Genomic DNA, 72,089 nt, shown 5'->3' with positions numbered 1-72,089 from the left:
TAATATTGGTTGCCGAAAACCTCGGTCAATATTTTGGTGCTTTCATTGAGAGCTGAAGAAAGCGTCTGTAAGTAGACACTTCATTACAACAAAACAACAATGGTGGAGACTCGAAGCACACGTCAACCTCGCCCTCTTCAAGATGCTCAAGATCCAAATGACGAGGACGTGGCCTCAAGAGCAACCGTGGGTTTCGAGGAAGAAGAAGGAATCCCTGATGACGACTACGAAGGAAACTTCGATGAGTACGCCTACGACGAAGGCAGCTACTCAGGGTTGGTACTCTTAAGGCAAAAGGTTGTCGATCATGAAGCTGAACTCGCAGCCCAAAAAGAGCAAAACCAAAAGATGCAAGAGATGATGCTAGCCATGCAAAAAGCCATGGAGGCAGCAGGAATCCACGTGCATCCTAAAGCCATCCCTGCTGGACTTGGAAAGGAACCAGAGGAGTCCTCGCCAAGTACCCAAAAGCAGAAGTCTAGGGAACCAAGCCCTATAAGGTATCCCGCTGAAGGGAACCAAAAGAAAAACCCTACTTCCACTCCTGGGAAAAAGAAAAAAGTGCAGGATCCGTGAAAGGTCTGCTCAGATTTTCTGAAAGGGAAAGGTCCGCAGAGGGGCAAACTCCAAAAAGGGAGTCTTGGTCCTCAGGATCGAGAGGACCGAAAAAGCGTTTCCGTGCACCAAGAGCCCATAGGGAGAGGAAGAAGGGGGCAGAAATGTCCTCCCATTGATATGAGAAATCAGATTAACAGGAACCAAGGTGACCTCCGGGATCACCTTGACCAAAAGAAATACGGACCCGCGGTCTCCACGGGAACGTTAAACGAAGGAATCATGGCAGAACTTGCCATACTCCAAAAAGACATCGCTCGAGTCTTTCGGATACAGAAAGGCGACGACTCTGACTCAGACTGTGAGGACCGGGAGCCATGTGCCAAACACATCCTGGAAGCAGAGCTCCCCAAAAACTTTAAGATGCCCGAAACGGCAGCTTATACCGGGAACTCTGATCTGAGTGATCACCTGTCAAGGTTCAACCGAGTCATGACAGTCATGAGAGTCAGCAATGACGCTAAGTGTCTGTGCTTCCCGCTTACTCTAACAGGGTCCGCGGAGGAATGGTTCAAGAAATTGGAACCAGGATCTGTGGGTTGTTGGAATAAGTTACAAACCAACTTCCGGAGACAGTTTGTCGCCGCAAGAAAAGTCAATGTGGAGGTCAGCGCCTTGACTAACATCAAGCAGCTGCCTAAGGAGACACTAAAGAATTTCATAAAGAGGTTTCGGGAAGAAGCCTCTAAAACCAAGAAAGTAGATGACGGACAACAGCTTGCTCTTCTCCAAGCAGGCATCCGTACCGCGACCCCATTCTGGAATGAGCTACAACAAGAAGGAGCTTCAAACCTTCAAGACTTCCAGAAGAGAGTCCAGAAATACATTAATCTTGAAGAGGCCCAAATAGTGGCCTATGGAGGATACTATCCCACCAGGGTAGCAGGATATGTGCCCGGAGCCCAGCTCTCAGGCACTGTGCCAGCAGCAGCTCCACCGATGAGCGGCATACAGTTTTTCGCTACTCCTGGATATAGCCAAGGCTAGGCCCTGGCCCCCGCATCTTCCCATTTTGGAAATCCCTCAGGGATAATTGGACAAGCTTCTCGCACTCCGCTCCAACTGCCAGTTTAGTCGATCCTTCCCAGGGCTCGAGGAGGAAAAGGTCCTCCAAAGGCAGCACCCGGACGGAGGATAAGCGACAAAAAAGGGGGTATACTCCTCAATATACCCAGTACACGGAGTTAACGGACTCCCAAGAACGTGTATATTTTGCTACTAGGTAAAATACGCACTACCGGAGACCGCCTCCTTTGTACAAAGACAACTCCCGGAGGGATCCCAATAAGAGATGCGAGTACCACAACGACATTGGGCACAACACCAATGAATGCAAAAATCTCAAGGACGAGATTGAAAACTTGATCCGATTGGGACACCTCTACGAGTGGATCAAGAACCGGTTGCCCCATCTCAACCCGGGTCAGGAGGCTGGGGGTTTGCCGCAAGGAGCACAAGGGGGTGCAACATGAGTACTGGCTCCAGTTATTCCCCCCAGAGATGCCCAACATATTCTTGGCCTGCCACCCAGACCCAACGGGAGAGTGGCTATGATCTCGGGAGGACCCCACATCGGAGGAACTACCCGCAAGGAGCTGAAATGGTACGTAGGGGCCGTGAAACACGATGAGGTTCGGGAAGTTACTCAACTCCCAGCTCAAAGACCTCGGCTAATGGATCATCCCATTACATTCATGGAAGAAGACGCTAAAACAGTGCGCTTTCCTCACCATGACCCATTGGTCATAGAGACCCCCATTGCCAAGAAGATCGTGGCCAGAGTCCTGATCGACAATGGAAGTTCCGTGAACCTGCTGTTCAACGAGGCCTTCACTGCAATAGGCCTAACGGACCGAGACCTTTCACCAAGTGGTTCCCAACTCACGGGGTTCAATGGAACAACAATTATCCCAATGGGAAAAGTGAGGCTTCCAGTCACCTTGTGCCCGGACACACCCCAGAGCACTTTCAAGTACTGCACGTTTGTGGTGGTGGACTGCCCAACAACTTATAACGCAATCCTTGGCCGACTGGCCTTGGTGGACTTTGGTGCAGTCACATCAATACGACACTTGTGCCTGAAATTCCCAACCCAGGAGTCTGGGATAGAGACTGTGAGGGGAAATCAAGGGGAGGCCAGACAGTGCTATAACGTTGTTGCCCACCTACCCGTGGTGATGGTCCGAGAAATTATTGATCCAGAAATGGCTTAAGAAGATGAGTTGGATCCCCGTGTGGGATCCAAAAAAATTGTAGAACCAATGGAGGACGTCGAGGAAGTGTCGGTGTGCGACCTCGGCTCCACTAAAGTGCTCCGGCTAGGAAAGAGCCTAGAACCAGAGGAAAAAGAAAAAATAATAAAGACGTTGAGGGGTGCCATTGAAGTTTTCCCATGGTGCCAAGAAGACATGACTGCGTAAGTCCCCACGTCATCATCCATGTCCTCAATGTCAACCCGGACACGCCACCGGTCCAGCAGAAGCGACGTCCCCTCGACTCAGTAAAGGCCGAAGCCTTAGAGAAAGAGGTGGACAAACTATTAACGAGTGGCATGATTCGAGATGTCTACTACCCGGAATGGCTAGCCAATCCGGTCTTGGTGCCAAAGCCTAATGGAACCTGGCGAGTTTGTATAGACTTCACTGATCTAAACAAAGCTTGCCCAAAGGATTGTTTCCCTCTGCCCAGGATCGACCAGATGGTAGACGCCACCTCTGGATTCAAACTACTGTCCTTCAAGGACGCGTACGCCGGTTACAATCAAATAAAAATGCACATAGCGGATCAAGAGTGCACTAGCTTCAGGACCGATAAGGGGGTATACTGCTACCTAGTAATGCCTTTCAGACTGAAAAACGCTGGTGCAACTTATCAAAGAGTGGTAAACCGGATGTTTAAGGGCCTCCTGGGGCAAAATATGGAGGTTTACGTAGACGACATGCTACTCAAGTCAAAAGCGTGCACTAGCCACGCAGACGACTTAGAAGAATGTTTTGAAGTGGTCCAGAGATATAGAATGAAGCTCAACCCGAAGAAGTGCACTTTCGGGGTTAAGTCAGGGAAGTTTCTGGGCTTCATCGTCAGTCAGAGAGGGATTGAGGCAAATCCAGAAAAAATTCAAGCTCTCCTGAGCATGCCATCCCCAAAGAAACACAAAGATGTGCAGAGCCTAACCAAAAAGGATGCTGCCCTAAGCCGTTTTATCTCCCGGTCCACAGACAAGTGCATTCCCTTCTTCAACATCTTGACGAAGTGTCAGAAATTTGAATGGTCTGACGAGTGCGACGAGGCATTCAAAAAACTAAAAGAACACATGGCCAAGCCTCTGATCCTGTCAAAGCCCGTTCTCGGAGAGGACTTGTTTCTGTACTTGGCTGTCTGCGAGCACGCGGTCAGCGCAACCTTAGTCCGGGAAGAGGAGAAAACTCAGCTTCCCGTGTACTATGTCAACAAGCGCATGGTAGGGGCGGAGACGCGATACCCAGTCATTGAAAAACTAGTTTTTTTCCTCTTAATGGCCTCGAGAAAGTTGAGACCCTACTTCCAAGCTCACCCAATCAAGGTGTTGACCAACCACCCACTCCGGCAAGTCCTGCAAAAGCCAGAGGCATCCGGAAGGCTCCTCAAATGGGCAATGGAGTTAAGCCAATTTGACCTGCACTACATTCCTCGCATTTCCATAAAGGGACAAGCACTAGCAGACTTCATCACGGAGTGCAATGAAGCCGAAGCAACCGCGAACATTGTTGTATACCGAAATGGTACGTTTTACATTTATCAACTCGCAAGCGCACGAATCTTTATTGTAGTATTGAGATTGTGAAGAACGAGGTCAAACCCATGGGAATTGCGTGAAATTGAAGAAAATACTAATTTAAGCTACGCTAATAAAACTCTAACCTAGTCCCGAAAATGGTGAGATTTTTGGTAACAAAATAAAATAAAGTATTTAAATGATAAAAATGACAGTAAAATGACAGTAACAGATATTTTCAGTAATATTTGGGATATTATTAAGGGTTCAGAATCCACTTTAAGTGTATATAAAAATATTTATGTTTATATTGATTCTCATCATTTAATCAGTAATCAAACCAATTATTTTCTAATAAAAAATAGATTTTCCTTCGCTTTAAAATTATAACTTCTAAGCATTAAATGTGAAACAATTTAATGTAAATACAAAAAATCAAAGAATATTATTTTTAATAAAATGTAGAACCAAGCATTAATAATTTCTAACTATCAAAAATACGTGATATTAAAGATGAAAGAAAATTATTTTAAGAAACGAAAATCATAAGCATATATTGTACTGAGAATCAAAATAAAAATAAATACTTAATTAAATACACTAGGTTTCATCGTCCACCTTAATAATAAGGGAACTTAGAAACCCATAAGAAAATTAACTAAGAAAAGCAGTAAACTAACTGAGCGTTTTCTCTGGATTTTTCTGTCTGAAACTCTGAAACTGTAACTGAATTCTAAAAACCTAAGCTTCTATTTATAGAAGGGTAAAAGGACTAATACGCAATTAAACTTATTACAAATTGCATGTGGGTAAAAATGTAAATACAAAAAATTATAACCGGAGTGCCACGTGTCAAGTTCGGATTGGTGGCTTTGGTGTGCAACTTGACACGTGGCGAGAGGAGAGAAAGCCACGTGAAAAGTGGCTTTTGGCTGATGGAGGTCGGACCAAACGAAGGCCAGCCGCGTGGCTGGCGAGTGCAGCAAACGAAAGGCCCAGGAGGGGCCGTGCGTGCCACTCGCGCGTGAGGAGAGTGAGGAGAAGGCACCAACAGGTGCTGTCCGTGTGGGGCCCAGGCGCAGATGGCCTCTGCGCGTGACACGTGGCAGCGGAGAGAGGAAGAGTAGGCTTGGGCCAAATGGGCTCTCCTTCTTGGGCTTTGTTTTTTTATCTTCAAAAATGCTATTTTTCATAGTTTTGGGCCTCATTTTTATCACTTTTTCATTTCTTTTCCACTCTTTCACAAATGCTATTTTCTCAATCAAACACAAACAAAATTAAATCCAAAAAAAATATTTTCAACACAATATATATCACAATAATTTTAATGAAAATATTTATTTAAAATTTAATTAATTTGTATTTCTTTAAATAAATACAATGCATTTTCTTAACTTTTTTTTTCTCAATTATGCCATAAATACTATTATTATTTATAAACAAAGATAAAATTAATCTTAAATAAAATATTTTCAATATAATAATATATTGCATTAATTTTATGAAAATATTATAAAGAATTAATTTTATTTTGTATTTTTACACTATAAAATATGTAATATTTTGGCATTTAACACAACTCCCAACTAGCTTATTGCTAGTCCCTAGCAATTCAAGCGGATAACAAAATATTAGCATGATGAACAAATCAAAACAAACTCTGCCTAATCGAAATAAAATAAAATATTGGTATAAACTCTAGAAAATACTATATAAAAACTTACAGTAGATATAATTCCAGATTTTGTGTGTGTGTGTTTCAAATCATATTCTTTGCTTTAATCCATAACACAGAAAATATTGAAAAATCTTTAAAGTAAAAAGTATCAACTCCAAATCCTCACAGGTATTGAAATATTTGAAAAGAGGAAGGGTTGTTACTCTTGGAGCTGGAAAGATATATTAATTGACGCTCAAATGGATAAAGATTTTTAGGACGAACAATGTAAACAATTATTGACCCATAGATAGGCTAACCAAAAAATATTTTGAAATTCAAATGACAAGTTAACTTTTGGGATTTCATTACAATGCCTAGAGCCAAAATAAAGAAATAAACAACGATTTTTTTTTTATTTCGTGACTAAAATTTACGAAAAATAAACTATAGCAAAGTCTCTTTTGATTGATGATGATATATTATTATTTTTTTTCTATATATATATTATATGCATATATATTTTTACCAATATATATATATATATATTTTTACTTTGCTAAATGATTAAAACTAAGATATTGCTCTTTATATGATATATATGTATTTTTTATTAAGGGCAATATCCACAATAATTATTTACCGTAGCAAAATTTTATTTGGTATATTTTGAATTTTGACCAAGCTACGCTGAAAGAGAAATGTTGCTCTTGTTTGATTTTTTTTTTTATATATATATATATAGTATGTAAGATATTGCTCTTTATATGATATATATGTATTTTTTTTAAGGGCAATATCCACAATATATATATCTTTACTTTTTTTTTTTACAAGAGGCAACATGTGATAAGAAAATATAAAGATAATAAATTTACAATTAGGCTCAATTCTAAAAAAAAAAAAGTATCCCTCTAGTAATTGCCATATTTTCAAATTTCAAAAAAATTTTGATTTTACCAATTCAGAAGATCAATATATGTTCAAAAAGTCATTTTCTCAATTCTCACTTCTCACAAAAAATGAAAGCTTTTAACTTAAGATTTTTCTCAATTAAATGTGTTAAAAACAATCAAATCATGTGTTTGGTTTGTGCAATTTTTATTGGAATTACTATCTAAGTAACTAAATATAGTATAAGCTAGTCTAACACAATATTTATTTATTCACATAATTAGCAGCAGAATTTGACTCAAAATTTTCAAAAAGGTAAGAAATTTATCGAACTTAACGCAAGAATATACTCAGTACCCCAACTAAAATGAGACAGTGTCCTCAATGTCTAAATATGTATATGATAAGAACATGAGATAACTACTGAAAAAAAAACAAAGAATATGCACAGTGATAGATGTTGATTTTCTAAAAAACAAATGACAGAAAATAAACTAAAATACTGAAAAATAAAGAAAGCAATTAAAGATAGGACCAGTAGTGAAAGAATTCACTAACCTTGGTAAATCGAGTCGTGAAAGAGCGTTTCCTCCACTTCAGGTGGTGTTAATTCTAAAAATGGTTTCAACCTTTGACCATTTACTTTGAATACATTACCAAATTTAGAATTTTCAATTTCAACAGCTCCGTAAAACAGTACGAACAGAAAATGGACCAGTCCATTTAGAACGTAACTTACCGAGATCAAAAGGAATGTCCCAATTAGGAGGTCGAAATAACTTTTGTGGTCTAGGGAGTGATTGTGATTCTCTAGGAATTTTCATAGATTGATCTGCTAACTTTTTCGGAACATTGGTGTTTCTTTTTGCAGTACACAGATCTTTTAAAAAATTTGAGTACGCAGGTATTTGCTTAATGACATCTAAGAAAGGGATATTTATATTTACTTGCTTGAATACCTCTAAGATATCACCATACTGACTACCTCTTTTGATTGGGACCAATCTCTGTGGGAATGGAGCTTTTGGAATGAACGACAAAGTTTGACTCATTTTTTCAACCGAGTATTTGGAATGTGAGCTTTCAGGCTGACTCTTTTCATTTTCTTTTAACGAGTCAGTGTTCATTTTAGCATCAGGTTGAGATATGTAATCAAGTTTTTCAATAATTTTTCCAGACCTAAGGATAGAAATTGAATTAGCTTCTTCAATAGGTCTAGATGTACTTATCTCATACTGGCTCTTTGGATTGGGAATGGGTTGACTGGGAAGTTTTTCCTTTTCCCTTTCAACTACAATAGTAGCAAGCTGACCAATTTGTGTCTCAAGCCTTAGCATAGATTTAGAACTTGTGTGTAAATCTTGTTGGGTGGTTTGCATGAACTGTTGTAGGGTATCCTCTAAAGATGGTTTTCTTTGTTGTTGAGGATATGGCATATAAGGTTGGGCATGACTCTGATTGGGTGAGTTGTAATGGTGCCCCTGGTTCATTGGAGGCTGATTCTGTCTCCAAGAAAAATTTGGATGATTTCTCCAATTTGGATTGTAGGATTGAGCAACTGGGCTATCAAATGAATTCCCATAAGTTTGAAGAGCATTCGCATCTTCAGAAAATGCCTCTTGGTATATAGGCAATGATGGACACGACTGGATAGTATGACTTGTACTATAGCATAGAGAACAAAATTCATTCCTATGGAAAGGAGTATTCATGGATTGACTTAATGACATAGCTTCAACTCTCCTAGTTAGATTTGCTAATGATGTTTTAATATCTACGTCATCTTTGACATCGTAAATTCCACCTCTCTTAGGTGTGTTGGAAGCTTTCGATCTAGGATCTTGGCAATTCCACTGTTGAGAATTTACAGAAAGATTCTCAAGAGACTCCCAAGCCTCATCCCTTCTAAATTGCAAAAATTTTCCAGTGTGCATTGATTGTACTATTTGTCGGTTTGAAGGAGATAATCCATCATAAAAGTATTTTACCAATCTCCATTTCTCAAAACCATGGTGTAGACATTTTAGCAATAAATCTTTAAATCTTTCCCAACATTCATAAAATTCTTCGTGATCTTTCTGATAAAATTCGGAGATTTCTCTCCTAATATTATCCGTTTTAGACATTGGAAAAAATTTCGACAAAAATTTATTAACTAATTCATCCCAAGTAGAAATAGATCGAGTACAGGAGTGAATTTAACCAGGCTTTAGACTTATCTTTTAATGAGAATGGAAAAAGTCTAAGCCTAACAGATTCATCAGAAAAATTTTGAAATCTAAATGTAGAGCAAATTTCTAAAAAATCTTTCACATGCATGTATGGATCCTCTTTACCTAACCCATAAAAAGATGGCAAAAGTTGAATTATGGAAGGTTTCAGCTCAAAATGTGTAGCATTTATTTCAGGAAAAATAATGCATGATGGTGGATTAGCAAAAATGGGAGAAAAATGATCAATAAGAGTTTTTTCTTCCACATTTACTTGATTTGGTTCCATGATGTCAGAATTTTCACTTTTAATTTCAACCCACAATAATTTTCTTTTTACCAAACGATTTTTAGAATTTCGTTCCCAGCGAATCATACACAAAGTATCACAAAAATTAAAATAACATGAAAAAATTAGGAGGCGGTGCCTACCATATAATTGCGTAAATAAAGACTGAATTTAAAATATAGCGGGAAATAAATAATATGTATATATTTGACAGAAATATAAATACTAATATTAATATATCTGTAGAAATAAAGACAGAATTTAAAATATAGCGGGAAATAAATAATATGTATATATTTAACTGAAATATAAATATTAATATTAATTATAATTTATAATATATACTTTTTTATTATATGTAATTATAATAATAATATACTTTTTTTAATAGTTATTTAATGTATATAATAATAAATAATATATAATAATATATTAATATTATATATAATAATAATATATAATAAATTTTATATATATATATCAATTTACGTAAAAACGTAAACTGATAATAATAATAATAATAATAATAATAATAATAATAATAATAATAATAATAATAATAATAATAATAATAATAATAATAATAATAATAATATTGTAATATATAATATATATAATATAATAACTAGTAGAAGAATTATACCAACCTGAATTAAAGTAGTTTTTCTTCTTACAGTTTTCCGGCAGTGGTGCCAAAAACTTGTTATATACCGAAATGGTACGTTTTACATTTATCAACTCGCAAGCGCACGAATCTGTATTGTAGTATTGAGATTGTGAAGAACGAGGTCGAACCCATGGGAATTGCGTGAAATTAAAGAAAATACTAATTTAAGCTAAGCTAATAAAACTCTAACCTAGTCCCGAAAATGGTGAGATTTTTGGTAACAAAATAAAATAAAGTATTTAAATGATAAAAATGACAGTAAAATGACAGTAACAGATATTTTCAGTAATATTTGGGATATTATTAAGGGTTCAGAATCCACTTTAAGTGTATATAAAAATATTTATGTTTATATTGATTCTCATCATTTAATCAGTAATCAAACCAATTATTTTCTAATAAAAAATAGATTTTCCTTCGCTTTAAAATTATAACTTCTAAGCATTAAATGTGAAACAATTTAATGTAAATACAAAAAATCAAAGAATATTATTTTTAATAAAATGTAGAACCAAGCATTAATAATTTCTAACTATCAAAAATATGTGATATTAAAGATGAAAGAAAATTATTTTAAGAAGCGAAAATAATAAGCATATATTGTACTGAGAATCAAAATAAAAATAAATACTTAATTAAATACACTAGGTTTCATCGTCCACCTTAATAATAAGGGAACTTAGAAACCCATAAGAAAATTAACTAAGAAAAGCGGTAAACTAACTGAGCGTTTTCTCTGGATTTTTCTGTCTGAAACTGTGAAACTGTAACTGAATTCTAAAAACCTAAGCTTCTATTTATAGAAGGGTAAAAGGACTAATACGCAATTAAACTTATTACAAATTGCATGTGGGTAAAAATGTAAATACAAAAAATTATAACCGGAGTGCCACGTGTCAAGTTCGGATTGGTGGCTTTGGTGTGCAACTTGACACGTGGCGAGAGGAGAGAAAGCCACGTGAAAAGTGGCTTTTGGCTGATGCAGCTCGGACGAAACGAAGGCCAGCCGCGTGGCTGGCGAGTGCAGCAAACGAAAGGCCAAGGAGGGGCCGTGCGTGCGACTCGCGCGTGAGGAGAGTTAGGAGACAAGGCACCAACAGGTGCTGTCCGTGTGGGGCCCACGCGCAAATGGCCTCTGCGCGTGACACGTGGCAGCAGAGAGAGGAATAGTAGGCTTGGGCCAAATGGGCTCTCCTTCTTGGGCTTTGTTTTTTATCTTCAAAAATGCAATTTTTCATAGTTTTGGGCCTCATTTTTATCACTTTTTCATTTCTTTTCCACTCTTTCACAAATGCTATTTTCTCAATCAAACACAAACAAAATTAAATCTAAACAAAATATTTTCAACATAATATATATCAGAATAATTTTAATGAAAATATTTATTTAAAATTTAATTAATGTGTATTTCTTTAAATAAATACAATGCATTTTCTTAACTTTTTATTTCTTTTTCTCAATTATGGTATAAATACTATTATTATTTATAAACAAAGATAAAATTAATCTTAAATAAAATATTTTCAATATAATATATTGCATTAATTTTATGAAAATATTATAAAGAATTAATTTTATTTTGTATTTTTACACTATAAAATATGTAATATTTTGGCATTTAACAAACATACCGACACCATCGGTGCCAGCATGGAAAGTGTTTGTAGACGGGGCCTCCAACGAGAATGGATCCAGAGCGGGGGTTGCAATGATATCTCCAATTGGACTTCGACTCCAAGCAGCCCTACGGTTCGACTTCTCGGCTTCAAACAATGAAGCCGAATACGAAGCCTTGATAACGGGGCTGAGATTAGCAAAGACCTTGGGGGCTAAAAGAGTAGAAGTCTACAGCGACTCCCAACTGGTAGTGAACCAAGTGTCGGGAGAGTATTAGACGCGTGGAGAAAGAATGGCCGCGTATGTAGCGATAGTCCGGGAACTGCTCCACGAGTTCACGGACTATAAAGTAGAAAGAATCTCCAGAGAAAAGAACGCTCACGCGGACTGTCTGGCTAAGTTAGCTTCGGACAGTGAGATTGAGAAACTGGGGGTAGTACCCGTGGAACGCTTGGTAGAGCCAAGCATCAAAGTAAAAGAGGCCATAACAACGGTTGGGCAAGAACTCAGCTGGATGGTCCCCATCATTGAATACATAACAAAAGGTGAGTTGTCCCAAAAAAGGGCACTGTCCAGAAAGATTCAGTATCAGGCTCACCGTTATGTTATGATGGACAAAATTCTCTACCGAAGAGGACTCAGCATGCCTTATTTAAGGTGTGTATCGAACCCTGAAGCTAAGAAAATTATGCTAGAGGTCCACGAAGGGTTCTGTGGAGATCATACTGGAGGACCAAGTCTCTCAAAGAAAATATTAAGACAAGGGTAGTTCTGGCCAACAATGAAAAAAGATTGCATAGACTACGTCCAAATATGTGATTCGTGCCAAAAATTCGCGAACATACCAAGAGCTCCTCCCAATGAGATTACCCTGATGACTAGTCCCTGGCCCTTCACAGTCTGGGGGATAGATCTTATTGGATCCCTGCCAACAGGAAAGGGAGGAGTAAAGTATGCAATAGTAGCAATAGACTACTTCACCAAATGGACAGAGGCTGAGCCAATGAAGACTATAACTGCTAGAAAAGTACTAGACTTTGTTATTAAAAACATAGTGTGTCGATATGGCTTGCCTCACAAAATAGTCTCTGACAATGGAAAACAATTTGATTGCAAAGAGTTCACTGACTTATGCAACCAACACGGAGTTGTCAAAAGCTTCTCCGCGGTGGTAAGGCCGCAAACAAACGGACAAGCAGAAGCAGTCAACAAAATCTTGAAGGTCACCCTAAAGAAAAAGCTGCTTGCCTGCAAAAACAACTGGCCTAAATAATTGGCAAGAGTGTTATGGGCCTACCGGACGACCCCAAGAACTACGACCGGCCACTTGCCTTTCTCAATGGCGTACGGTTGTGAAGCAATGGTCCCGGTAGAAATGTTATTCCCGTCCAACAGGAGAACGACTTATGATCCTGCTACGAACCAAGCTTTGTTACAGGAAGCGCTGGATCAGGTTGAAGAGCTCCGGGACGAGTCTCAAATACGAATGACAACTTATCAAAAGAAGGTGACTAAATATTTTAACTCCAAAGTTAAAAACAGAAAATTCACTATTGGGGATATGGTCTTAAGAAGAGTCTTCCCAGCCACTCAAGAACCCGGAGTTGGGGTACGTGGGCCAAATTGGAAAGGGCCATATGAGATCGAGGATGAGATCGGTGCCGGAACCTATAAGCTAAAAAGGATGGATGGAACCATTGTGCCAAGGGCCTGGAACGCCGATCATCTCCGGAAGTATTACCAATAGTTCAAATATGTTAACTTAGGCTTTGTTTAAAGAATTTATACCGTCAAAATGTATGCAACCTCTAAATTTTAAAATAAAACTGAGTGCCTTAAAAACAAAGTTTTCATGCCACTCAGGGTGTACTAAGGCATATCGCACGGATAGATGTAAAACAGGCCAAAAGTAAAACAAAGTCAAACATAATATGCATCAAAATGATCATATATATAAAATATCCTGGTCCTCAGGTCAAAAAAAAAAATATATAATACAAAGGGCCCGGGGACAGGCCATAAGTAATTGTCTCCCCTTAGAAAATAAAGCAGCTATGTAATTACGATTGTCTCAAAGAAAAGAAAAATAGCTGTAAATAAATAAAAAAAAGAGATAATCTTGATGAAATGGGCTGGACTCCGCGACCTAGTCAATACGAGGAGGAAGGCGAGGGCCCCGACGCACCTCGAGCATGGCATCAAGTTTCTTCTTCTTCTCCCGAAATTTGGCAATAGCCTCCTTAGGCTTAGGATAGAAGTCGAGCTTGATGCTTTGGCCATTTGACTGCCAGGCCATATAGACGCCGTCGTCGAAGTGCTTGATGCAGCGCTTGCAGGAGACGGGGGACAGGAGCTCATCTTTTTTAGCCTTCTTCAAGGCCTGGTCTCGAAAGTCCTTCAGCTCCTTCAACTCCACGGCCAAGTTGGCCTTGGACTGCAAGTCCGCCTGGTGCAACTCCTCTAGGGACTTCACCTTGGAAACCATTTCGTCCATGGCCTCCTTAGCCTCGCGAAGCTCACGCCTGGCCTTGGCGATGGCCTCACCCTCCGCCTTCAGCGCCTCCCGATGCCTCGCCTCCAGCTCAGCCTCCCCTCGTTGGACCTCCTCTCAGAGCTTCACCTCTGCCTGGGCTTCCTTCTGTTTAGCCTCCTCCTCGAGCTTCGCCTTAGCAAGGGCCTCCCTTCACTCAGCCTCCTCCTGGATCGCCCGCCTTTCAGCGGATGGATCCTCACGGCGTCGTCTATGCCCCCAAATTCGGACATGACGAAGCCATGATTGATTATGGTCTTGGAAAGGCAGCTGGTCTCCGCAGTAATCTGAAAAAGGAGATGGGAGTGAGATCAAATGACTTAGACAAAATATCGAGGAAAGAAATAAACCACAAGTACTTACCCCAGCCATGGCGTTGGTGATGTCTTGAACCTGGTAGACGGGGTTCAAGGAGGCACAAGCGGCACACCGTTTGGGAGGGAATTGAGTTAGATGGGAGACATACTCGCTGGTCATCTCCGAGGCAAAAGGAGCCAAGGTGGGCCTAAGGAAACGGTTGAACCAGTCCGTCAGCGGGTCCATGTTCAGGTCCCACGGATTTCGGAAGGCCTCCTCGTTGAGAGTGTTTTGCTGTTCCTCTCGCAAGACCCTCTTCAAGGCCTCCACCTCAGCATGCCCCCAGCTGTACTCGTCGAGGGCGTAGTTGTATTTGGCTATCCGAAGATTCTACCTCTCTTCGTCACCAGGGACCGGAGTCAACACTATGCCGTGAGGCACTGTGTATTCCTCTACCTCGGAGGGAATCCCGGAGTCATGGCTCGGGGCCGGAGTGTCGACCCTCCGGGGGCGCTTAGAAGGCTCCTCCTCCACCATCTTTCCCTTACGCTTGCGCACGAGGGCGGCCTGCTGCTCTTCTTCATCTTCTTCAACTTCCTCAAGAACCTCCTCCTCATCCACCAAGACAATTGTGCCCGAAGGGGCACTAGAGGAAGACCTCCCGGGAGTGACCAACTGAGAAGAAGCAGAAGCTAGGGAAGCATCAGGACTATGGGCTCCGGCAAGAGTGGCCAAGATTTCGTCCATGGGCCTGGCTGCTGTAACAAGAAAATAGGTTAAGTGTTAGGACATCCGTGAAAGCAGCATACACTTAACAAAAAGCAATCAAGCTAGTCCTACCCTGACTCCCTAATTCGGCCCTAGCAAAGTCCCAAATTATAGCACCGGGTTCATCATCCCCGAGATAGCTGTCCGAGGGACGGAACCAACTAGAAGATAAATGGGCTGAATGGTCCAAGGGAATGGGCACCGGAGGTCCAGAACCCATCCGAGACCGACCTAAATAATTGCCTAAGTGGGAAAAATAATACTCCTTGGCATGATTCCCCCACCGAGTGGAAGGCATCCTAAACCTATGGAGACGTTCATCGAACCCTATAGGCCTAAGGCTAGCATACTCACGGACGGAAGGAACATGATGTATCGTTAAAAGGGACTTACCAGAACCCGAAGTGCTAGCATCGCGAGCCCCCGTATTCGGTACTAGGACCACAGACTTTGGTCTGGGGGTCCTTCGCTCCAACAGAACCCTAATACGAAGGGCCCTTCCGGCGGTCGCCTGGGCCTTAATGTAATCCAGCTCCTGTTCCCTCTTGAAGAGGTACTTCTGGTACTTATCTTCTGCCATGGCGATGATGTCATCCCGGAATACCTTCTCTGCGGTCGGAGCCCTCACATTCGGGCAGATGACTTTGGAAAGATTGTAGTCATCCACCGACTGATGTCCCAGGATCAGCTTGGCCTTTCGACAGTGCTCCGTCGTGACCAACTCCCCGACATCAAGGGCCTTCTTGTCGTACGTGGCGAATGTCTTGGCCCGTTAAAGAAACATTTGAGTGGGTTCGGTCTGCATGTAAGGTGGGATCCTAACTCACTCCGTGAGAAGCTCTGGATGATCCACGGCCTCTGAACCGGAGGAGAAGAAGAAGCGGTGACGGTATTCCTTCACATGCTTCTGATAATTGAAAGGGACCATGCCCTCATTCAAAGGATGGGCCCGAAGACCGTAAAAGTCATCCTTAAGTTTATCTCCCTTTTTAGGGATAGAAACGAGTCCATAAAAATTTAAAATTTTTGCCGGACTGGGCGAGCCCCAGCTCCGGGCAGAGTAAAAAATAAACAAGCCTGAAAGTAGGCAGTAAGCTTGAGGAATAAGTTGGTATGGCGCGAGGCCGACAAATACAAGGAAGTTAATAAAATAATCTTGAAGAGGAAGCATGGCCCCAACCATCAGGTGTGTCTGGTTCCAGGCACCGAAGCCCCGGTAGTTATGGTTGGGCGTCTCCTCATCCCGGGGCGGCCGGTGGTAGGTTCCGGAGGTTGTAGGCTTGATGCCTGCCACCACCACGATCTGTTCCAACTGGTGAGGGCAGGTCAGGGTGGAGCGAAGCTCAGCCGCTTCCCACCCGTTGGCATGGGACTTGTGCCCTTCTTGGGCCACAGGACCCTTCATGACCTCCTCCAGGGTGGCCAAACGCTTCTCTCCCTTCTTCGAAGACTTAGAACCGGATGCAGACATTTTGGTTTTGAAAAAGATTGAAAAAATCCAGCAGTCAGGCCCCAAACCAAACCCTAATTCAAAAAGGGAATGGGGGTCCCCTAACCGCTGGAAAGAGGCCCCCTCCGTACACTTGCCAAAAAAGAAAGCCTCAAAGGGTTTTCCTTGACAAGAGTCGGGTGCAAGAATCCCACAGATAGTGACATTACGAAAAAGTAAAGAAAAAAAAAGCAAAAAAAGGGTAAAACTGAGAAGACGAAGTCTGCTCTAAAACCCTTGAGTGTCATTACGTGAGACAAAGATGGGTCCTCGACAAAAAACACGATGAAAAGAAGTAATTCAAACGCAAAAAAGGAGGAATCTAACGCGTTGTACAAAAACTCAAACAGAAATTCCAAGAAATTCAACATCCAACCCAGTAAAAGTAGATGAACAGTAAAGCATGCTATGTAAACAAATAATAAAATAGTGTACAAGATGCGAGGAACTTACATAAAGCTGAGGAACTGGGTGTTGGTGTTGATCGCCGGTAAAAGGTTGATTGGCAACGACGAAGAAAAATGAGTAAGAAATCTATGGTGTTTAATGTTTCTTTTCTCTCTGGGAAACTCTGAGGAAATTTTAACCAAATGAAGTAAGAAGGTTGGCTTTTATAAGCCAGAGCATGCGTGAGACTGCTGTGATCAGCCACCATCGAACGGCTGGGAAAGCAATCGATTTGCATTCTATAGATCCAACGGTTAGATTGAATTGTCATCAAGGCGGTGGAAAATGCTTGAGTACCCATCTGACACCCATTAATGCGCCATATAATTAAATGGACAAGAAACGAATCGACGCTTGCAAAAGGCGAATAACTGCAGTAATGATGGTCATTAAATACACCATCACGCGCCTAAATAAAACTCTATTTCAATGTAATCCATCAATAAAGAAACAGAAGTATTTTTCATTCATTTGTGTATGTTTTGGTTCATCTTATCAATTGCTTGTCTATTTGATTTATAAATTCATCTGAAACCCTTTTCACATACTTGATCATGTTTATTGTGTTGTCAACACTTTGGACAGTAAACATGACTATGTGAATAAAGTTTCCTAGATTTATCAGACACAGGGTTTTACTGATATGATAATCTACAACAGAGTTTACTTGTATTTGGAGAAATGCTATGTTCTTTCCAGAGCATTGGTTAAAGTAAAGCTCAGGTTGGATGCATGGAGTGTGCATCGGAAGGGACCGATATTGAACTTTGACTTAGATTTATTAAACTTATCGTAATATCTATTCAAGTCAATATCGCCTAGTTGATCCTAGATCAAATGATCTTAATCCTGTTATGATTAGGCTCAATCTCAAGAGGTTATTCGTGTTCTTTGATTTGTTAGTTAAGCCTACTTTTGGGTCAGGGTGATACGTACATTTTGGGAACACGGTAATGCAATTGAGTGGGAGCGCTAACATAAACATGGAATCTATAGCTTTTATCTGGCGAATAGTAAGAAAAGGATGATCTCCTTCGAGCTTGACCAAACGAAAATAAATGGTGGAGAACTCATTTCACATAAGCTGAAATATCATTTATACGGGGTTAAGTGTTTTAAGGATAAAATACATTGTAGGATGTAACGGTAATCTAATCCCTTTACAGTGTAGATCATTCATATAGAGGATCATTGATCAAATTAGGATTATAACAATGGATAACTAATGATGTGTCTATATGGTGGAACATATAGAGCATTCTATATACCGAGAGTGCAATTCTAAGTTGTATGCGTGGATTCAACGAAGAATTAATAAGTTAGTGAATTTAGGTTATAAATTCTTGATCTGCTTATTGGAAGCTCGGTTATATAGACCCATGGTCCCCCCCACTAATTCAGATAATATTACTTGTAAGACTCACATAATTGGTTTTGATTAATCAATTATAATTCTCAAATTAGACTACGTCTATTTGTGAATTTTTCACTAAGTAAGGGCGAAACTGTAAAGAAAGAGTTTTAGGGGCATATTTATTAATTATGATACTTTGTATGGTTCAATTAATAAATATGATAAATGACAATATTATTTAATAATTATTAAATAGTTTGAATTGGCATTTAAATGGTTGAATTTGAAAATTGGCGTTTTTGAGAAAATGAGATGCAGAAATAATAAAACTGCAAAATTGCAAAAAGTGAGGCCCAAATCCACATAGCCATGGCCGACCACTTTTATAGGCTTTATCATCTGATATTTTCATTATTTTAATGCCAAATAATTCAAACCTAACCCTAGTGGACTGCTATAAATAGATAGTGAAGGCTTTAGGAAAATTACACTTTTTACTTATGATTTCCTTTAGAGAAAAACCTGAGCCTTCACTTTCTAAACCCTAGCCGCCACTTCATACTCTTCTTCTTCCTTGAAATTTTGAAATCACTTAGCGTTAGAGCAGTGCCCACACACAGGAAGTGATACCTCAATCATAGTGAGGAAGATCGTGAAGAAAGACATTCAACAAGAAGGAGTTTCAGCACTAAAGAAGGAGAGAAAGAGATCCAGGTTCAGATCTTGATAATACTCTGCGACAGAAAGGATACAAGGGTTAGAGATCTAAACGGAAGGAGTCATATTATTCCGCTGCACCCAATGTAAGGTTTCTCATACTTTATATGTGTTTATTTCATAATCGTTTTAGAAGTTCATATTGAGGGTGTTAATCAACATACTTTTGAGTAGATCTAAGATCCTGGTAAAATAATTTCCAAGAACTGGCCTCAGAGCCATGGTAATTGATTTGCTAGCAAGAAATTTGGACTTAAAACGATTTGTTTGTGTTTTGGATGGTATCATGTTGTTTTGAGTGTTGTTTGATGATTGATTGATGTTTGTGAATTTTTGTGAAAAATAATTGAATATCTGTTTCTGGAATTATTTTTATTGGATATTATGGAAAAAATTAAGCAATTTACTTTTTTACAGAACTCAAGTTCGATTTAATTTTAATTAGTTATGATTTTTTGAAGTTTCAAAAAATATCAGGTGACATCACTCACCCACGCTCGCGGGAATCCCTTGTTTCTCGGTCGTGTGCGCGTTCGGACAGCCCCTTGTCCGAGATTTCTCGGTCTGAAGGCACCGCGTGTGCCTGGGGCTGGGCTACACGCGCGTAGATGCTGCTAGCAGCATCCGTGGGCGTGTCTTTCAGCCCATTCCGCCTGTGTGCATGCCTAGGAGTGTATGCATTGCATACCGTCCGTACTGCATGCATTTTTTTTTTTCGATTTTTCATGCTATTTCATGGATTTAACTTCCGATTTTTTGTGTAGTTTTGTATTTAGACATTTACTATTCCTAATTCAATTCTAAATATCATAATTAAATTAATTAATTTTTTTTAAAAAATTAATTCATGATATTAGTGTAATTTGAATTTGAAAATAGTAAATATCTATCTTTTTTGCTTAATTATCTATCTTATTTTTAAATTTGATTATATCTTATCTTATTTTTAAATTTAAGGTCAGATTTTAAATTTTAAATTAAATATTTTTTTTTTAAATAATTTGACTTTATTTAAATTTAAAATAAGATAACTATAATCATGTAATTTTAAATAGAAGTAAGATATTTTGCTAACTTTTAAATTTTGTTATTTTATTTATTCAAATTAAATCATAAAATCTGAAAAAGATATTTATTTATCTTTTTTATTTTTATTGAATATTTAATTTATAAAATAACATTAAATTTTTAAAGGTAGTTAGCAAATTTTGAAATGATATTTAGGTTAGCTGAAACCTAATTTTTCAAAATTGTAGGTTTAATTTTAAATATTATTTTATTAATTTCGAATATATATATTTTATTATATTATTATTTTTCGAAAATAAATATATTTTTTATTTTTTTAATTATTTTTTTGAAATTTATTTATTTAAAATTAAATAAATCCTATATTCAACTATCCAGCTAACCTTGTTGCAGGAGTATGTGTTTTAGCTTGTTTGTAAGTTTTATAAAACCAATTATTACTTGATTGCAAATAGCTATGGTTAACTTGTTAACAGATCCAATGATCTGATTTTAACTCATGATTCCATTGGACAAGTAAATAATTTGTAACAGGTAAATTTTACAATCTTCTTTCATCTGTGTATGACATAGCAACATGATAGGATCCATCCAAATGTGTGCCTATGTGAGCCTATATGTTTCATTTTGTTATAGATGCATATAGGTTGTTGTTGCTAAATAAAATATCATAGTTTTTGATAGATTTTATTTACGCCCATTTAGTTTTGGGGCCTATTCAATTAATAACAGTTGTTCATTTTAAGGTTAAATTCCTCTTTTTTTGGGGCTTGTGTGAGAGTTGGGAGCCATAGTAGTGGGTACGACATACTGAACCCAGCCCCCCCTCACATGAACTACCCCAATTGTGAAGGTCCATTTGTCTGATTTGAATAACTGTACTACGTTAATTAAATTAGTTTAACCTAATAAAATTGATTAGCAACATAATTAATTTCATTTATTTTGAAATTAATTTAAGAAAACCATAGTTTAAAGAATTTTATTATAAGCTAAACTATATGTATTTTCTTGTATTTAATTAAATATAGAATTATAACCATCTAGATTCTTTCTGAAGCTTAATTTAAATTTTTCATTAAATATTCCTCACTACAACATTGGACACTAATAGCGGCGGACGCCTCCGCCGCTATTAGTACCCTTTCTGGCCGCTAAAGGGCAATAGCGGCGGACCTCGGCCACTATTGGTCCACCGCTATTGCTTGGCCGCTATTAATAGTATTAGCGGCCAAAAAAGGAGTCCGCCGCTAATACTATTAATAGCGGCGTGGTCCCGCCGCTAATGCCCTTGTCAGTTTCGTATTTCGAGACTGACAAAGGGCATTAGCGGCGGGGTCCCGCCGCTAATGCCCTACAGAATAAAAAAAAATATTATAAATGGTTATATATAAATAAATATTTATAAATAAATAATTATTTATATAAATATTTAATATATAAAATTTAATTAATATAATTATAACAATTTAATAAAATTTATTGACAATTTAAAAATGTCTCCAAAGTAATTAACTTTAACATATTAATCATAATAAAATATTGTCTCAAATTTAAACTAAATTATTACAAAACATAAATAAATTATTCGTTAACATCTTCATTTAAGTCTCTAATTATAAAATCTTGTTTCAGATTATTTTCGTTACGAGTCCCCGAAGCCTGTGGCGGAGAAGGCACATATGCTTGGTCTGATGATAAACCGAGTGTTAAATTACCGAGCTCAGCTTGGTTGAAAATGGGAGTTGAATAAAATTGGTTCTCCTGCGATGAACTCCCAAATAATCCAAAATCAGCAAAGTTTGAGCCGAGCGGAGGAGACTCTGACGGTGTTCGGTATAAGAACTGATTTCCCATTGGCGGAGCGTTGTTATTCTTTGCTGAGGAAACTGCTGAGGAAAAGATTGGGGTTGCTGCTGCAAAAAATTTTCAAATTGCTGCTGTGACAAATTTTGGAATTGTTGTTGCGAGGAAGGTTGAAATTGTGGTTGCGAAGGAGGTTGTTGTTGCTGTTCCGGAGGAGCGGCATGACTCTGAGAAGACGAACCACCAGGCGACTGCGACTGACTATACGTTTGAATGAAATTGTCAAAGCGTGGGTTAAATATTTGGGCACGTTGTTCAGGCGTCAAATTACCCCCCCAAGTGGCACGCATAGCTGAGAATATATCTGCCACAGTGCTTATCATTTCAGTAGTTGGTGCAGGAGGCACCGTCGATTGAGTTTGAGGGATTGGTTTCTTTCCTTTGCCCTTCAGCCTTTTACCCACGCCTCTTTGATAGTCAGATCTTCGGCCTAGAACTGTTTCCGAAACGTCAAACTGATAACCAGTATCAGATTCAGATTCAGTGCCGGTATCGCTCTGGGATTGCCGTTCAAGTCTTTTCCTATCAAGCTCCTTGATCAGTTCCTCCTATTTAAATCAAAATTATTAGAATATATTATTAATATAAATATAAATTTTAATAATAAATTATTTTATTCACTTACATAATCTTTTGCAGCTAATTCATTAACGAAAGTGCCAGACGGCTTTTTCACATGGATCTCCTTCCATGCTTCAACTACATGCTCTCTAGCTGGACCCCCTATACGAACATAAACAATTAAATTAGTTTATTATAAGAGAAAAACATTATTAACAATTAAAGAATTATTACATACCATTCCGTGGCGTATGGAAGCCAACGATTTTGTGCCTTGCGTTGTTGGATATTTCATTAGTTGCCGATTCGATTTATTTTTAGTTGAACGATTCAAAAAGGCCTCACTAACGAACAATTCGCAAACCGGTTTCCAAGTCTCGGTATTCAAGTAGTCAGGGGGAATTTGAGAACTGTCTCCCAATCTTCTAGTTTTTTGTAATGTTGTTTAAAATGCTTGTGCCTGAGCGTCTTTCGCTCACTATACCGCTCCGCCATCACTGAATATAAAGTCCCCATAAGTAGGTCTCGATGGGGATTCCCATCGATATCAAAATAGTACTATGTAATAAAATAATTTAAAATTATGTTAATTTATAAATGAGGACATAAAATTATTACAACCTTTAATAATTAAAAATCACTCACTCTAATTCGATTGAGCACTTGATCCTTGTATTGTTGGGGTACATTGGAAAAATTTAGATGACCACCCGGGCACACCATGCTTACTTGTTGGCCAAGAAATCGAACATAATTGCTTGCTTCAGTGCCAACAACTTTGCCGGTTTCAAGATCTACCTCCACCGGTAAGGGCTTACCAGCTTCTCTCCTTTTTTTTTCGAGATTAGCGTTTGTGGCAACCCCACGACCCTTTCTGACCGGAGGTGGAACTATATATATTCGAGGGAAAAATAATTTTATTAGTAAATCATACATTCACTATTTATATTCAGAACAATTTTAGATTTGAAAAAAATATGAAAACCTGCTTCGTAAGACGACGGTACCCTAGAAGGATCAGGGGGATCCCTGCCATCACCATCCCCACCATGGTATGTCGCTAACGTAGCTGACATTTTACTTTACTTTGAAGACGGAAAAAAATGTAAGAATTCACAAATGTGAAACACATAATTGAAATATCACACAAATGTTAATGCGAAAGAAATTAAAAAAGTCCTTTAATTGTAAAAAATTTTAGTAACAAATGTTTACAAAATAAAAGTTACACTGAAGAATCACTATCATTTCCATCATTCACTAAGTTTACATTTTCATCCTCCACATGTTCAACTAGTAAATCATCTACTTCTTCAGCAACATAATTTTCATCAAGTTCATTATTCTCTATCTCAGAATCCACTAACTGATCGGACGATTCAACAATTATTGGAGGTTCATTGGATTGCATAATCAACTCTCCAAGATCAACCGTCAACAGAAAATTGGCAGAGTTAGAATCACTAACAACATCTACATCAGTCTCATCTTCGTTGTCATTAATGTCCCAAATTTGTCGATGGCTAATATCTTCAACAACCTTCCAATCGCGACCTCTGAGTGGATCTTCAAGATAGAAAACTTACTTCGCCTGGTTAGCAAGGATGTACGGTTCATCTTGATACCAATATCCACGAGTATTTATACTAATTATATTATTTTTCAGTGATTGTCTTCTTTCTTAATGGATTAGTGTTATACCATTTACATTCAAACAATGACACTGTATATGCACCAGTATAAGATATAGTGATTACATCTTCAAGTGTGCCGTAGTAATTAAACCCTTCAGTTCCAGCAACAGTAACACCACTATTTTGTGTCTTCCGCTTTTGGTCTCGCTTTGATGCAATAAACCGAACACCATTCACTACACAACCTTCGTAAAATGTTGCTAAGTAATCGGACCCGGAAGCGAGAGCGAGTAACTCATCACCATTTTGTAAAGTTCCAAGCTTGTGCAACTCATATATCTAAATACATAAAATGTATTAATATGAGAGGAATATAAATGGTTGAATTAAAACTTTACAATTTTGTCATTATACCTTCTTATGAAACCACGTACGAAAAGTTTGCCTATGCAAGACTTCGTGATTACCATTAGGATATTCATGCCTGATGTTGTCCAAATGTTCACTGTGAAGTATGATAATGTCAAGGTTTGATAGAGGGAAATAGAAAATAAAAATTTAACAAAATAATTTATTATAATGTAACAAACTTACTCTATGTAAGCTTGGATTTCAGGAGAATTTTGAAGAATGTACCACTCAGCTTTTTCACGAGCGATATGATCAAGAGCCTTGATAATTCCGCTAGTTAAAGGACGAGATTGAGAATTAAAAACTGAGAGATAGCGACACACAGAAGGCGCATCTTCATTTCGATCAAGTCGATTAAATCTTGTTTCACACCCTTTAAAGTACATTGAACAAAAGGTTACTGCCTCATCAGCAACATAACCTTCTGCAATTGACCCTTCAGGACGTGCCTTGTTTCCCACATAATTCTTCAATTTTTTCATGTACCTTTCAAAAGGATACATCCATCTCATAAAGACTGGGCCACCCAATATCGCTTCTTCAGGTAAATGCAATACCAAACGTATCATTATGTCAAAAAAAGCTGGAGGAAAAATCAATTCCATCTTGCACAATAACAGAATTAAATTATTTTGCGCATCCTCCATATCTTTTACATTTAGAGTTCTAGAGCATAACTGTCGAAAAAAATTACACAGCTGAGTAATAGTTGTTGCAGTGTCACGAGGTAGAAATTTACGGACACCAACCGCTAGTACTCGCTGCATAATGACATGACAATCGTGGGATTTTAACCCAATAATGTTAGACTCATCTGGAGAAACTTTGCTCTTTAAATTTGAACAGAAGCCATCGGGAAACTTGATTCCTTTAACAAACTGACAAAAAAGTTGTCTTTTCTCACGAGTCAAAACATAAGGAGCATGCGGTTTCATTAGCCTGCCATTCCCATCTTCATAAATCCACAACGATTCCCTAATACCCATCTTCTTTAAATCATGTCGCGCATTGGTTGTGTCCTTTGATTTATCATTATCCAAGATGGTTCCAAGGAGACTATCACACACATTTTTCTCAACATGCATGACATCAAGGTTGTGTTTTAAAATATTCGTGCTCCAATACTCCAACTCGTAGAAAATACTTTTTTTCCTCCAATTACAAGTTTCCGCGACTCTTCTACGTTTCACGCCCCCGAAATTTTCATGATGTCCAGGAATTTGGGGTTCGAGATTATTAACTTGTGATAATATCTCTTCACAAGTAAATCGTCGTGGAGGAGGTCTTCTTTCAACTTTACCATCAAATCGAGTATCCCTTCTCAATGCATGGTTACTTGGCAAGAACCTTCTATGACCAACATATGATGTCTTCTCGATCACTCGAATGGACGTCGTGTCTTCATTACAAGTAGGGCAAGCTTTATAACCTTGACCACTCCACCCAGACAAGCTACTACGAGCTGGAAAATCATTCACTATCCACAAAAGTGCAGCACGCATGGTGAACATCGAGTTGGTCGCACTATCTCTCGTTGGTACCCCATTATTCCACAACTCCTTTAATTCATCCACCAAAGGTCTTAAAAATATATCCATGTCTTTGCCAGGAGATTTTGCACCAGGAATTAGAGTAGATAGCAAAAAATAATTATCTTTCATACATAACCAAGGTGGTAGATTATAGTTAGCCAACACCACTGGCCACATGCTGTATGCAAGACTCATGTTGCCAAATGGATTAAACCCATCAGCAGCTAACCCAAGTCGAACATTTCTTGGGTCCCTTGCAAACTCGGCATGTTTTGCATCAAAGTCTTTCCAAGCTAAACCATCGACCGGGTGTCGCAACACCCCATCATCTTTGGATTTTCCAGTATGATGCCATATCATGCTCTTCGCTGTAATCCTTGAACTATATAATCTTTTAAGTCGAGGTGTCAACGGAAGATATCGCATGACTTTGCAAGGAACTTTTTTTGCTTTGCCGTTCTCGGAAGTAACCCAACGACTAGTTCTGCAAACTGGACAAGCCTCCTTCGATGCATTCTCCTTATAAAATCGGCAACAATTATACAAACAGACATGGATAGAGTCATAACCCAAGCCTAATTTCTTCAATCTCTTTTTTGCCTCGTAGTAAGTTGCAGGAATATTATTTTCCTTCGGAAATGCAAACTTTAAAAGCTTCAACAATTCTTCAAAAATGTTATTAGGAATTTTTCCTCTAACTTTTAAATGCAATAGCTTTGCTAAAAAGTTGAGAGACGAAATCCAATCACAACCGGGATACAATTCAGCTTTAATTTCCTCAAATAAGTCATCAAAATGAGGGTTTGTGGTTGGTTGTTCATCTTCTCCTTGTACATCCTCTGTTGTTGGGGGAAAGAAGTCTTCTAGAATAGGAATCATTTCATCCTCTGATTCAACATCGGCAACTGCTACATCATCGACAACATCCTCAGGCTCGCCGTGATAAATCCACTTCTCATATCCTTGCATGAAACCTCGATCAAATACGTGTGTTCTAACCCTATCTATTTTTTCAAACCTACTATTTATACATCTTACACAAGGACATCGAATTCTTCCATCACAATCCTTATGTTCTGATGCCATTGCTAAAAAGGCTTGTAGACCATTCCAAAATTCATGGCAACCACGATTTCTGATTTTGGTCTAAGACTTATCGATTGTCGCCATCTACAATTTAGGCGACAAATAAAGTATTACAAATTTGAATGATTTGTTAAGTGTTATGAAATTTTATGAATAAAAATTATGCCATGTATATACATCACTCTTGTATATCCATCGCTCTTTTCAACTACTTATTAATTATAATTATAAAATTTTATGAATATTTTATGAATTAAAATATATTTAAATAAAAAATTTATTTATTAAATTACTACTTTTTTAATTTTTAATTTTTTAATTTTTGAGTTATTCATAATTTATATGAAAACAAATTTATTTTTTAAATTTAAATAAATATAAAATATAAAATTTTATGAATATTTTATGAATTAAAATATATTTAAATAAAAATTTTATTCATTAAATTACTACTTTTTTAATTTTTAATTTTTTAATTTTTGAGTTATTTATTATTCATATGAAAACAAATTTATTTTTTAAATTTAAATAAATATAAAATATCAAATATAAAATTTTATGAATTAAAATATATTTAAATAAAAAATTTATTCATTAAATTACTACTTTTTTAATTTTTAATTTTTTAATTTTTGAGTTATTTATAATTTATATGAAAACAAATTTATTTTTTAAATTTAAATAAATATAAAATATAAAATATAAAATTTTATGAATATTTTATGAATTAAAATATATTTAAATAAAAATTTTATTTATTAAATTACAACTATTTAATTTTTAATTTTTTAATTTTTGAGTTATTTATTATTTATATGAAAACAAATTTATTTTTTAAATTTAAATAAATATAAAATATCAAATATAAAATTTTATGAATATTTTATGAATTCAAATATATTTAAATAAAAATTTTATTTATTAAATTACTACTATTTAATTTTTAATTTTTAAATTTTTGAGTTATTTATTATTTATACAAAACCAAATTTATTTTTAAATTTAAATAAATATAAAATATCAAATTATGAATATTTTATGATTTAAAATATATTTAAATGAAAAGTTTATTCATTAAATTACTAATTTTTTAACATTTAAAGTTACCATTTTTTTTATTTATTCATAATTTTTAATTTTTTATACCACCTCAAAAATGCAATAATAATTATTTTTTAAAAATTTAAATAAAAATTTTATTCAAATAATTTAAATATTTATTTACTTACCAACAAACTTTACTAAACTTACTAAAATTAGTTTTCAACAACTTTTTTAATTTTTTTATTTATTCTTAATTTACTAAACTTAGTTTTCAAATTTTTATTTAACTATCCAACAAACTTTTTAATTTAAATAAAATCTAATATAAAATAAACAAATACACATTTTTCTTAATCTAAACAAATAGCATACCATATATATATTACTGTTACAATATATATAAATTATATAAACATTAATATATACTACATATTTTATATACATATACATATATATAAAAAATATCAATCTTATATATATTTACAACTTCTACACATTAATAACAAATATATGTATAAATAAAACATATATATGGACAGATTAATATATACAATATATATACTACAAAATATATTATATACTTTAAATATATAAGATACACTACAATATATATATATATAAAGATAACAAAAGATATTATATACTTTATATATATAAGATACACTACAATATATACACTACAATACAATATATATATAATAATTATATACACAGAAAATTATATATATATATATACAGATACCAAACTAAGAAAAATCAAAACTCATATACCAAATCATATATACACAAAATATATAAACAGATTTCTATTTTTATATAGAAAAATATATATATATATATATGTATATACACAGATTATCAAATATATACACAGATAAAAAAATTAAAAAAATCAAAACTCATATAACTAAATATTGTATATACACAAATATAAACAGATTTTTAAATATATATACCTTTTATTATATACAAAAATATCATAAATACACATTATATATACAAATTTAAAACCAAACACTATATTATAAAATCTAAAATAAAAACAATAATACTTACCTATATCGCCGGTGGTGGTGGTCGGTGGTTCGCTGCCCACTGCTCCGACTGTGGTGGTGATGCGTTCGCCGGTGGTGGTCGGTGGTGCGACGGGGTGGTGGGGGCAGTCGGGGTGAAGGGGGGAAAGGGGGGTCGGGCTGAGAGGGAAAAGGGGGGAAAGGGGGGGTTTTGAATTTTAGAAAGGAAAAAAGAAAAGTGGGGGAAAAGGGTCTGATGGGGTATTTATAGAGGGTTTAGCGGCGGACTATTAGCGGCGGGGTCCGCCGCTAATAGTAATAAAATAATTAAAAAAAAAATAAATAGTATTAGCGGCGGACCCCCGCCGCTAATGTTTTGAATCGTATAAGCGGGAAAAATCCCGCCCATTTAGTAGAGGCGGACTATTAGCGGCGGGGTCCGCCGCTAATACTAATAGCGGCGGAGCAATTGCGGCGGGTCCACCACTATTAGTATTAGCGGCGGAGCAGTTGCGGCGGACTGCCCGCCGCTAATATGTTTTCAAAAAAAAAAAAAACGGCCAAAATTAGCGGCGGACCCCACTCTCCGCCGCTAATACCAGGAGGGGGTCCGCCGCTAATAAGTCTGCCGCTAAAGACTAAAAATGTTGTAGTGCCTATTTAAGTTGATATTTAGTTATCTATTACTAATCAACTTAAATCTGAATATCTTTAGGATTTAAAATTTCAAAATTAAGTTGAGGAATTTTAGGAATTGGTTATTAAGATTCTTTAGATATTTTTTTAAGTTGATATTTATTTTTTCAAATATTAACTTAAAATGGAATATTTACAAATTAAGTGGTTACAACTTAATTTTTGATATTTAGTTAAATTTAAATTTGAAAATATTTAAGTTCTAGATTTTTTCTAATACAACTTAAATTAGATATTTTTTCAAATTTTGTGGAAAAGATACTTAGTCAAATAAGATATTTTCTAGATAGTTATTTCTAGACTACTTATTATTTCTAATATTAAATAGGAAAATATTATACATTGTGAAATTAATTATTTAAATAATTAATTTTGGTACAATTTATTTTAAGTATATTTTTTCGTAGTATTAAACTAGAGATTAATAATTAAGCTTTCTCTACACTTAATTATTTATTTCTTGAATTTAATACATTTAATTAAATTGAAAATTAAATATCTAAGTTGATTTTCATCATGATACTTAAATATTTCTTTTTCATGATACTTAATTAAATAGAAAATTATTTTTAGTTGAAATTTATTTTTTCAACTTAAATTTAAAGAATTTTCAAAATATATTTTTTCTTTATTTTATTAATCAATTTTCGAAATTGCATTTCATAATGCAAGATGATTTTGAATTTATCTTGTAAAATAGATTAAGTTGTAAATTGATTATTTATTTTAATTAATTCTTGGACCAACTTAAATCAATGATTTTTTCATTTATTGATTAATTTAAAATAAATGAATTAAAGTATATTATTAGAAATTGAATTAATTAGTCAAAGAAAAATCTAGATAGGTGATATTTTTGCTTGAAGTGTTTTTCGAAGTAATTATTATTTAAGTTTTTCAAAAATATAAAGTTTTTATACTTTCTTTTTCAAAATACAATAAATATATTCTCATGAAAATTTATTTTGAGTTGCAAATTAATTTAAATAAATACAACTTAAATAATTTTCTTAATATTTATATATCAAAATTACTACTGAGATGGAAATAATTCAACTTATTTCAATCACCATCTAAGTATAATTTTATAAATATTAAATTAAATTCTAATTTAGAATTTTAATTCTAAATTCGATATTGAATATATTTTATTATAAATAATAATGAAAATACATTTTAAAGAATGAGCTTTATTATTAAGATATTCGATCTCCATTGTTGGTTTTACATAGCGTTTGTTTTAGTGAGTAATCCTCCCTAATGGAGGAACGTTCATTAGCAAGTTCGCACTGTTTAATCTCGAAAGATAAGTAGCTTTGTAAGTGTTTTATATGGTATGGATCACCCTAATGGTGGCGACTGTATTTGACTTGCAAAATATGAAACAATGGTAGAAGCTCATAAGATAGAATAGCCTTGACTCTCGCCTAAACAGGACAACGCTCGATTCCAATCTTGATCGAATAAAAGGTTGCTAGAATATTTAACATTTTAGATGAGCTGACAACTCTATTCAATGGATGGTAGCTTTGACTCTCGCCTAAACGGGACACTGATATCAGTTTGTTGAAAACCTTTGAATTTATTTAGGATTGTAAGTTTTAGTATTTTCACTTGTCATTCCTACTTGCTATATGTTTAATAATTTCTGAATTGTGTATGAATTTATATTGAACCATGTTATTTTCTCTTATCAAATTGTAGTTTAATTTCGAATCTTCATTGCTGGTCTAACTTGGTTTGTTTATCTAATGAGATAAATCCCTAATGGATTTTCACCATTAGACATACATAATAGTGTTAGATCTCGAAAGATAAATATTGTATATGCAACATCTAGCTGTTCATCAATTGATGACACCTTAGACTAGTATTTTTACAATATGAAACAAGAAGATTGTATAAATAAGATTACTTTGACTCTCGCTAATCGAAGCATCGTTGGATTCTTATTTATAAACGAAATTATCCTAATTCCTCTTAGCTTATTCATTTCGAATTAGCTCAATAACATATCATTGGATGAATGGTCTATAAATCATTTCATGTCATTCTATTTTCTCTTAAGAAATTAAATGACGCATATGATTATAATCCCGAAGTTCTATTCCACAATGATATAAGTCCTCAATCTTACAAATCTCCTACTTGTATGGGCAAATCTGACTTATAGTTGAAATTAGTAGTGGTGGTCCAAGAAAAATTACTCATTATATTTGGTATAAATTTAAGTCTTTGACTTTAATTTTAGATTCCAAACAGAAATTTTCTTATATTTCTAATTCCAGGATACAATGCAGTTACACTTTCACAAGTGTTTAATATCCATCTTCTATCATTGGTTTCAAACTGTATGGAATATGAGTTTAATATTCTGTGACCAGGATCCACTTGCACTAACTCATTGAAGTAACTAAACCTAAGTCATCAAAAAGACACAACCACACATTTTTTTTCTATCTATGGCTTTTGTATCTTGTTCATAGTGGTTTTGACAACATCAATCTCTGCAAAGAGTTAATATGCCTATGTCCACTGAAAGTTGTTCATCTCATTCTCAGATGGATGTACATTCAGGGGTGGATATGAGTTTTTCGTTGTATTCTTAAAACGATAACTCTAGATTATACCTTATGCAAAGAAATTTGAAATGTTTGAAAAATTTCTGATTTCTAGCAATGGTGGAACACCATTAAGGTAAGTGGTTAAAGATCTTGCGAACTGATAGGGGTGGAAAAATAGTTAGTAGATATGCAGTTCAAAGATCATTAAATTGATTTTTGAATTATATCCAAACTTACCTCCCCAAAAATTTCGATTTGCATATTGATGATTAGTTACTAGTTGTTGCCTAAGTCCTTCTATGGTAATACAATTTCAGAATGATATAATGGTTGTATACTTAATGTAAATCATTACAAGATTCATGGATGACCTAATCAAAATCTTAAGAAAAGCTAGAACTGTTAACCATGGTTTGCATGTTTGTTAGCTATTCTAAGTGATTAGGGGTGGACCATCCCATAGTCAATAGATAAGAAAGTGTTTGTTTAAACAAATACTACTTTTCTAAGAAAATGACTAAGTCTGAAAATAAAGCAGCAAATAAAGGAGATATTTATTTCTGATTCCAAAAGTGTTCTATCATCATATTTGACATATGATGATCCCACTGCCTCTGTTGTCTTGTCACAACCGAAGAGATCAATACCATTTAGTTTTCTGAGACATAATTCTCGGTACCTTGTCGTAGTGGGAGAGTTTCTAGGAACTCACATTCTTATGACTTGGAAGATACTAGTGATTAAAATCCATTGTAAGTTTAAACAAGTAATGGATTGTCAAGATAAGAAACTAAGAAGAAAAGCCAATAGAACTATGGTTTAATCCATTCACATGGAGTAACCTAAACTTTCTATTACAAGGACATAAAAGAAAATTTCGTGTATAAGTCTATTCAATGGACTTAACAAGACTTCCTGTTCCTAGTATTATAGGTTTGAGTTTATCTAAACCTATGGCTTGTGGTATACCTGGTAATTACTTACTCTAATGCAAGCAACTCACTTTAGTAAGATGCTGAAGCATTTTCTTTCTAATGGAAATCTATAGAAGCTTCACGACTTCTAGGCATAGATTTTATTTATATAAGGAAAAGTCTCAACTATTCCAGAAAAGATAAAGTCATGAAAGAATTTCTTATATCAACAGTGAGAGGTCTCAGATATGCTTTAGTATGCCTTAGACCAGAAACCTACTGTTGAGTGGGAATAATGAGTAGGTATCAGATTAATCCAGGATAAGAACATTGGAAGACAATCAAGTAAATCTTAAGATTAAGAAGAGGAACTATATGTTAGTCAATAAGGATGTATTTAAAACTCTTAGACTACACCACATTAGATTTCGAGATTTGCCTTTGTACTAGAAAATCTTTCTGATGAGATGGTGATTACTCTAGGGGTGGAATAGTGATTTTGGAGAAGTGTAAAAACCTATCTGAAGTCTCTAGGTCTACCAGAAAAGGACAGAATGTTAAAGTTGCAGGAAAGGTACTTATTCAGTCTAAGGAAAGTTCTATACAACTGTGGCACAGTTCTAACCAGCCTTAACTACTAGTGTTAATTTCCTGATTAACCAAAAGTAGTTGCCAAAGGTATAGAATCCAGTATCCCAAAAGAGTAGACATATAGAGGAATTTCTCATTATCAATGATTTTGTGATTAAGGAAGAGTAATGGTGAAGAAAAGGTTGTGTTTAATTCAACTTTTCAGATCCTATTATGAGGAGTTTACTACTACTACACTTGATTTGTATATCAAGGTGTTGAGATTATTTTAAATGCACTTTTTGTTTTATATTAGTGCAAGTGGGAGTTTGTTGGGTTTTATGCCCTAAATAAAACTCCATTTCAATGTAATCCATCAATAAAGAAACAGAAGTATTTTTCATTCATTTGTGTATGTTTTGGTTCATCTTATCAATTGCTTGTCTATTTGATTTATAAATTCATCAGAAACCCTTTTCACATACTTGATCCTGTTTATTGTGTTGTCAACACTTTGGAAAGTAAACATGACTATGTGAATAAAGTTTCCTAGATTTATCAGACACAGGGTTTTACTGATATGATAATCTACAACAGAGTTTACTTGCATTTGGAGAAATGCTATGTTCTTTCCAGAGAATTGGTTAAAGTAAAGCTTGGGTTGGATGCATGGAGTATGCATCAGAAGGGACCGATATTGAACTTTGACTTAGATTTATTAAACTTACCGTAATATCTATTCAAGTCAATATCGCTTAGTTGATCCTAGATCAAATGATCTTAATCCTGTTATGATTAGGCTCAATCTCAAGAGGTTATTCGTGTTCTTTGATTTGTTAGTTAAGCCTACTTTTGGGTCAGGGTGATACGTACATTTTGGGAACACGGTAATGCAATTGAGTGGGAGCGCTAACATAAACATGGAATCTATAGCTTCTATCTGGTGAATAGTAAGTAAAGGATGATCTCCTCTGAGCTTGACCAAACGAAAAAAAATGGTGGAGTACTCATTTCACATAAGCTGAAATATCATTTATACGGGGTTAAGTGTTTTAAGGATAAAATACATTGTAGGGTGTAACGGTAATCTAATCCCTTTACAGTGTAGATCATTCATATAGAGGATCATTGATCAAATTAGGATTATAACAATGGATAACTAATGATGTGTCTATATGGTGAAACATATAGAGCATTCTATATACTGAGAGTGCAATTCTAAGTTGTATGCGTGGATTCAACGAAGAATTAATAAGTCAGCGAATTTAGGTTATAAATTTTGGATCTGCTTATTGGAAGCTCGGTTATATAGACCCATGGTCCCCCCACTAGTTGAGATAATATTGCTTGTAAGACTCATATTGTAACACCCTAACTAACTTAGGCGTATTACGTGATTTTTTAAACGTACTGTGCAGCTCGTTGCTAATCAACGAGGTTTATGGAAAAACGTGATTAATTAAAATTTTGCTTTTTAATTAAACTTATAAACAATATTACAAAAGACTCGGGATCCCGATTATAAAATCATTTACAAAAAGATTTAACTGTTTAACTGTTACATAAAATAAAAGTCGTCTAACGACCAATTACAAAAATCAGCCTCGCTGTCCCGATGATCGTACGCTCCAGGCCTAACCGCCCCGACATGTACAATCTTCTCAAGCTCGCTCACGGCCCATCAGCTTTAGCCTTGCCTTTACCTACACATAAACGTAAACTGTGAGTCGACAGACTCAGTAAGAAAAGCATAATAATACTCATACATAATTCTAACTGCCGTGTCCAACACGATACTGAGTCCCGCTACTGCCGTGTCCAACACGGTACTGAGCCACAACTGCTGTAAAGCCCGCTTAGTTAATTTGGAAATTAGCAGTTGTTTATGTTTAATTATGAAATTATTTATAGCTATTTAAATAATTTATTACTGCTATTTATGGAATTCAGAAATGCATGATTATGTCATCAGTAATTTTTATATTTTGTATTTCCGGTGTCCGGTATTTTGGAACTCGGCGTTTGGCTCAGTAGAAATCACAACTTAGTATGTTAGTAATTTGGGGACGGGTTTTAGACATTGGGAATGTCGGGAATGGCCGGGAATTTAGAATTTCCCAAAAATACCCCTTTAGTATGATTTTCATGATTTTATGGTGGAGGGGCAAAATGGTCTTTTTGCCCCATTAGTGTTTTGTCTTTTAGTGACTTTTTATTTGAAAATTAAATGTTTAAATTTTAGTATTATTTGGCTGAAATAAGGGTTATGTAATGGGGGTTTAATTCATTTATCCAAAAATTTCAAAGTTTAGAAAAATTAGAAAATTGGAAAACCTCTCTTTTCTCTCTCTCTTTTTCGGCTGAAGGCTTGGAGTTCAAGGGCTAGTTTTCTTTCAATTTTCAAGCTAGTTTCATCCAATCTAAGTGTTCTTCTAATCCTTGGTAAAGTCTCTAACCTTTCTTGTTGTAATTTCTTGAAAAAAATGATGAAAAATGATGATGCATGCATGATTAATTGAGGTTGTTGCTGCTGTGTTTTGTTGATGTTTTCTGTGGTTCAAAGCATGTTTAATTGATGTTAAGTGAGTTGTTTGAAGCATGTTAGTTAGGTTGTTCAAAGCTTTGAGTGTTCTATGCAAAAATGTGGTTTTTGGAAGGAAAATATTGTGAATCTGTTCTGTGATGTTGCTGTTGTTTCTAATAGTTTTCAGAGGTGATATTATGCTAGATTGAGTAGAATTAAGCTAGTGGAATGCATGTTTAGGTGGATTTGCTCAAGCTTGAGTTTGGAACTCAAAGCTTGAGCTCCAATGGTGATTTTTGTATATGTGTTTTCTGGGTGGTTTTGAGGCCTTAGATTTGTTCTTTGGGGTGTTTAGAACAGGTCTGGAAAGTTTGGTACCAATTGGGGTTGAATTGGTCGAGTTATGAAAATTTTAGTTGGCTGCCTGCGAGGAACGGAATTAGGTTGTGCATCCGGAATTCCGGATGAGGGTTACGAATTTTCCGGAACCGGAATTCGGTTAGACGGCCGGTCTAGGTTGGGGAAAATTCAGGGACCCTAGTTTTCCTCGTTTTTATGTTTTTAGGGGTATTGCCATGCTTTTTATCGATAGGGAAACTTTTAGTTCCTAGTTTTAGTCCCCGGGAAGTGATTTAGCGTGTCACTTATAGCGTTGTGATTTTTATGGTTTAGGAGCCGATGTCCGCCACTCGGCTTCGGTTCCGGTCGGGTTGACGGCACACCCGAAATCGGAATCCGAGTAAGATTAGTATAACCGGTATGCATATGTAGATTACATGTTTAGCGTGCATGTAGGAAGCCTATTAGATTACATTAGTTGTATGTTGGCTTCGAACCATCCAACCTGTCACGTCGGTACAGTGGAGTATGACCGACGGCGGAGTATGACCGGTTTGACCGATCAGTCGACACTTGGTTGGTGGTTCCGTGCTATTGACGTATCCCGTCGGTACAGGCTGGAGTATGACCGACGGCGGAGTATGACCGGTTCGACCGATCGGGAGGATATAGTAACACGTCGGTACAGTGGAGTATGACCGACGGCCATGATATGACCGGTTCGACCGATCAGGTTGTTACATGTCAATAGTACCGTCCCTATGAACGTTCAAAACTCAGTACCATGTTGGACATGGCAGTAGTGGCTCAGTACCATGTTGGACATGGCAGTAGCGGGACTCAGTATCGTGTTGGACACGGCAGTTAGAATTATGTATGATATTATTATGCTTTTCTTGCGAGTACGTCGACTCACGGTTTATGTTCATGTGTAGGTAAAGGCAAGGCTATAGCTGATGGACCGTGAGCGAGCTTATGAGATTGTACATGTCGGGGCGGTTAGGCCTGGAGCGTACGATCCTCGGGACAGGAAGGCTGAATTTTTGTAGCTGGTCGTTAGACGACTTTTGATTTTATGTAATAGTTAAACAATTAAAACTTTTGTAAATGATTTTATAAATCGGGATCCCGAGTCTTTTGTAATATGGTTTATAAGTTTATTTAAAAAGCAAAATTTTAATTAAACACGTTTTTCCATAAACCTCGTTGATTAGCAACGAGCTGCACAGTACGTTTAAAAATCACGTAATACGCCTAAGATAGTTAGGGTGTTACAATTTGGTATCGTAGCGCGGGTTGTCTTCCGAAGATCGTCATGACATGTACAATCATCATCAGCAGTTAGCTCGGTTCACGGTTCAGTAAGCCTTTATTGCTTTAGTAGTTTATTTTATTCAGTTATGAAAAAGAAAAGCCTGTTAGGAAGCATGTTAGTAGCCTGATAGTAGAATAGGCGCATGTTTCGTTTTTAATTTCCAAATTAAGCGGCATTAGTAAGCTCGCCTTGAATACGACCTGATATGCCAACTCTTGGTTTCGCAGGCGGTTCTAACTAGATGGACGCCAGGCGGACTACCAGGAGTCAGGGCAACTCCGTAGGGTCGAATCAAGGACAGGGAGCCCAGTTTCCCCCACCTGCCAGGGGCCGAGGTAGAGGTCCCCGAGGCAGGGCTCGTGGCCGGGGTGATGAGAACCCGCCACAGGCTGCCTGTGCTCCCCCGGCCGATCGGGGAGCCCGGGTGGGAGTTGCGGTTTGCGGAGATGCAAGCCCGGATCGAAGAACAAGACCTCGAGATTCAGAGGTTGAGACAGCAGGGTGCACCTGCAGTTCCAGTGCCTATAGTTCCAGTGGCACCTGCCCCTACTGCCCAGGCCGAGATAGTGGTGGCGGCCCATAGATTGGAACCATTGTATGAGCGGTTCCGGAAGCAAGCACCTCCGGTATTCCTGGGAGGTCCGGACGTGATGAAAGCCGAGCAGTGGCTGACGGTGATCACCAAGATACTGAATTTCATGGGTGTCACCGGTAACGACAGAGTGGTGTGCGCCACGTTTCAGTTCCAGGAGGACGCGCTGGTATGGTGGGACATGGTGTCTCAGATCCATGACGTCACCACCATGACTTGGGAAAGGTTCCAGGAAATCTTTAATGCAAAGTACTACAATGAGGCGGTCAGAAGCGCCAAGAGGAAAGAGTTCGTTCACCTGACCCAGCGGGAGAACATGAGCGTCACTGAGTATACTACTCAGTTTGATCGGTTGGCGAGGTTAGCCTCGGGAATTGTGCCGACTGACTTCAGCAAGAAGGAGAAGTACTTGGACGGGTTGAGTCCCAAGATCAGGCATGACCTGATGATCACCACAGACGACAGCACCACCTATGCTCAGATGGTGGAGAAGGCACTGCGAGCTGAGGGCGCAGTGGGGTGCATGTCAGAATCAGCGAGTACTCCGGTTAGTGGCGGGGCTCCTACCCCTCTGCATCGAGGCTATAGCGGGGAGTAGTGGTTCGGCCATTGATCGGAGGAAGAGGGCACCCATCGCTTCCGGCGGCTCGAGTCGAACAAGAGGTTCGGGGGAACCGAACGAGAGGAGTCGTCTGGTGGTGCCGAGACCCGATTCTCCTATCCCGAGTGCCCTAGGCGCAAGAGGCACCATCGGGGTGAGTGCAAAGGTCGGGGATGCTTTCATTGTGGCATGCCGGACACTTCAAGAGGGAATGTCCCCGGCTCCGATCGGAGGCACCGAGAGCTCCTGCGATACCCACTCCAGCCAGGGTGTTCGCTATCACGCAGGCTGATGCAGATGCCAGCCCATCAGTTGTCACAGGTCAGCTTTTTATTAACAACTCGCTTTATTCAGTGCTGTTTGATTCTGGGGCTACACATTCTTATGTGGCGGCCAGAGTCTTTAGTAAATTGGGTAGACCCTTTGATAGATATGAATCAGGGTTTGGAACCACATTACAGCGGAGAATTGGTTATCTCCAATAGGTGGATTAGGTCTATGCCGATCGGGATAGATGGTAGAGAGTTAAGCGGCCGATCCGATAGAGATGAGCTTAGTCGAATTCGATATTATTTTAGGAATGGATTTCCTATCTAAATATTCGGCGAGCATTGACTGTAAAAGGAAGATGGTGGTCTTCCAACCGGAAAGTGAAGAACCGTTTGTGTTCGTGGGTTCGGTTCAGGGATCTCGGATCCCGGTGATCTCGGCTATGTCAGCGAGAGAATTGTTGCACGGCGGGTGCTTAGGGTTTCTGGCCGTGGTGGTGGACACCACTCGGCCAGACACCATTCGGCCAGAGGACATCAGAGTGGTTAGGGAATTTTTGGACGTTTTTCCCGAAGAACTTCCAGGGTTACCACCTCAGCGGGAGATTGATTTCGTGATTGACTTGGCACCAGGGGTGGATCCGGTTTCCAAAGCCCCGTATAGGATGGCTCCAGCTGAACTTAAGGAATTAAAGATTCAGCTCCAAGGGTTGATTGACATAGGGTTCATTCGGCCCAGTGTGTCACCCTGGGGAGCCCCGGTTTTGTTCGTCAAGAAGAAGGATGGATCTATGAGGATGTGCATCAACTACAGGGAATTGAACAAGCTGACGGTGAAGAATAAATACCCATTACCTAGGATCGATGATTTGTTCGATCAGCTTCAGGGGAAGACAGTCTTTTCTAAGATTGATCTCCGTTCGGGTTATCATCAGTTGAGAATCCGAGAGGAGGACATTCCAAAGACGGCTTTCCGCACTAGGTATGGACATTACGAGTTTCTGGTTATGTCATTCGGACTAACCAATGCTCCCCGCAAAGATTCATGGACCTGATGAATAGAGTATTCAAGGATTTCCTCGATATCTGTGTGATTGTGTTTATCGACGACATCCTCGTGTACTCTCAATCAGAAGAGGAGCACGAGTTAAATCTTCAGATGGTACTACAACGGCTTCGAGAACATACACTTTATGCCAAGTTCAAGAAATGTGAGTTCTGGTTATCTCAGGTGTCCTTCCTAGGGCACATTGTGAGTAAAGATGGGATCAAGGTGGATCCCGGGAAGATTGAATCCGTCAGGGATTGGCCGAGACCGAAAACAATGACAGAGATCAGAAACTTCTTGGGTTTAGCTGGGTACTACCGTAGGTTCGTGGAGCGGTTCTCCAAAATCTCAATGCCCCTAACCGAGCTTACAAAGAAGAATCAGCAATTTATCTGGTCAGATAAATGTGAAGCTAGCTTTCAGGAGCTGAAGCAGAGATTGATTACTGCTCCGGTGCTAGCTTTGCCTTCGGACAAGGAGAAGTTCGTAGTCTACTGTGACGCATCCAAACAGGGTTTGGGGTGTGTATTGATGCAAGCCGACCGGGTTATCGCTTATGCCTCTCGTCAGTTAAAGGATTATGAACAGCGATACCCGACTCATGATCTAGAATTGGCCGCAGTGGTTTTTGCACTGAAGATTTGGCGGCATTACCTTTACGGGGAGAAGTGTGAGATCTATACCGACCATAAAAGTCTCAAGTATTTCTTTACTCAGAAAGATTTGAACATGAGACAAAGGCGTTGGTTGGAACTAGTGAAGGATTATGATTGTGAGATCCTCTATCATCCCGGAAAAGCCAATGTAGTGGCCGATGCCCTGAGCAGAAAGGGTCCCGGGCAAAAAGCTAGCATGGTTCAGATCTCACCCCATCTAGCTGAGGATATGGTTAGATCCAGCATTGAGTTTGTGGTAGGTCAGCTTCACAACTTGACGCTGCAATCTGATCTATTAGAAAGAATAAAAGTCGCTCATATGACAGATCCGGAGTTAGTGAAAATCCGAGATGAGGTATTGGCTGGTCAAGCCAAAGACTTTTCAGTGTCAGACAGTGGGATGCTTTTGTATAAAGCCAGGGTTTGTGTTCCGAACAGTGTGGAACTTAGAAATGAGATCCTTGAGGAGGCTCATTCTACCCCGTATTCTCTGCATCCCAGCACCACCAAGATGTACCAAGATTTGAAACCGTACTTCTGGTGGAACGGTATGAAGAAGAATTTGGTAGAATTCGTATCGAGATGCCTCACTTGTCAGCAGATCAAGGCTGAACATCAGAGACCAGCAGGGTTGTTGCAGCCTCTAACCCTACCAGAATGGAAATGGGAGGATATTACGATGGATTTTGTGGTCGGGTTACCTAGGACCACGGGTATGTATGATTCCATCTGGGTAGTGGTGGATCGATTTACGAAATCTGCTCATTTTCTGCCGGTTAGAACAACATTTTCAGTGGATCAGTTGGCAGAACTGTACGTCAGAGAGATAGTGAGACTTCACGGGGTACCGAAGTCTATAGTTTCGGACAGGGATCCGAAGTTCACCTCCAAATTTTGGCAAAGTTTGCAACGGGCAATGGGTACGAAGCTAAAATTCAGTACGGCATTCCATCCTCAGACAGATGGTCAGTCCGAAAGGACAATTCAGATATTGGAGGATATGTTGAGAGCCTGTGTTATGGACTTTGAAGGCTCATGGAGTAAGTATCTACCGTTGATAGAATTCTCTTACAACAACAGTTATCAGAGTACGATAGGGATGGCTCCCTATGAACTGTTGTACGGTAGGAAATGCAGATCCCCTATCCACTGGGATGAGACAGGGGAGAGGAAATACCTAGGTCCAGAGTCGGTTCAGCGGACCAATGAGGCAATAGAAAAGATAAAAGCTAGAATGCTTGCCTCACAGAGCAGACAGAAGAGTTACGCAGATCCGAAACGCAGAGATGTTGAGTTCCAAGTAGGGGAACATGTGTTTTTACGAGTATCTCCGATGAAGGGGATTAAACGTTTCGGGAAAAGAGGCAAGTTATGCCCTAGATTTACAGGACCTTTCGAGATTCTCGAGAAGATAGGTCAAGTGGCATATCGGTTAGCATTGCCTCCAGCCTTATCAGCAGTGCACAACATATTCCATGTCTCAATGTTGAGAAAATACGTTTCAGACCCCTCTCATATACTCAGTTATGAGAGTCTTCAGCTTCAGCCAGACATGTCATATGAGGAAAAACCAGTGCAGATCCTGGATAGAAAGGATAAAGTCCTTCGGAATAAGACCATAGCATTGGTCAAGGTTCTCTGGAGAACAGTAAGGTGGAAGAAGCCACCTGGGAGCTAGAGTCAGATATGAGAGCTCAATATCCAGAGTTATTCAGGTTAGATTTCGGGGACGAAATCCTTTTAAGGGGGAATAGTTGTAAAGCCCGCTTAGTTAATTTGGAAATTAGCAGTTGTTTATGTTTAATTATGAAATTATTTATAGCTATTTAAATAATTTATTACTGTTATTTATGGAATTCAGAAATGCATGATTATGTCATCAGTAATTTTTATATTTTGCATTTCGATTGTCGGTATTTTGGAACTCGGCGTTTGGCTCAGTAGAAATCACAACTTAGTATGTTAGTAATTTGGGGACGGGTTTTAGACATTGGGAATGTCGGGAATGGCCGGGAATTTAGAATTTCCCAAAAATACCCCTTTAGTATGATTTTCATGATTTTATGGTGGAGGGGCAAAATGGTCTTTTTGCCCCATTAGTGTTTTGTCTTTTAGTGACTTTTTATTTGAAAATTAAATGTTTAAATTTTAGTATTATTTGGCTGAAATAAGGGTTATGTAATGGGGGTTTAATTCATTTATCCAAAAATTTCAAAGTTTAGAAAAATTAGAAAATTGGAAAACCTCTCTTTTCTCTCTCTCTTTTTAAATTTGAAGGCTTGGGGTTCAAGGGCTAGTTTTCTTTCAATTTTCAAGCTAGTTTCATCCAATCTAAGTGTTCTTCTAATCCTTGGTAAAGTCTCTAACCTTTCTTGTTGTAATTTCTTGAAAAAAATGATGAAAAATGATGATGCATGCATGATTAATTAAGGTTGTTGCTGCTGTGTTTTGTTGATGTTTTCTGTGGTTCAAAGCATGTTTAATTGATGTTAAGTGAGTTGTTTGAAGCTTGTTAGTTAGGTTGTTCAAAGCTTTGAGTGTTCTATGCAAAAATGTGGTTTTTGGAAGGAAAATATTGTGAATCTGTTCTGTGATGTTGCTGTTGTTTCTAATAGTTTTCAGAGGTGATATTATGCTAGTTTGAGTAGAATTAAGCTAGTGGAATGCATGTTTAGGTGGATTTGCTCAAGCTTGAGTTTGGAACTCAAAGCTTGAGCTCCAATGGTGATTTTTGTATATGTGTTTTCTGGGTGGTTTTGAGGCCTTAGATTTGTTCTTTGGGGTGTTTAGAACAGGTCTGGAAAGTTTGGTACCAATTAGGGTTGAATTGGTCGAGTTATGAAAATTTTAGTTGGCTGCCTGCGAGGAACCGGAATTCCAGTTGTGCATCCGGAATTCCGGATGAGGGTTCTGAATTTTCCAGAACCGGAATTCCGGTTGGGCAACCGGTCTACCGGTTGGGGAAAATTCAGGGACCCTAGTTTTCCTCGTTTTTATGTTTTTAGGGGTATTGCCATGCTTTTTATCGATAGGGAAACTTTTAGTTCCTAGTTTTAGTCCCCGGGAAGTGATTTAGCGTGTCACTTATAGCGTTGTGATTTTTATGGTTTAGGAGCCGATGTCCGCCACTCGGCTTCGGTTCCGGTCGGGTTGACGGCACACTGAAATCGGAATCCGTGTAAGATTAGTATAACGGTATGCATATGTAGATTACATGTTTAGCGTGCATGTAGGAAGCCTATTAGATTACATTAGTTGTATGTTGGCTTCGAACCATCCAACCTGTCACGTCGGTACGAGTGGAGTATGACCGACGGCGGAGTATGACCAGGTTTGACCGATCAGCCGACACTTGGTTGGTGGTTCCGTGCTATTGACGTATCCCGTCGGTACGGTGGAGTATGACCGGCGGCGGAGTATGACCGGTTCGACCGATCGGGAGGATATAGTAACACGTCGGTACGAGTGGAGTATGACCGGCGGCGGAGTATGACCGGTTCGACCGATCAGGTTGTTACGTGTCAATAGTACCGTCCCTATGAACGTTCAAAACTCAGTACCATGTTGGACATGGCAGTAGTGGCTCAGTACCATGTTGGACATGGCAGTAGCGGGACTTAGTATCGTGTTGGACACGGCAGTTAGAATTATGTATGATATTATTATGCTTTTCTTACTGAATCTGTCGACTCACAGTTTATGTTCATGTGTAGGTAAAGGCAAGGCTATAGCTGATGGACCGTGAGCGAGCTTATGAGATTGTACATGTCGGGGCGGTTAGGCCTGGAGCGTACGATCCTCGGGACAGCAATGCTGAATTTTTGTAGCTGGTCGTTAGACGACTTTTGATTTTATGTAATAGTTAAACAATTAAAACTTTTGTAAATGATTTTATAAATCGGGATCCCGAGTCTTTTGTAATATGGTTTATAAGTTTATTTAAAAAGCAAAATTTTAATTAATCACGTTTTTCCATAAACCTCGTTGATTAGCAACGAGCTGCACAGTACGTTTAAAAATCACGTAATACGCCTAAGATAGTTAGGGTGTTACAACTGCCATGTCCAACATGGTACTGAGTTCTGAACGTTCATAGGGACGGTACTATTGACACGTAACAACCTGATCGGTCGAACCGGTCATACTCCGGCTGCTGGTCATACTCCAGCCTGTACCGACGTGTTACTATATCCTCCTGATCGGTCGAACCGGTCATACTCCGGCTGCTGGTCATACTCCGGCTGTCGTGCCGACGGGATACGTCAATAGCACGGAACCACCAACCAAGTGTCAGCCTGATCGGTCAAACCGGTCATACTCCGGCTGCTGGTCATACTCCAGCCTGTACCGACGTGACAGGGTTGGATGGTTCGAAGCCTATATACATAACTAATGTAATCTAACAGGCTTCCTACATGTACGCTAAACATGTAATCTACATATGCATACTGTTATACTAATCTTACCTGGATTCCGAATTCAGGTGTGCCGGTCAACCTGACTGGAACTTTTAGCTGAGCGGCGGATTACAGGCTCCTAAACCATAAAAATCACAACACTATAAGTGATACGCTAAATCACTTCCCGGGGACTAAAACTAGGAACTAAAAGTTTCCCTATCGATAAAAAGCATGGCAATACCCCTTAAAACAAAAAAAAACGAGGAAAAACATTCTGAAAATTCCCCAACCGGCAGACCGGTTGCCCAACCAGAATTCCGGTTCTGGGAATTACTGGACCCTCATCCGGAATTCCGGTTCCTCGCAGGAATTTTTTCAAAAATTCATAACTCGATCAATTCTAACCCAAATCATACAAGATCTTCCAGACCTGTTCTATATGCCCCAAATAACCATTCAAAGGCAACAAAATCACCCAGAACTCACAGAATCACAAAACACCATTAAAGACCAAGCTTTGAGTTCCAAAACTCAAACTTGGTTAGAATCCACTAACATGCAATCAAACTAGATCAAACCTACATAATTATGCATAACTAAGCCTCTGAAAATGAAAACAATCAACTACAGCAAGTAATTTACAGATTCAACATATATTTTCAAAATTCATGCTCTTGAACTAAAAACTCCAAAACTTGGTTCCAAGTAACCATCATGCATACACTAACTTTAAACTACTTAAAATAGCAAGATTAAACCTTAGAAAACAACAACAAATCACAGCAGCAAGTATCACAACAATTCACATGCAACCATCACTTTTACACATTTTTTCAAGAAATTAAAGAAGGAGAAACAAGAACTAACCTAGCTTGCAATGGACCTTAAGAGGAGGTGAATTAACAAGTAAAAATCAATGGAGAAATCAGCTCCTTGCTGCCCAAAGCTTCAGCCGAAATAGAGAGAGAAATGGAGAGTTTCTCTTCAAAATTTTCTATTTTCTACACTTGGTATTTTTTTTTGTAAAAAGAATAAATAAAATCAAAGCCACTTCTAATATTCATTTCAGCCAAATAAAACTAAAAATAAACATTTAATTTTCATTTAATAAACTCACATAAGACAAAACACTAATGGGGCAAAAAGACCATTTTGCCCCTCCACTATAAAATCACATAAAAATCACTAAAGGGGTATTTTTGGGAAATTCTAAATTCCCAGCCATTCCCGACATTCCCAATGTCTAAAACCCGTCCCCAGACTACTAACATACTAAGTTGTGATTTCTACTGAGCCAAACGCCGAGTTCCAAAATACCGGGCACCGGAAATGCAAAAAAAAAAAGAAAACTACTGAATAACATAACCATGCATTTCTGAATTCCATAAATAACAGTAATAAATTATTTAAGTAGCTATAAATAATTTCATAATTAATTATAAACAACTGCTAATTTCCAAATTAACTAAGCGGGCTTTACACATATAATTTGTTTTGATTAATCAATTATAATTCTCAAATTAGACTATGTCTATTTGTGAATTTTTCACTAAGTAAGGGCGAAGCTGTAAAGAAAGAGTTTTAGGGGCATATTTGTTAATTATGATACTTTGTATGGTTCAATTAATAAATATGATAAATGACAATATTATTTAATGATTATTTATAATTATTAAATAGTTAGAATTGGCATTTAAATGGTTGAATTTCAAAATTGGCGTTTTTGAGAAAATGAGATGTAGAAATGATAAAACTGCAAAATTACAAAAAGTGAGGCCCATATCCACATAGCCATGGCCGGCCACTTTTATAGGCTTTATCATCTGATATTTTCATTATTTTAATGCCAAATAATTCAAACCTAACCCTAGTGGAATACTATAAATAGATAGTGAAGGCTTCAGGAAAATTACACTTTTTACTTCTGATTTCCTTCAGAGAAAAACCTGAGCCTTCACTTTCTAAACCCTAGCCGCCACTTCATACTCTTCTTCTTCCTTGAAATTTTGAAATCACTTAGTGTTAGAGTAGTGTTCACACACAGCAAGTGATACCTCAATCATAGTGAGGAAGATCTGAAGAAAGACATTCAACAAGAAGGAGTTTCAGCACTAAAGAAGGAGAGAAAGAGATCCAGGTTCAGATCTTGATAATACTCTGCGGCAGAAAGGATACAAGGGTTAGAGATCTGAACGGAAGGAGTCATATTATTCCGCTGCACCCAATGTAAGGTTTCTCATACTTTATATGTGTTTATTTCATAATCGTTTTAGAAGTTCATATTTAGGATGTTAATCAACATACTTGTGAGTAGATCTAAGATCTTGGTAAAATAATTTCCAATAGAAACTGCCATACGCAATAAAGTCTAGTGACGGCTACTCTGTGAGGAATCACATCAGTCAAAAAGGATTAAGGACTGCCCTCATAAAATCCCTACAGAACCTAGGGATTAGACCATGCATTACCTATGATAAATTCATTGGGAATGTGTGGCTTTACTGATAGTTACAGAAATGCATGTACCTTAATTCTAGGGATCACCCCACAAAAACACTATAAATACCCTCCCTAAACTCATTAAAGAGGGGTCAAGAATTCTGGGTTTCATAAGAGCTAGAACAGTGAAAATTCACCAAGAACATTCTCTGTATTAAATACTATCATAAATACACAGACTCGTGGACTAAGGCTCATTAACGCCCCAACCGCGTAAAAATCTCTCTCTTAATTCTTTACAGCTCTCTAAATTATTATTATAATATTGGTTGCCGAAAACCTCGGTCAAGAGGTTTTTTATCAACACTAATAGTAACTAAAAAATTACTTTTAAAAATATAAGAAAATAAAATAAAATGAAAATCAGAAAACATCAAAAAACGTAAAAAAAATGTCAAAACGTCAGATTTAGCTGATGTGATACATTAATAATAGTAGTAACGTTATTATTGTAAATTAGATGTGAAAAATATACATTATTGTTCCATTAAAAATGAATAATTACATAAAACATTGTCTTTTATAAAAAATTTACATTTTTAAGTTGAATTTTTTTTAATATTTTTACGGTGTTCTATAAAAATAACAAGAAACAACAAAAAGTTACATAAAAGTAATAGAAAAATAACATCCAAACAACAACAAAAATAACATATAAATAATAAAAAATCAACAAGAAATTACAAGAGTACAACATAAAAATACATCAAAAGACTATATTGTAAATAAAATTATAAAAATATTTAAAATTTCGTATAATCATATTTTTGTAATTTTTTTTTATTAATTTTATCTATTTGTAAAATAATCCCTTTAAAAAAGATAGGCCCAACATATATCTATTTTTTTTTTTGACGTGCCAACATATATCTAACTAATAAAGGTAAATTTACACAAAACATTAAGGTGTCGTATGATTTGGAGGAATGAAAAACATAATTATAAAAATTGAAATGAGAATAGGAATAGAAATTAAATGAATTTAAAGTGAATAAAAAAATGATAAGAAAATTATTAAATTTTTTCTCATCGTGCATTAGAATGATTTTTTCTTTTATTTCGAAATAGAATAGTTATTCTACTAAAATGATGAAAAGGTCATTCTATTAAAATAACAACTCAATACCTTAGTATGTAACCAAATAATTAAATAAAATAAAATTTATTTCATTTCCATTTTATTCTATTTTATTATTTTTAACCAAATGCCACCTAAATTTATCTAAAGTATTACATTTATACTGTTAGGCGACACTTACATTTATAGTGTGTTAGGCGACACTTACATTTATAGTGTGTAGTATTTTTCTTCTTTATAATTACAGTAGTGCATATATTGTTGAGTATTCGCATTCACAAATTAATGCAGTGCAGCTGATATGAGTAATTGAATGATGTTAAACCATTAATAAAGATGATTCTTCATAATATATTATAATTTTTGTGGTCTTCGTCCTGAGGGTTGCCCACATCCAAAGATTCTTTATCGTACAATAATGAAAAGATAATACTTTTTATTCAACGAATGAGTGGCACAAGACCTTAATCATATATAGAAAATTAATTTCTATAGGTTTTGTCCTCATACAATATATATATATATATATATATTTATATATATAGGACACCACTTAGCTTAATATAAGTTAACATATCTCCTAATATTTTAATGATAATTATTTTACTTTTTTAATAGATAATATTATTTTACTTTACACAACTTTTTTTGTTAAATTTATTTTCTTTACTTAATAACTTTTCATATAAGAAAATTCTCATCAATCAATCTCTCTTTCTCTCTCTCTCTCTCTCTCTATATATATATATATATATTTATACTTTATTATTCTTTTATCTCTAAAAAAACATTTTTCTTTCTTATTAGAAGAATGAAACCTAAACCTCAGTAATATATTACATATAAAAGATAAGAGGAATGGTAGTAAAATAGTAAACAAAAAAATATTTATTAACTGTACGTCTGTACCAATAGTCTTTTTTTAAAAATATATATATATATATTTCATTTATTCTTCTTAATTCACATAAAACTCATTTATAAGAAATTCACAAATTTATTTTTGTTTTGATTTTTTTTTATTTTTTCAAACATACAAGTTAGAAAACGAAATATATATAAGTTTTAGTTAAGAGTTTAATCAAAATTAAAATTATTAATTTATAGTTTATAAATCTTTTTACTATTTAACTTTTTTTTTAAATATATACTTATCTATTTTACTGTTAAAAAAACAAAATATATTTTTTAAAAAAGGTATATATTATAATATTATTATTATATATACATAAAAAGTAATAAGCTTCTCTCCCACACTTTCTTTTCTTATTTTATAATAAATAAAAAATCTATTTTCTCTCTCTCTCTCTCTCTCTCTCTCTCTCTCTCTCTCTCTCTCTCTCTCTCTCTCTCTCTCTCGACTCCTTACAGCTGGTGTTGGTGTTAGAGCTATGGCAAAAACAAGAGGTAGAGGGCGTGGGAAGGTGCAATTGACTGAGATTTCGAAGAAGAAGGGACCTAATCAGCTTCTGATGCTCGAAAAACTAAATCCATGGATGCGGTTTTAGGAATTGCTCTTATTGAATTCTCGGATGTAGAAGATGAAGACTCTGCAGAAGATAATTGGGAGATTCCTCCTAGATTTCAGGAACCTGCTCCTCTCTCCCCTAAGTCATCTCTTCGCGCAATTGTACAGCAGGAGGACATTCGGAAGGATTTTGCTCATTTCTTGGAGGCATCCGAGCATTGCTCTGCTAAGATATCTCAAGGTATGGATGTTAATCCCCTGTTCTGAGGTCTGGTTCAGTTATCCAAAGTTTATTTTTGAGTTCTTCGATTAATAAGGTGAAGATAACGAAAGATCACATTCAAGATGAAGTAGATTTTTGGAAGCCCACGATAGTGTGTTATGTGTTAGGAGCCAACCCTCCTCTTGTTGTGTTAGAAGGCTTTGTGAGAAGAATGTGGGCTAATAAGATTGAAAGGGTAGGTTTGCTATCCTATGGCATATACATAATTTGTTTTCATTCAGTTGAAGATAGGGACTCTGTTCTTCAAGGAGGATACATTTTCTTTAATCGTAGGCCGGTTGTCATGAAACCTTGGGAGCCCTCAATCAATGTGAAGAAAGAAGACATTAGGGTGGTACCAATTTGGGTTCATATTGATGACTTAGACCTAAAATATTGTGGGGGAAAGTCCTTGTTCAAGATAATTGGGCAAGTCGGCAAACCAGTTATGGTTGATGAAGCTACTAAACTAAGAGAAAAACTGAGTTTTCCTAGGGTCCTAATTGAAGTTAGGGGTGAAAATCGCTCGGTTATGGTCAGTTTTTACAATTTTATAACTGACCGGTCGGTTACGGTTTTTATTTTATGAAAACCGTAACCGACCGTTTAGAAATTATAACTGTATAAAACCGACCGTACGGTTTTTGACGGTTTTCGGTTTGGCAATTTTAGGCAGTTTTTGGCGGTTTTGACAGTTTTTTGGTTAAACTATTTTTTTATTTCAAAAACCGAAACCGACCGCCATGTCAAAAAAACTGAAACCGAAATCGACCGTCAAATTTAGTGATGACGTGGAACCGAAAATTCGGTTACGGTCTGGTCGGTTTGATGGTCTGTTTCAGTTTTTTCAGTTTTTATGAACACCCCTAATTGAAGTGGCCATTAAACAGGATTCGCCTGAGCTTATAGAGTTTGAGGATGAAAATGGGAATAATACAACAGTGGCTCTAAGATACAAATGGAAGCCTATCATTTGTGCTAACTGTGATGGAATGGGGCATTCTACAAGAGATTGCTGGAAAAGAGAGCCAAAAAAATAGCAGCATTGGATTTCGAAAAACCCAGGAAAGCAGCATGCTGGGTTAAAAGAGAGTGAGAAAGCAGGAAATGTTGATACTGAAGGGTTCCAACCTATCATCAAAGGTTGGAAAACAAGACAAGGAATGGAAAATGTTGCTGCAACTACCAACAACTCCTTTAAAATCCTGGGGGAAACAGAGAAAAACAGTAGTGCAGAAGAAATAGAGATACATGGTAATGAAGATCATGGGAAGAAAGGGAAGCAATGGGAAGCAGATGGCACAGGAGAGGGGGGAGGTCCCTCTCATAATAATGGATAAGATATTGAGTTGGAATGTCCGACGGATCAACAGCCAGCTAAAACAAAATCTAGTCAAGCATTTGATTGGAAATCAAAAAATGGGGCTTGTTGGTCTTCTCGAGACAAGAGTTAAGGCTCGGAACTTGGGAGCCTTATATGTTCGAATATTTTTGGGTTGGTGTTTTACGTCGAATAATGCCTGGCATAAGGGTGGAAGGATTATAGTTAGTTGGAACCCCAATAGCTTTAGTGTCACTATCTTAAAGTGCACAAGTCAACTCATCCATCTCTTTGTTGAAACTATTGATTTAATACAAATTTCTTTGTTACTTTTGTCTATGGTTTTAATGATGAGGTTGGTGTAAGGTTTTATGCCCTAAATAAAACTCCACTTCAATGTAATCCATTTTATTCAACATCAATAAAGAAACAGAAGTATTTTTCATTCATTTGTGTATGTTTTGGTTCACCTTATCAATTGCTTGTCTATTTGATTTATAAATTCATCTGAAATCCTTTTCACATACTTGATCCTGTTTATTGTGTTGTCAACACATTGGAAAGTAAACATGACTATGTGAATAAAGTTTCCTAGATTTATCAGACACAGGGTTTTACTGATATGATAATCTATAACAAAGTTTACTTGCATTTGGAGAAATGCTATGTTCTTTCTAGAGCATTGGTTAAAGTAAAGCTCAGGTTGGGTGCATGGAGTATGCATCAGAAGGGACAGATATTGAATTTCGGCTTAGATTTATTAAACTTACCGTAATATCTATTCAAGTCAATATCGCGTAGTTGATTCTAGATCAAATGATCTTAATCCTGTTATGATTCGGCTCGATCTAAAGAGGCTATTCGTGTTCTTTGATTTGTTAGTTAAGCCTACTTTTAGGTCAGGGTGATACGTACATTTTGGGAACATGGTAGTGCAATTGAGTGGGAGCGCTAACATAACATGGAATCTATAGCTTCTATCTGGCGAATAGTAAGTAAAGGATGATCTCCTTCGAGCTTGACCAAACGAAAATAAATGGTGGAGTACTCATTTCACATAAGCTGAAATATCATTTATACGGAGTTAAGTGTTTTAAGGATAAAATACATTGTAGGGTGAAATGGTAATTTAATCCCTTTACAGTGTAGATCATTCATATAGAGGATCATTGATCAAATTAGGATTATAACAATGGATAACTAATGATGTGTCTATATGGTGGAACATATAGAGCATTCAATATACTGAGAGTGCAATTCTAAGTTCTATGCGTGGATTCAACGAAGAATTAATAAGTCAGTGAATTTAGGTTATAAATTCTTGATCTGCTTATTGGAAGCTCGGTTATATAGACCCATGGTCCCCCCACTAGTTGAGATAATATTGCTTGTAAGACTCATATAATTGGTTTTGATTAATCAATTATAATTCTCAAATTAGACTATGTCTATTTGTGAATTTTTTACTAAGTAAGGGCAAAATTGTAAAGAAAGAGGTTTAGGGGCATATTTGTTAATTATGATACTTTATATGGTTCAATTATTAAATATGATAAATGAAAATATTATTTAATAATTATTTATAGTTATTAAATAATTAGAATTGGTATTTAAATGGTTGAATTTGAAAATTGGCATTTTTGAGAAAATGAGATGCAGAAATGATAAAACTGCAAAATTGCAAAAAGTGAGGCCCAATTCGATATTGCCTAGGGCCGGCCACTTTTATAGCATTTATCATCTGATATTTTTATTATTTTAATGCCAAATAATTCAAACCTAACCCTAGTGGTATGCTATAAATAGATAGTGAAGGCTTCAGGAAATTTACACTTAACTTTCTATTTTTCCTTCAGAGAAAAACCTGAGCCTTCACTCCTAACCCTAGCCGCCACCTATACTCTTCTTCTTCCTCTTGAATTTCGAACCTCTTAGTGATTAGAGTAGTTCCCACACACAACAAGTGATACCTCAATCATAGTGAGGAAGATTGTGAAGAAAGACATTCAACAAGAAGGAGTTTCAACACTAAAGAAGGAGAGAAAGAGATCCAGGTTCAGATCTTGATAATACTCTGCGACAGAAAAGATACAAGGGTTAGAGATCTGAACGGAAGGAGTCATATTATTCCGCTGCACCCAATGTAAGGTTTCTAATACTTTATATGTGTTTATTTCATAATCGTTTTAGAAGTTCATATTTAGGGTGTTAATCAACATACTTGTGAGTAGATCTAAGATCCTGGTAAAATAATTTCCAACAGTTGGGAGAAGAGACTTTTGGGGAGATTTGAGAGATCTTGAAAGTAATGAAGCTTGGATTGTCCTCGGGGATTTTCATGATATTCCTTGCAAAGAGGAAAGAAGTGGAAGTAGAGTTAGAAATAAAAACTTTATTAAGTTTAGGGACTGTGTGAATGACTGTCATCTTGAAGATGTGAAGTATACTGGGAATTTTTAAACATGGTGTAATAAGTAGATTGGAGAAGAGAGGATTTACTCTCCAATTGACAGTGTCCTTGCCAATCCGGCTTGGTTGAACTCGCACCCTGCAACTGAGGTTATTTTTCAGAATGAGGGTCTCTTTGACCACTCCTCAGCTGTGTTAACCATTTTCACAACCCCTCTTTGTGGAAAGAAGCCATTTTGTTATTCAAGATGTGGTCCTCTCATCCTGAATATCGAAGTCTGGTTGCAAATAGGTGCTGGAAAAGGATGTTGGCTCTAAAATGTATCAGGTGGTCACTAAATTGAAAAAATTTGAAGCCTAAATAAGCAACATTTTACTGATTTGCCTGTTGCAAATGATATGGCTAAGGAGAAATTGGATGTCTGTCAAACATTGCTACATCAGAATCCTTTGAATGTTGATCTGCAGATGCAAGAAGCAACAGCTAGAGAGGAATTTGCAACTGTATAGGCAGCATACCTATCATTACTATAGCAGAAAGCTAAGCTACTTTGGTTTAAGGATGGGGATTCTTATTTAGCTTTTTACCACAATAGTATTCGTGCTAGAAGAAGTCAGAATCGAATTTTGTCTATCATGGACACTAATGGGGTAAGAACCGATAATCCTCAACAAATATCTTCCTAATTTTTAGAGTATTACATTCAACTGCTGGGTAGTAAGATGCATAACAGAAAATCTGTGACGAAAAATATTAGTAGGCAGGGGAATGTTCTCTCTAAGGATCAAGCTAAGTTGATAGTACAACAATTCATGAAAGATGAAGTCAAACAAGAAATCTTTGATATCCCTGGTAATAAGGCTCCTGGACCTGATGGTTTCTGTAGCTTCTTTTACTAGGATAACTGGGATTTGGTGGGGGGATGATGTTTAAAAAGCCATAACGTCTTTTTTGCATTCATGAAAGATTTTAAGAGAGATAAACACTGCTGTTTTGACACTTATTCCTAAAAATAAGCGCCCAAACTCATTCGGAGATCAAAGACGTATAACATGTTCTAATGTGTTGTATAAAGCTGCTACAAAGTTGATATGCTCAAGGCTCAAAACAGTGCTGCCTGATTTGGTATCATAGAATCAAAGTGGCTTTGTTCAAGGGAGATTCATTGGCCATAACATAATGGTCTGTCAGGATCTTATAAGGCATTATGGAAGAAAGTCAGTTATGTAACGCCCGTATTTTAAATTTACCAAACTCGAAAGATTAACTTTAATATATTATATCTTTATAACTATATTGGGTCGGGATCCCGAGTATCAAAATATAATTTAAAAGTATTTTACTAATATATACATATAATTTTTTTTAAAAAAAATTTGCTAGCACGCAACCTCAAAATACAGACTCCAAAATAATAAAAAAAACTAAAACCCTCCAGGCTGCACTGCCACGATATGTACAATCACTGCCAAGCTCAGTCTCACTGATCCTCCAGCTTTGCTTTTCCTTTACCTACACAAGGTAGCAAACTGATGAGTCAACAGACTCAGTAAGATATGCAAGAAATATATATAAGGTAATACAATGTCGGCTTTATGATTAAGCCGCCCTGAGCTCAACAATCAAGCTCACCAAATGGTTAAGAACGTTCTTAAGGGTAGTACGACTACTGTATCAAATGCACTAAAGTACCAATTCTGTACTTGTGTTGGTAGAGCCCTAACTGTACTCCCGGGAATTACTAAGTGTTGTACCACAAACACGACGTACCCTGGGTACTCGTGTTGGTAACACTGTAACCACATTAATATGCAACACTACACTAACACTCTAATAATCATTTTATATTAGTGCTAGTAGTATATCAATCAAAACAAGCATATACATTCATATATATATATATTCTTACGCTATCTTACCTCGTTCCGTGCTCAAGTGTGCCGGTCAGCCTGAGTGGAAGTGCAGCTCGACGTTTTACAGGGCCCTAAACCATAATGTTCAAACTTTGATGAGAGACTCGCTAAAACACTTATCGGGGATTTAAAAAAGAAATTAAGCTTAACCCTATCGATAAATAGAATGCCAATACTTTAAATTACACAAAAACGGGAAAAACTAGGGCTCGAGAAAAAGCCTCAACCGGCAAACCGGTTGCCAACCGGAAATCCGGTTCCTGGCACCAACCGGTCGATCAGTTGCAACAGGGCCCCAGGAACCGGAATTCCGGTTTTGAGCTGGGAACCCAAAAATTCTTCCCCTATAATCAAATCAATCCCAAATCTTCCCAAAACCTCCAGAATACCTGTATGCATTATTCTAAACCAATCCCAAGCAACGAATCACAACAATTCACTCAAATTCTAAAAACACCATTAAAGACCTAACTAAGGTTTTCTAAGCTCTAACTTGAATAATTCACAACCTAAGGCTCAAACCCAACTTAAAACAGTAAAAATAAACATTACCCAACTTCAGCAAATGAACCCAAACTAAACATACATACACAGCTCCCAATTCAAACCTAAATTCACTTAATTCAACCCAAAACTCAACTAAAACTCAAATAAGAAAGTTATGAAGATATACCTTGATTCAAAGTGTTCAAAATCTGCTAGAGTTTAGAGAATTTCAACAAAGAAACACCTTCTCCTTGCTGGGTTGATGGTTCGAAAGAAAGAGGGAGGAAGAATTGGAGTTTGCTTTGAAATTCCAAGCTAATTTCACAAGAAATCCCTTTTTCATGCTTTTTCTATTAATTCAATATAAGCCTAAAATATATGGCTGCTTCTAGTGCACACTACAAGCCAAAAAGGAGAAAGGACCTAAATGCCCCTTTTTCTAAATAAAATAATTATAACCACCCAAGGGCAAAATGGTCAAATACCAAACCCTAAAAATTCTAACGCCTCTTATAACCAACAATAATACCCCGATAATATTTTAAGTTACATAAGATACAATTTTCTAAAGGCCCAACGTCGCTTTCCACGGCTTCCGAACACAATCACAGAAATTGAATAATTTACATAAAATAGCATAATAACATATATGATATTAAATATATTTCCAAAATATGCGTTTCATAAATATTAATTTAATCTCATACATAAACCTTAATTATTTGATAATTCAAGGTATTAATCATATGCGGTCTTTACAATTATCCCTCCCGTTAAAAGGATTTTATCCCCGAAATCTACCTGAACAACTCAAGATGCTGAGCCCTTATATCAGCCTCCAACTCCCAAGTGGCTTCTTCCACTTTACTAATCCTCCAGAGTACTTTAACCAATGATATGGTTTTAGTTCGAAGAACCTTTTCCTTCCTATCCAGAATTTGCACTGGTTGTTCATCATAAGATAGGTCAGGTTGCAACTCCAACATTTCATAACTCAGAACGTGCATTGGATCAGATACATACTTTCTCAGCATGGAAACATGAAATACATTATGCACAACTGACAATGATGGAGGTAAAGCCAACCGATAAGCAACTTGTCCAACCTTTTCCAGAATTTCAAAAGGTCCAATAAACCTAGGGCTCAACTTGCCTTTCTTTCCAAAGCGTCTGATTCCTTTCATTGGGGATACTCGTAGAAAGACATGATCACCAGGTTGGAATGTAACATCCCGTCGCTTGGGATCTGCATAACTTTTCTGCCTGCTTTGAGAAGCAAGCATTCGAGCTTTGATCTTGTCTATTGCTTCATTTGTTTTCTGAACCAATTCAGGGCCAAGTATTTTCGTTCTCCTGTTTCGTCCCAATGAAGTGGTGAACGACATTTTCTGCCATAGAGCAGCTCGTAAGGAGCCATTCCTATGGTGCTTTGATAACTATTATTATAGGAGAATTCAATCAGAGGCAAATACTTACTCCATGACCCTCCAAAATCCATGATACAAGCTCGTAACAAGTCTTCAAGTATTTGAATGGTTCGCTCAGATTGCCCATCTGTTTGAGGATGAACGGCTGTGCTAAATTTCAAGTTAGTTCCCATAGCCTTTTGTAAACTCACCCAAAATTTTGAGGTAAATTTAGGGTCTCTATCTGACACGATAGATTTTGGTACCCCATGAAGACGAACAATTTCTTTTACATACAAATCAGCATACTGATCCACTGTATAGGTTACCTTAACAGGTAAGAAATGTGCTGACTTTGTAAAGCGATCCACTACAACCCAAACTGAGTCGTACATCTCTGTGGTTCTAGGCAAGCCAACCACAAAGTCCATTGTAATGTCTTCCCACTTCCATTCTGGAAGTGTTAATGGCTGAAGTAACCCTGCCGGTCGTTGATGCTCGACTTTAATTTGCTGACAAGTTAAGCACTTAGTGACATAGTCCACCACATCCCTTTTCATCCCACACCACCAAAAATAGGGTTTGAGGTCTTGATATATTTTGGTGGTTCCCGGATGCAATGAGTAAGGGGTAGTATGAGCTTCTTCTAGAATTTCTTTCTTAAGTTCATTGATATTAGGGACACACACTCGTGCTTTAAACAATAGCATTCCATTTTTAGAAATTGAAAAGTCTTTACCTTTGCCCGCTAAGACATCTTCTCAAATCTTAACCAATTCGGGATCTTCCATTTGGGCCACTCTGACTCTTTACAATAAGTCTGACTGAAGTGTCAGATTAAATAATCTCTCAGTCACCAAATCAATGTTTGCCCTAGCCATCTCCGAGGCTAACTGAGGAGAAATCATGACCATGTTGGATATCTGATCAGGTCCCTTTCCGCTTAAGGCATCTGCCACCACATTTGCCTTTCCAGGATGATACAGGATTTCACAGTCATAGTCTTTTACCAACTCTAACCACCTTCTCTGTCTCATGTTCAGATCCTTCTGAGTGAAAAAGTACTTGAGACTCTTGTGGTCAGTATAGATCTCACACCTTTCACCATATAAGTAATGTCGCCAAATTTTCAAGGCAAACACCACTGCTGCAAGTTCTAAATCGTGAGTTGGATAACGCTGCTCATAATCTTTCAATTGCCGAGAAGCGTAGGCTATGACTTTATCTGCTTGCATTAACACACAGCCTAAACCCTGCCTTGATGCATCACAATACACCACAAACTTTTTTTGATTAGATGGCAATGCTAGAACAGGAGCTGTAATCAACCGTTGCTTCAGCTCTTGGAAACTTTTCTCACACTTATCTAACCAAATAAATCGCTGATTCTTTCTAGTTAACTCGGATAACGGCATCGCAATTTTGGAAAATCCTTCCACAAAACGCCGATAATAACCCGCTAAATCGAGAAAACTTCGAATTTCAGTGACAGTTTTAGGTCTAGGCCAATTCTTCACCGCCTCAATCTTCCCTGGATCAACCATAATTCTGTCTTTCCCAACAATATGCCCCAGAAAGGACACTTGTGACAGCTAGAACTCACACTTTTTGAACTCTGCATAGAGTTTATGATCTCTAAGTCGCTGCAGAACCATTCGAAGATGTTGCTCATGTTCTGCTTCTGACTGAGAGTATACAAGAATATCATCGATAAATACGATTACAAAATTATCGAGGAAATCCTTGAACACCCTATTCATGAGATCCATAAAGGCTGCCGGTGCATTTGTTAACCCAAAAGACATAACCAGGAACTCATAATGACCATACCTGGTTCGGAAAGTTGTTTTCGGAATATCCTCTTCTCGAATTCTCAACTGATGATACCCAGACCTCAAGTCAATCTTAGAGAATACCGTTTTGCCCTGAGTTGATCAAACAAATCATCAATACTAGGCAGAGGATATTTATTCTTAATGGTTAACTTATTCAGCTCCCGGTAATCGATACACATCCGAAGAGTTCCATCTTTCTTTTTCACAAATAGCACTGGGACTCCCCAAGGTGACACACTAGGCCGAGTGAACCGCAGATCCAACATCCCTTGAAGTTGTATCTTCAGTTCTTTTAATTAGCAGGTGCCATTCGGTAGGGTGCCTTTGAAACAGGTTCTGCTCCAGGAATTAAATCAATGATGAAATCTATCTCCCGTTGAGGTGGTAACCCAGGTAATTCTTCTGGAAATACATCCAGGAATTCTTTAACCACTTTAACCTCTTCGGGTCCAAGTAGTACAGGTTTACCGGAATCCACTACCACTGTTAGGAATCCAACACATCCACTGGATAGCAAATCCCTAGCTTTCAATGCTGAAATTCTTGGAACACGAGAACCTTGGACCAAACCAACCAAAACAAAAGGTTCCTCATTCTCTGGTTCAAAAGTTACCATTTTTCGTTTACAATCAATACTAGCAGAGTATTTGGACAAAAAGTCCATACCAAGTATAATATCGAATTCGGCAAATGGTAACTCCATGAGATCAGCATTCAATTCTCTATCTTCAATTCTTATTAATACTGACCTAACCCACTTTCTTGAAACAATTAACTCACCATTAGGCAACAGGGTTCCAAACCCCGTCTCAAAAATATCACTAGGTCTATCAAACTGATCAAGGAGTCTTGATGACACATAAGATCGAGTAGCACCCGAATCAAATAAAACAGTATAAGTAAAACCGTTGATTAGAAGCTGACCTGAAACTACTGAAGGGTTGGCAGCAGCATCAGCCTGAGTTATAGTAAATACACGAGCAGGTGCAGGCACAGATTTGACCTCAGGCTTTGGTTCCTCTTTCTTCAACTGAGGACAGTCTTTCCTGAGATGTCCCACCGAACCACACTGAAAACAGGCTCTTCGGTTACAAGTCCCGGGGTGATGCTTCTTGCAACGCGGGCACTCAGGATAAGAGTAAGTGTGACGTCCTCCTTTGTTCTAGTTTCCTCGAAACCTTTTACTTTGCCCTGAACTTCCCAAAGATGGAAAAGTTCTTTTCTTTTGCTCAAAAGTGGAATCTCCACTTTCTTTTCCTGGACCCGAAACAGGGATAGTAGTGGTCCCACTAACACCAGGAGGCTCTCGGGTTTCTTGTAAAAACTTAACTGCTCCTTCAGCTCGAAAAGCCTTGTCAACCATTTATGCGTAAGTTGTGGTATCGTTTGTTGTAATAACCAGGTCATGCCTGATCTTGGCATTCAGCCCAGCCAAATACTTTTCCTTCTTACTGAAGTCTGTTGGTACAATTCTGGAGGCTAGCTTGGCCAAGCGATCAAACTTGGTTGAGTATTCAGTCACTGACATACCCTCACCTTGTATCAACTCTACAAATTCCTTCCGCTTTGCACTGCGGACCGCTTCGTTATAATATTTGGCATTGAATAAATCCCGGAATTCCTCCCAGGTCATTCTAGAAACATCTCTGGTGAGGGATACCATCTCCCACCAAATCAGGGCATCCTCTTGAAATTGAAACGTGGCACATGCCACTCTGTCATTTCCGACCACTCCCATAAAATTCAATATTCTTTCAATAACGGTCAACCACTGTTCAGCTTTTAAAACATCAAGGCCTCCTAGAAATACTGGAGGTGCTTGCTTTCTGAATCTCTCATATAAAGGCTCCATACGGTTACCAGCAACATGTTGCTCAGCTGGCACCGCAGGGGCTGCAGGAACCGCAGCAGGCGGTTGCGGGGGAAGCTCAACAGGAGCATCCCGTTGCCTGAGTCGTCGGATCTCTTCTTCTTGTTGCTCAATTCTAGTTTGCATCTCAGCAAACCTTTGCTCCCAATCAACCGGGGCCTAAGGTGGATTCTCGTGCCAACCTCTTGGAACACGACTGCGGCCTCTACCGCGTCCACGGGGGTTTTGGGGATTTCTACCACCCCGACCACCTCTGGTCTCAACCAACTCACCCTGCCTTCTAACGTTTCGCTGGTCGTCCATTAATTAGGACTTAGCCTGCGAACCCACAAGGCACGTAGGTCAGACAGTGGTCAAAATATTTTCAAGACCGCAATTAGGGTTTTAAACATCTTATTTAATCATATATACAACATATCTTAAAATAGTTTGCAAAAAGAAGTAAAGCTTACGGAACCGTGAGTTGAGCTCAACACTGGCCTATATTGTACATATCTTGACGGTCTTCAGTGAACAACCTGGTGGCTCCGATACCAAACTGTAACGCCCGTACTTTAAATTTACCAAACTCGAAAGATTAACTTTAATATATTATATCTTTATAACTATATTGGGTCGGGATCCCGAGTATCAAAATATAATTTAAAAGTATTTTACTAATATATACATATAATTTTTTTTAAAAAAAAAAAATTTGCTAGCATGCAACCTCAAAATACAGACTCCAAAATAATAAAAAAAATTGAAACCCTCCAGGCTGCACTGCCGCGATATGTACAATCACTGCCAAGCTCAGTCTCACTGTTCCTCCAGCTTTGCTTTTCCTTTACCTACACAAGGTAGCAAACTGATGAGTCAACAGACTCAGTAAGATATGCAAGAAATATATATAAAGTAATACAATGTCGGCTTTATGATTAAGCCTCCCTGAGCTCAACAATCAAGCTCACCAAATGGTTAAGAACGTTCTTAAGGGTAGTACGACTACTGTACCAAATGCACTAAAGTACCAATTCTGTACTTGTGTTGGTAGAGCCCTAACTGTACTCCCGGGAATTACTAAGTGTTGTACCACGAACACGACGTACCCTGGGTACTCGTGTTGGTAACACCGTAACCACATTAATATGCAACACTACACTAACACTCTAATAATCATTTTATATTAGTGCTAGTAGTATATCAATCAAAACAAGCATATACATTCATATATATATATTCTTACGCTATCTTACCTCGTTCCGTGCTCAAGTGTGCCGGTCAGCCTGAGTGGAAGTGCAACTCGACGTTTTACAGGGCCCTAAACCATAATGTTCAAACTTTGATGAGAGACTCGCTAAAACACTTATCGGGGATTTAAAATAGAAACTAAGCTTAACCCTATCGATAAATAGGATGCCAATACTTTAAATTACACAAAAACGGGAAAAACTAGGGCTCGGGAAAAAGCCTCAACCGGCAAACCGGTTGCCAACCGGAAATCCGGTTCCTGGCACCAACCGGTCGACCGATTGCAACAGGGCCCCAGGAACCGGAATTCCGGTTCTGAGCTGGGAACCCAAAAATTCTTCCCCTATAATCAAATCAATCCCAAATCTTCCCAAAACCTCCAAAATACCTGTATGCATTATTCTAAACCAATCCCAAGCAACGAATCACAACAATTTACTCAAATTCCAAAAACACCATTAAAGACCTAACTAAGGTTTTCTAATTTCTAACTTGAATAATTCACAACCTAAGGCTCAAACCCAACTTAAAACAGTTAAAATAAACATTACCCAACTTCAGCAAATGAACCCAAACTAAACATACATACACAGCTCCCAATTCAAACCTAAATTCACTTAATTCAACCCAAAACTCAACTAAAACTCAAATAAGAAAGTTATGAAGATATACCTTGATTCAAAGTGTTCAAAATCTGCTAGAGTTTAGAGAATTTCAGCAAAGAAGAACCTTCTCCTTGCTGGGTTGATGGTTCGAAAGAAAGAGGGAGGAAGAATTGAAGTTTGCTTTGAAATTCCAAGCTAATTTCACAAGAAATCCCTTTTTCATGCTTTTTCTATTAATTCAATATAAGCCTAAAATATATGGCTGCTTCTAGTGCACACTACAAGCCAAAAAGGAGAAAGGACCTAAATGCCCCTTTTTCTAAATAAAATAATTATAACCACCCAAGGGCAAAATGGTCAAATACCAAACCCTAAAAATTCTAACGCCTCTTATAACCAACAATAATACCCCGATAATATTCTAAGTTACATAAGATACAATTTTCTAAAGGCCCAACGTCGCTTTCCACGGCTTCCGAACACAATCACAGAAATTGAATAATTTACATAAAATAGCATAATAACATATATGATATTAAATATATTTCCAAAATATGCATTTCATAAATATTAATTTAATCTCATACATAAACCTTAATTATTTGATAATTTAAGGTATTAATCATATGCGGTCTTTACAAGTTAAGTCTAATTGCATGATCCAGTGGGACTTGCAAAAAGCATATGATGCAGTGGAATGGGATTTCATTGAAGAAATGCTTATGGATTTTAATTTTCCAGTCAGCTTTGTCAAGTTAATAATGGTCTGTGTCAAGACTCCAAGATTCTCTCTAATGTTTAATGGTTCCATGCATGGATTGTTTGAGGCAAAGAGAGGTCTGAGACAAGGTGACCTAATGTCTCCTCTCCTTTTTGTACTGGGAATGGAATATCTGTCAAGGATTATGAAGAAAGTGGACTTGAAACTGGAGTTCAAATTCCATGAGAGATGTAGAGAGTTGAAGCTCAATCATCTCAGTTTTGCAAATGATGTTTTATTTTTCTGTAATGGGGACTATAAGAGCATCTACTACATGTTGCAGGGTCATGAGCTATTTTTACAAACATCAAGTTTGAAGCCTAACCCCAATAAGACTGTTGTTTTTTGTAATAACATGTGTGATACAGATATCCAAAGAATTTTGGATGCTTCTGGATTTACAAAACATGATGTTCCATTTAAATACTTGGGCATTCCTATATGTCCAAAGAAGACTTCAACAAAGGAATGCTCTATTCTAGCTGAAAAGATGGTTGCCAAGATTCGAACATGGGGCTCTAGAAATTTGTCTTTTGCTGGTAGGGTTATGCTTATCAATTCAGTTCTGATGGAAATCCATACATATTGGAGTCAAATAATGGTGCTTCCAAAAAGAATTATTAAGGAAATTGAAGCTATATGTAGAGGCTTTTTATGGAATGGCAAGCAACATTTGACAGGGGTTCATGCTGTAGCTTGGAGCAAGATCTGCCTTTCCAAATCAGTTGGTGGTTTGGATTTCAAATCAGTTGCTGAATGGAATATTGTAGTTATGTTTAAATATGTTTGGGCGGGTGCAAAGAAAGAGGACAATCTATGGGTTAAATGGGTTCATTGTGTGTATGTTAAAGGAGAAGATTGGTGGAATTATAGTGCTAAAACAAGTGACAGCTGATATTGGAAGAAATTGGTCACTTTAAAAGAAAAAATGAAGGAGTTGTCTGATACAGGGAAAAGAGAAGCTCTCTGCAGCAAATACAAAATATCCCAAGGGTATCAAAAGTTGGTTCCTACATGTATGAAAGAGCATTGGACTACTGTTGTTTGGAGCAGATTCAATTGTCTCAAACATAATTTTATTCTGTGGTTGTAAATGCTGAAGAAACTCAAGACCAAGGACAGAATTAAAAAGTTTAAACCAGAGGTTGATGCTTGCTATTTGTTCTGCAGCAATGATGAGGTGACCATTGACCACTTGTTCTTTGCTTGTCCGTTTGCTTAGGAGTGCTTGAATTTGACCAAAAATTGGCTGCAATGGAGGATGAATGCTTCTTCTTTGTCCCGTGCTGTCATCTGGTTAGGTAAAGCAAAACTAAGCAAATTTAAAAAATTTGTCTTGGTTGCTGCACTTGCAGCTCTGGTCTACACCATTTGGTGTAATCGAAACGCCAAACTTTGGGAGAAAAATGATACTAATAGCATTGCAATGTTTAAACAGGTTCAAAATGTTACCAAAAGTCGGATAACTTGTATATGGCCAAAAAAAGTATCTAGTAGTGACGAAGCTTGGTTTGATTCATTGTAAATATTATAGAGTCTAAGGTCCTCTCTTTTTATTTGAGGATGCTTGTAGATTTGTACAAATTGAGTATTGGAGTAATGAAACATCATCTTATTCATCAAAAAAGAAAAAAAAAATAGAAAGTAATAAGTTACATTGACAATTTAGTAATTAATAAAAACTAATAATATATAAATAGTGATTACAGTAAAATTTTAAAAAATTATTAATATAAAAAATTATTTATGTATATCATCTATATTTATGGATATATAATTTTTTTTATATTTTTTTATGGGTATATATATATATATTTTGATGATCTGAGTGTATGTTTTTGATTTTTTATGTTTCTAGATAAATGTATAGATAATTATTTTATTTAATTTTTTTATGATTACTGATAACTAATTTTAATTTTTTTACAAAATGCAAATTACTCACATTTATTTATATATATGTATATAAATGAGAGATATGAGACAGTGACATGACACTCTAAAATCTCTCTAAAATTATTTTTCTCTTCTTTCCTTAATTATCTCATTTTTAATATTTTATTAAAGTATAAATCTACAAATTAATATTTTACTATTATTTAATAAACTTTCCATAAAAATATCCAGCATAAATTAACTAATAATTTTTTGTTAAAAAAACACACTATAGATATACTTATTATTATTATTATTAACGGTTTTGAATATATTTTTTAAATTTATCAATTATCTTTTTTTTTATAGATTTTTATTTTGTGTGAGAATTAAATACAATTCAAGCTATTTGTAAAAGTGAGTAGTTAATTCATTGTTTAATTTGTTTTTTATATATAACAAATATATTGAGGTCAAACCTAGCATCATGTTATATAGGTGAGATATGGTAATAACAATACTTTTGAATGTAATGTTGACTACAAGTGAGATACGGTAATAAAAAAAGTTTCAAAATTATATGATAACTTTTCTATAAATTTATCAATTCTTATAAAAATTCGAGGGGTCAAACCTAACATCATGTTATACAAGTCATGTATGTCTTCCATTATAATAACGAGATTTGGTAAATACGAGTTGGATTAGCCTGTTTGTAAACACCTAATTTTTCATATAAAATTATATGAAAAATTAAATTAAAATTTGATACAATTTATTAATTAGTTGTCATTAAATAAAAATTATTTATTTTTTATATATATAATTTAAAATTTCTTAAACATCTGCTGCGAAATGCGAGTTGTTTACTAGTATATATATAAAAGAGAGATATCAAGTAGTGACATATCACTCTAAAATCTCTCTAAATAACTCTTTCTATTCTCTCCTTTATTCTTTCAATTTATAATTTTTTATTAGGTTTATAAAATTATTTCAAACTTATTTATCTATTTTTTTTAATTTTTAAAAATAAATATATAGATTTTTATTATTTTAAATATATATATATAGATTTTTATTATTTTTAAAAAATCTGAATATTATTATAATAATTAAATTTTAAAAACGTCAAGTATACTTAATTCTCATTCACAATTTGTTTTAATTAAATAATCAAACAAATAAAAATCTACGGTGTCGTTTGGTAACACTTTTGTTTTTTAATTTTTTAATCACAAAATGAAAGTAAAATTTTTATTTTGAAAAAATTTATTTGTAAAAAATAAAAATGTATTCTCTAACTACTTTTGTTTTTTAATTTTAAAAACAGAAAACAAAAGTGTGTTCTGTAAAGTTCATTTCCATTTTTATTTTTTGATTTTATTTAAGTTGGGTCAAGATCCGGGGTTGGATTCGGGTTCGGGTCAGAAGCCGGGTTCATCGCCAAGGCTGTGAGGAGAGGATTTGGGTCCGGGTCTGGTTGTAATCCAAAAGATTGATTAAGAAAAAAAACTGTTTAAAAAAATATTAAAAGTGATTTTTTTTTATTTTTAAAATTTTGATTTCTAATTATAAAATTGAAAAGTAAAAACAGTTTTATAGAACATGTTTTTGAAAAATATTTTCACTTTTCTACTTTTAAAAACAGAAAATTAATTAAAAAAGTGTTACCAAATGCCACCTACATAATTGATTTTTTTTTTTTCATTCTCATCTACATAATTGATTTTTTTTTTTCATTCTCACCTATATATATCCTCACCTCTATCTCTCTCATACCCTTTTTTTCTACCTTCTTTTTCTTTATTCTCATATGTTTCAATTTTATGAGGATTATATCAATACTTATACTATCCATTTCAATTTATACATATTTTCTTATAAATTTTAATATATATATATATATATATATATATCACATTCTTCACTTTCTACTACTCTACTCCTTTTTCAAGTTACTGATTTATTTTAATTTTATTCAGATATCATGCAAAAATTAATTGGTTAATCCTAATATAAATCGCGAGAATATATATTTATAATTTGACATTAATTTTCAGTTGTTTTTTTTTTTCTCGTGACTATTTTTTTTTACTTGATCTATATTTATAGGTGAGTTTTTACATATGTTATGAATGTATAGAGGTACATTTTGTGTTATACTCGAAATTCGATTACACTTTAGAGGTTGACATGTGTGAAAAGGAATACGAAATAATTCTGAATGATAATAATAATATCATTAAATGCATATTAAATAACTTGTTTATTAATTGAAGGTTAAATAAATAATATTCAAAACTCATTGACTTTTTAGTCAATATCGAGACAAGAATAATAACTATTTATTTGAGATTAACGAGACATATGCATGCCTCGGAATATACTGACAAGAAAGAAACATTCAACCATCTGAGCAAAGTGAGTGTATCAGCATAAGATGCCTCGCATTTTTTACAGCGAGAAGATCACTTCACATTACAAATATCATAAAGGAAATATAGCGAGACGGAAACCTTCCTAACACTTAGCGTATTTTTTTTTATATCAAGATGGACATGAAAGATAACTCAAATCAGAGAAGATATAACATTTCACGTCAGCAATAACCATCTAAAGGATAAAGCTAAAGAACGGATGGGTAGTTATTTAGTATAATCTCACATGCGATTTAAATGAAACGTGGGTATTGTCCACGTTTCATGAACAGTTACATTTAAATCTATCCCAAAAAGAATAACTGCCAATCTATACTCTTATAAATTGGGACAGATTCCATGGGAAAAGGGACGACAAAATTGAGAGTGAATTATTATTATTCAAATTCTGAAGTTGTACTCTGTATTGAAAAAAGATTTTTAATAATAAGGATTTGTGGAGTACGTAGATTTTAACTACAAAACACGTAAAAATATATAGAGTTATAATTTTTTTTATTACTTATTAATTTTTGTAGAATATTAATTACTAAAAGGCTATTTAAATTTGGTTAACAGAAATTTGCATTAACAGTTTGGTGCTTTCATTGAGAGCCTTAGTGATAAAACTTAAAAAAATCTCTCCTTACAAACAACAATCTATCTATATTCAATGGCTGATAATAATCAAAATGATAGAAATCGTCTTGAGGAAACTACACATCGCCCTAGGAAAGAGCCAATGGGATCTCAAAGACCCCATATCACTCGAACATCACGTTCAAGGAGAAACTATGGTGGTGATGGTCAAACTCTAGAAAGAAGGAATAAATATACCAACAATTCGGCTGGATATGTGCCTAGAAGTGAGGATATTTATGATCCAACTAGTTATGTACCATAAGTGGAATTAGAAAATAGACAACTCAGAAACCGCTTCGCCAAATCTAATCGACGAAACACTAAGTTGGAAAGAGAGACTGCAACTGCTAGGGCAACACAAGGAATAAATCCTTAGAATCAACCTGATCCTGGGGTAAGAAGACCACGAGGCAGACCTCGAGGTTCTAGAACCAGGAGAGAGGAAACAAACTAGGGAAATCCTCAAAACACCTAAGAAGAACAGCCTGGGGGTACGAGGGATGTTCCAATGTGTAATCAAACAAATAATCAAGAGCAACGACGAGACGTTCCTCAAGGATCCCAAGGATTTATGAACTAAGGTAACGAACAAAATGACGTACTAGAAGCTTCTCGCAGGAATGAGGAAGCGATACAACCTCGACCTAAGGATCAGGGAATCCCTTGTGAAAATGATAAAAACCTTGGAAACTAACCCAGGACAAGTGGGCTACCTCCAGGACACCCTCCTCGTCCTTCTCGATCAGAAAAGGAAGATGTATACACGTATCTAAATAGAGGGCATGTATCTAATCTCTTCCAAAGGAGAAGGCCGATACAGAACAAAGCAAGTTCTAGTTCAGGACACTTAAGAGCTCAAGGACACAATCAATTAGGTAGGCAAACGTAACAGAGAAGTAGACCTCAACGTTATGCGGACCAAGAAAGCATGAGCAATACACGAAGCTACCAATCTGAGAGTTGCTCAGAAATAAGGTCTGTGAGTAATTACGAGTGATGACAGCCTAATCTTCGCGAACACTTGAATTGAAGACACACTTTATGGGATTGTTTGGATCTAAAATCACATCAAAAAAGAAATTAATTGCTATTTTAGTTCTTCCTCCAAACTTTTCCCAATATAGACACACTTTATGGGATTGTTTGGATCTAAAATCCCCTCTTCTAACTCTTTAATTAGTTTGAGTTGGTTGTTATCATCTTGGATTCTAGGATCCAAATCTTCTGTTTCCTTCTCGACTTCTTCATTCAAAAGTACCATCAGTTGATAACTAGGTTTTCTATTTTAAAGTTAGACTCGATAACCTTCTCGAGCCAATAATTGGTCGCCTCTAACTGTTCCTACTCCTGAGTGAGGAGGAAATTTCTAAGATAAGTGCTTTATCAAGCTCACTGCCTCCAGTCCAATCAGTGTTGGTCGACCCATCAGTACATTATACACAGATGGGATGTCAACAACCAAAAACTCTTGAATTTCTGTCGTTGACAATGGAGGTTCCCCCATAGTTAAGGGAAGCTCGATTATGCCAAAGCTCGCAACACTGTCGCCTGTGAACCCGCATAAATTCACCATGAAAGGTCTTAGTTTTGCCTCTTCTAACCACATTTTCTTCAATGTGTCTTTGTAGAGGATGTTGACAGAACTTCCATTATCTACCAATACTCTTTTCACCCTTTTATTAGTGAGTTGAATTGTTATCATGAGGGGATCAACATGTGGATACCGCACATGTTTTGTATCTTCTTCAGAGAAGATGATAGGTGGTTCATTTGACTTTGCTCTTTTCAAAGGTTCTGGAGTGAATGTTGATTACTCACTTTTTACTTCATTTATATACCTCTTTCGTGCACTGTTACTGTTTTCTGCGAGGTGTGGTCCTTAAAAAATAATCAAGATATCCTCACCCTCTACAAGAGGTTGTAATCTCCGGTTATTCGGGTTATTGGGCTGATTAGGCTTATTTCCCTGAGTTCTCACATATTGCCCAAAGTATGCCCGTGAGATTAAACTTTCAATCTCATCTTTCAATTGTTGGCATT

General features: G+C 36.6%; 1 protein-coding gene and 1 non-coding gene across 2 annotated transcripts; one reads left to right on the top strand and one right to left on the bottom strand.

Annotated features, from left to right (window-relative positions):
• Positions 1-8,924: 8,924 nt before the first annotated feature.
• LOC115715519 (small nucleolar RNA R71) lies at positions 8,925-9,031 on the top strand. Its single transcript, XR_004011386.2, has one exon. It is a non-coding gene; the product is annotated as a small nucleolar RNA R71 (small nucleolar RNA).
• A 14,955-nt stretch (positions 9,032-23,986) lies between these two features.
• Positions 23,987-27,424, bottom strand: LOC115696348 (uncharacterized). The gene is made up of 5 exons (XM_061118509.1): positions 25,501-27,424; positions 24,990-25,389; positions 24,810-24,879; positions 24,470-24,734; positions 23,987-24,327 (listed from the first exon to the last, which is right to left on the bottom strand). The coding sequence occupies exons 1-5, from the start codon at positions 27,422-27,424 to the stop codon at positions 23,987-23,989; spliced, it is 3,000 nt and encodes a 999-aa protein (XP_060974492.1).
• Positions 27,425-72,089: the final 44,665 nt, after the last annotated feature.

Source organism: Cannabis sativa, chromosome 7, assembly GCF_029168945.1.
Source record: "Cannabis sativa cultivar Pink pepper isolate KNU-18-1 chromosome 7, ASM2916894v1, whole genome shotgun sequence".
Classification (NCBI taxonomy): domain Eukaryota; kingdom Viridiplantae; phylum Streptophyta; class Magnoliopsida; order Rosales; family Cannabaceae; genus Cannabis; species Cannabis sativa.
The sequence above is the reverse complement of the archived record's forward strand: the minus strand, read 5'-3'. Positions and strand labels throughout refer to the sequence as shown.

Bases quoted from the DNA above. Each gene is read 5' to 3' on its own strand.
- LOC115696348 (XM_061118509.1), bottom strand. From the start codon at position 27,424: ATGGCATCAGAACATAAGGATTGTGATGGAAGAATTCGATGTCCTTGT. The intron at 24,880-24,989 runs GTAAGTTTGTTA...GGACAACATCAG, and splicing joins GAAATCCAAGCTTACATAGA to GCATGAATATCCTAATGGTA. The intron at 24,328-24,469 runs GTAAATGGTATA...TCTATCTTGAAG, and splicing joins TACAGTGTCATTGTTTGAAT to ATCCACTCAGAGGTCGCGAT.